The 71,340-nt window shown below is 42.9% G+C and overlaps 4 protein-coding genes across 7 annotated transcripts in view; 2 read left to right on the top strand and 2 right to left on the bottom strand.

Annotated features, from left to right (window-relative positions):
- The window catches only part of LOC111968714 (ectonucleoside triphosphate diphosphohydrolase 5), an 11,899-nt gene extending 7,650 nt beyond the window's left edge, over positions 1–4,249 (top strand). Inside the window, exons 9-13 of the mRNA XM_023994531.2 lie at positions 37–138; positions 926–1,069; positions 1,287–1,343; positions 2,298–2,413; positions 2,536–4,249. Coding sequence (XP_023850299.1) covers positions 37–138; positions 926–1,069; positions 1,287–1,343; positions 2,298–2,413; positions 2,536–2,619 — 503 coding nt within the window. The 3' untranslated portion in view covers positions 2,620–4,249. The remainder of the gene's footprint in view (positions 1–36; positions 139–925; positions 1,070–1,286; positions 1,344–2,297; positions 2,414–2,535) is intronic.
- A 1,287-nt stretch (positions 4,250–5,536) lies between these two features.
- LOC111968713 (ubiquinone biosynthesis monooxygenase COQ6, mitochondrial) lies at positions 5,537–19,265 on the bottom strand. Of its 4 annotated transcripts, XM_023994528.2 has the most exons (11): positions 18,771–19,251; positions 16,021–16,155; positions 15,255–15,313; positions 13,366–13,490; positions 12,028–12,158; positions 11,809–11,909; positions 11,277–11,339; positions 11,086–11,191; positions 10,182–10,277; positions 6,361–6,527; positions 5,537–5,707 (listed from the first exon to the last, which is right to left on the bottom strand). In XM_023994528.2, exons 7-11 carry the CDS (start codon positions 11,283–11,285, stop codon positions 5,678–5,680), a joined length of 408 nt encoding a protein of 135 aa, XP_023850296.1. In that variant the 5' UTR covers positions 11,286–11,339; positions 11,809–11,909; positions 12,028–12,158; positions 13,366–13,490; positions 15,255–15,313; positions 16,021–16,155; positions 18,771–19,251; the 3' UTR covers positions 5,537–5,677. The 4 variants fall into 4 exon arrangements, with proteins under 4 accessions (XP_023850296.1, XP_070301281.1, XP_070301280.1 ...); XM_070445180.1 differs by having other exon boundaries at positions 11,277–11,909; positions 15,215–15,313; XM_070445179.1 differs by having other exon boundaries at positions 11,277–11,909.
- Positions 19,266–20,773: 1,508 nt separating this feature from the next.
- LOC111968712 (neuroglobin-1) lies at positions 20,774–27,511 on the top strand. Its single transcript, XM_070445178.1, has 10 exons — positions 20,774–21,045; positions 21,144–21,266; positions 21,367–21,532; positions 21,637–21,736; positions 21,860–21,984; positions 22,254–25,057; positions 25,147–25,391; positions 25,953–26,061; positions 26,252–26,371; positions 26,528–27,511. Exons 7-10 carry the CDS (start codon positions 25,294–25,296, stop codon positions 26,678–26,680), a joined length of 480 nt encoding a protein of 159 aa, XP_070301279.1. The 5' UTR covers positions 20,774–21,045; positions 21,144–21,266; positions 21,367–21,532; positions 21,637–21,736; positions 21,860–21,984; positions 22,254–25,057; positions 25,147–25,293; the 3' UTR covers positions 26,681–27,511.
- An 8,190-nt stretch (positions 27,512–35,701) lies between these two features.
- LOC111968711 (calcium permeable stress-gated cation channel 1) lies at positions 35,702–71,135 on the bottom strand. The gene is made up of 23 exons (XM_023994521.2): positions 71,048–71,135; positions 52,940–53,200; positions 49,206–49,285; positions 45,585–45,672; positions 45,026–45,063; positions 43,697–43,839; positions 42,691–42,742; positions 42,463–42,571; positions 41,654–41,727; positions 41,486–41,566; positions 41,265–41,385; positions 40,919–41,052; positions 40,619–40,741; positions 39,534–39,687; positions 39,317–39,423; positions 38,639–38,725; positions 38,447–38,512; positions 38,174–38,336; positions 37,980–38,085; positions 37,321–37,488; positions 37,054–37,166; positions 36,499–36,588; positions 35,702–36,362 (listed from the first exon to the last, which is right to left on the bottom strand). Exons 2-23 carry the CDS (start codon positions 53,150–53,152, stop codon positions 36,153–36,155), a joined length of 2,520 nt encoding a protein of 839 aa, XP_023850289.1. The 5' UTR covers positions 53,153–53,200; positions 71,048–71,135; the 3' UTR covers positions 35,702–36,152.
- Between the last annotated feature and the right edge of the window lie 205 nt (positions 71,136–71,340).

Here is a 71,340-nt window from a genome sequence, read left to right as displayed (position 1 = left end):
GGACAATCCTATAACCAATTTGGTTTATTCTTTCAGGTCTGGAGTGGAAAGTTTTCACAAGCTCCTGTCTACCCAAGAAGTTCAGAGAGGACTGGACTTTTGGTGGAATCACTTACAAAGTTAGTGGAATTCCTGATGGTAAGCGCAAAATAAAACATACCATTTCGATAACATCATTTTTTTCTTATAATCCTCTAATCTAGAAATCAATTATTCTGTCTCAGATAGCTCAATGTAAGAGTTTAGTTGAGTAAGAGTTGGGAACATTTTTCCACTGGAGCCAGCTGCACTGTGGTGCAAAATGCATGTTCTGTCATTCTTTCTCTCTGCACTCAGACTTTCAACAGTTATAATACAGCAAACCTTGTATTTAAATGAGAGGAAAATTGTCAGTTAACTCCGCAAATAATGCAACACTCCCATACCACAGTCATGTAGCCAAAAGATACTGGGTTAGTCCCAGAGATGTTATTTCTCTGTGTAACGAAAGGCTTGATGTTGACCGCTCACAATTATGTGGTAAAAATAGATCACCCAACAGGCCTATGCTAAGTGCTACTCTTGTCAGCACTTGGTTTCCCTGGTTGTAACCAACCAATCCCAGGGTGCTGTGAGTGTACTTTTAGGGTTTTTCGAGTGTCGCGCTCTTGAGAGCCCATAGCCTCAACCCCATTTTGACATCATAAAGAGGCTCCAGGGTCTCCCAGTGCATTCCACCACAAGCATGCAGCAAACTCAGTTAATTTACTCTCATATGAAAATAAATATTTTATTGTTGGTGCTGATTTTGAATTATTCTTGTTAACAATTGAATTGGGTGTTTTGTTGTCATAAAGCTGACATAACGCTGTAATCTAAATATGATACCTATCTTGAAGATTGAGTACAGCTTGTGTTAGATACTAATGATGAGATCTCTCTCCAGGCTATGCAGGGTACAAGTTGTGTTACTATGAGGTGATGAGGGTGGTGAAAGGCATCGTGCACCAGCCGTTCGAGATAAAGGGCAGCAGCATCTTCTACGCCTTCTCCTACTACTTCGACAGAGCTGTGGAGTCAGGCCTCATTGGTGAGAAGACACACAGAGCATGACAGCTGCAAAATCCCCATTCAGTCTGCATCCAGTAAAACTTCAATGATATGAAGTGTTTAAATAAAAAGAATGGTTTAATTGTTTTCTATTCAAATACATTTACTGCATTTTTCATGATTATGCTTGGAAAACTGAAATGACAACTGTTGTAGCAGATCACTAAAAGTAGGCTAGTCTTGTTTTGGTTTTCCAGATGGCAGTCGGGGTGGTATGGTAGAAGTCAGGGACTTCAAGAAGAGAGCCAAAGAAGGTGAGAGAGTCCTAGGCTTTTCTCTTAGACACATGTTGACTATATTGATACAGTACACAGTGTACAATCCAGAAATGTTGGTGTTTATTTTAGACTCCAACAATCTCACAAGGCCTCAAAAAATATCAGTTCCTTACCCCACAAAGTTTGCCTGCAAAAATACACGCTGTTTGAACTCACACAAATATTCAACCTTGTTTGTGGCCAAACTTCTTCTTGACACAGCTAACCTAACATTGGCACATTTTTCTGCCATTTCCAATACAACCAAGGACCATTAGATGAAATGTCTGATTCTTAACTGTTCTTGGAGCATACACAAATACATTAATATTCTATATACACTTGGACATTTACACATAATTGACTGTAATGTGATGTGAAAAGTGTCCTGACACGTTAGATGGACATATAGCCTTGGTTAATCCATTAGAGTATGTGGCAAAATAAATGCCCGTGTTGTGCTAGATTTACAGCTAGCAGGAGTGAGTTGGTGTGTTATGTAAAGTCTATTTGCATTGTGAGAACACTTTCACATGGTCTCAATGAACACGTCTGGCATTGGGCAGGTTGGCAGGCAGTTGACCTGGGCAGCTCTGAGCTCTGTCTCTTGTACCTGACAGCCACACAACACCCAACCCGACCCGGGGGCTGAGACTGAGAAAGACACGCTGTGTACAGCTAGTCTGTTTGGCTCGGCCTCCCACCCCCAGATTCACCAACATGTGTAGACTCTTCTCACACCCCCTTGCTCAGTCAGCTAAACAAACTAAATAAACAAAACAAGATGACCAGCTTTCTATAATGTGGCATACAGGTTAGAGGTTGTCTGCTGCTTGACCCCACTTTGAACATGACACAAGATATCTCTAAATACACCCACCCGTGCTCTCTGCTTTCTGTCAGTGGTATGTGAGTTGTTGTTAATGTAGTGCCGTCTTGTTTTTGTTTAAGTGTGCAACAAGATGACCAAGTACCGTCCCATCAGCCCCTTCCTCTGCATGGATATGACATATATCACATGTCTGTTGAAGGAGGGCTTTGGCTTCAAGGACAACACAGTGCTGCAGGTGAGACAGTCAGGAACAGGTCACTGGGCACACAGGGAGGGGACAAGCAACAAGAGGTTAATAGGTCAAAACTTAACATGATGGTTTATTTTGTATGTTTTTTTTCTTGTTCTGATCCACAGCTCGCCAAGAAGGTGAACAATGTTGAGACAAGTTGGGCCTTGGGAGCTACATTCGATCACTTCAACAACCTCAACATCCACTAAGGGCAGCTATTCTACCTGCCTGCAGGCACTGGGAGGGACAGCCTGTTAATGGGGGCACCCCCCCTCCCACCTGCTCAGCAGCACTGCCAAGCTTCTCCAACCATACCCCTCCCCTCTGTTCCCAGCACCCTCCTGCAAATAATCCAAGAACTGTTGACAAAGAAATCACTATATTTTTTATAATGAAGGACAGCTATTTCTACTGTATGTTTCATCCATAATTAGTGAGTTGACTTTATTTTTGTAAAGCAAGCGTTTATATATACGCTTTCTTCGGGGTGTCTGACCTGAAATGCAGTCTTATTTGGCTACCTTTGAGCATATAGAGTAGTTAGAAGCACTGCAACTAGTCAGGTATTTAGAGAACTTTGGTGCTTACTGTGGTCCTGGAGTGCACTGTAAAGTACAGTGGAATATTTGGAGAGAAAATAAGTTGCAGGAATGCAACCTTCAGTCATAGCTCTGAATGCCTGCAACTCATTCTATCTGGAAATATATTTCCAGTACATCATACTGTAGGACAGGTGAACAAGATATTTCCCTCACAAGACTTAAGCAATATATCATTGAAGTTAAGTAAACAGAAACTTTCCCCCTCATACTTTGCACATAACACTTTAACTGCCGATGCTGTAGCTGAGAACTGTTGCTTGGATGTTGTCTACAGAGTTGTACATATTCATCAATGTTAAAGGAGTTGACCAATTTGCCACAACTCAGGGGGCAAGTAAAGCACAGAGGGTGAGATGGTAGTGTTCTCATTGAGTATGTCTTGCATTTGATATATGAATACTATTGTATGTATGACGTTGATGCCTATGTTTTGAAAGTGCAGCCTTAGTAGATGTGGCCTTGTGTAGAAGGGCCAGTTGAATTGAATCAAAGTGAGTGCTTTGTGTTTCTGACTGTTGGTAAAGTCTGTGTTATTTATGTTGTCTACAGTGGAGCACTAAATGGTCATTGTTCAATCAACCGTGGCAAGACTACATGACCCTCTCCAAATTAAAATGTAGCTTTGGCTTGTTGCTGTATTCAGCAACCAGTCATCATTTCAATATCCCTCTAGTACTATATCATCCATAGACTGATACATACAGCCTAAGAAGCATGTCAGGTATATCAAAGACCTTAAACCCATAACTCTTTCAGTTGTGCGGATATAGCTCTAGGTGCAAGGCACACACATAATGCTTATTAATACTGTTTGGAATTTTCTTGTGAACTGTACAAATATTTAAATCTCAGATCCTGATTATTTTGAATGCTGGTGCAATTTGTACAAAATGAACTTCGCTGTATAACTGCTCTAATGCAATGTATTAGCCTATTCAACAATAGCCGCTATATGTTCAGTAGCAAATATGTACAATAACTACTGCTGTATATAATACTACAAAGTAAACCTGTATAAGTAAAATACTTACCAGACTAACTGCTTTGACTTTGCAAAAGGTAACTTTATTTCTGCTGCATAATGCTCACAAAGTTAAGGTGAACTGCTTGATAACTGATCATGTAAATCACGTTTTATGAAAACCTGGTGCAAGTAAATGCATGTATACATTATACATGTATGTTTCAATAAAATATTAAAAGTGTACTTGGTGTACAGGTACAGTGCCTTAAGAAAGTATTCATACCTTGAATTATTCCACGTTACAGCCCGAGTAAAAATAAATACAAATCTCACCTATCTACACACGAAAGGCTGAAACATGAAGACTTATTTTTAGAAATGTTAGCAAATTTATTGAAAATGAAATACAGACATATCTAATTTAAACAAGTATTCACACCCCTTTGCTATGAGCTCCAAATTGGAGTCAGGTGCATCCAATTTCCTTTGATCATCCGTGAGATGTCGCAACAACTTGATTGGGTTCTTGGTCACCTGTCTGTGTATTTTCTTTCTACCCAGACTCTGCCTAGAGCTGGCATTCAGACCAAACTGATCAAACAGATAAGTAAGACCTTGGTCAGGTAGGTGACCAAGAACCCAATGAACACTGACCAAACTACAGAGTTCCTTAGCTGAGATGGGAGAACCTGCCAGAAGGACAATATCTACAGCACTTCACCAATCTGGGCTTTAAGGGAGAGAGCCAGATAGAAGCCACTCTTGAAAAAAAGAGCACATGACAGCATGTCTGGAGTTTGCAAAAAGGCACATGAAAGACAGATAAGGCAAAAGATTCTGTGGTCTGATGAGAGAAAAATGTTACCATTTGGCCTGGATGCAAAGCGCTATGTCTGGAGAAAACCAGGCAGGTCATCCCCCGACTAACACCTTTCCTACCGTGAAACATGGTGGCAGCATCATGCTATAGGGATGCTTTTCAGTGGCAGGGACTGGCAGACTGGTAAGGATAGAGGGAACAATGAATGGAGCCAAATACAAGCAAATCCTTGATGAGAACCTGCTTGAGAGTGCAAACAGACTGGGGGTGAAGACTTACATTCCAACAGGACAATGACGCCAACGCAACGCTGGAATGGCTTCTGAACAAGAAAGTGAAAGTCCTTGAGTGGCCCAGCCAAAGCTCAGACTTGAATCCCATTGAAAATCTGTGGAAAGACTTGAAGATTGCTGTTCACCGCCGCTCCCCATCTAACAGAACTTGAGAAAATTAGCAAGAATGGAAGAAAAATCCCCAAAACTGCAAAGTTGATACAGACATATCCAAGACGACTCAAAGATGTAATCACCGCCAAAGGTACTTCTACAAAGTATTGACTCAGGGGTGTGAATATTTAAGTAAATTAAATATTTATGCATTTCATTCTCAATACATTTGCAAAAAAATGTAAATACATGTATTCTGAAACAAATTCTGTCAAATATTCCAATAGATTGTGAAACTGTGTTACAGAATGATGCTTGGAAGTTCCCAAAATCATCAACACACAAAGACAGACATGCAGGTATAGCAATGTTCATGTAATAACAGAGCATAATATATAACTTTATTAATTTACACTTTTACATTCCATTCACAAAGTCAGTGGCATATCATCTTTGGAGTCCCGTCAAACTGCCACTGCAGGACCAGTGTACGTGTCACTCGCTTGCAAACGCCATGATCTGCTCCTGGAGAGACAAAGAACGAGATCAACAGATCAACTCACAAATCTAAAACATCCATTTCCATCCATCCATCCATACTTATCCATCTGCGTATAGCACTAGCAAGTGTTACTAAATCCAATGACTAGCATCTTTCCTGTCTGCATAAAAAGTGGCACAACAAACCTCTGTATCTGTAAACTGGGAAACTGAACATTTAACATGGAAAAATGTCAAGCATAACTTTGGGTCTCCAGGGGGGAAATGCCTTTACAACCAGTTACGGTTGCTTTGGTCTCAATCACTTAGTATGAAATAAAGCCATTTCACATGAGCGGTCTGTAATAAAAGGGGTGTGAAAACACAAGTCAATACCGCCGTAACGCAGCCCCGGGGCCAGCCCTGCACCCCACCCACACACTTTCGGTAACGCTAAATTTGGGGCTAAACTTAGCTGCCGTAGTAGTAGGTTCTCGACCATGGAAATTATAGGCAGTGCTGAAGTAAAAAGCCATGTAATCAGAAGAGGGTGGGGTGGGGTCATGGGCAAAGCCAAGGTTGGGATTACTGCTGAGAGATGACCCAACCATGGGGGTTCAAGAAGAGATCAATTCTACTTGAACAAGTGTTGTGTGATTGAAGAGTTGGGGGTTCACTTTAGTAAAGAGAAAGCATACTTTTATGGCTGGTAGTGTGTTGGTGGCTTGCAGACCGAAGGTGCGTAAGAGAGCCACATGGGCAGCGTTAGTTGAGTAGAGTCGTTTCATCAGGTCGATGGCGGCCATCATGGGCAGGTTGTGTCGCTGCCGTTCCGCCTCATATTCCAACAGATGCTGCATGGCCCCTGCACAACGCAACACAGAGTAGAGCAAAACACCATGGGTTACATGGCTCCTGCACAACACAACACAGAGTAGAGCAAAACACCAGGAGTTACATGGCCCCTGCACAACACAACACAGAGTAGAGCAAAACACCAGGGGTTACATGGCCCCTGCACAACGCAGCACAGAGTAGAGCAAAACACCAGGGGTTACATGGCCCCTGCACAACGCAACACAGAGTAGAGCAAAACACCATGGGTTACATGGCCCCTGCACAACGCAACACAGAGTAGAGCAAAACACCGGGGGTGACCATGCCCGCTGCACAACGCAACACAGAGTAGAGCAAAACACCGGGGTTACATGCCCCTGAACACAACACAGAGTAGAGCAAAACACAGGGGTTACATGGCCCCTGCACAACACAGAGTAGAGCAAAACACCAGGGGTTACATGGCCCCTGCACAACACAGAGTAGAGCAAACACCAGGGTTACAGGCCCTGCACAACGCAACACAGAGTAGAGCAAAACACCAGGGGTTACATGGCCCCTGCACAACGCAAACAGAGTAGAGCAAAACACCAGGGGTTACATGGCCCCTGCACAACGCAACACAGAGTAGAGCAAAACACCAGGGGTTACATGGCCCCTGCACCAACACAGAGGTAGAGCAAAACACCAGGGGTTACCATGGCCCCTGCAGCAACACCAGAGTAGAGCAAAACACCAGGTACAGCCCCGACAACCAGCACAGAGTAGAGCAAAACACCAGGTTACATGGCCCCTGCACAACGCAACACAGAGTAGAGCAAAACACCAGGGGTTACATGGCCCCTGCACAACGCAACACAGAGTAGAGCAAAACACCAGGGTTACATGGCCCTGCCACAACACAGAGTAGAGCAAAACACCATGGGTTACATGGCCCCTGCACAACGCAGCACAGAGTAGAGCAAAACACCAGGGGTTACATGGCCCCTGCACAACGCAGCACAGAGTAAGCAAAACACCAGGGGTTACATATCATGGAGCCAAAGAGTTCAGATTCTGGACCTGTTGAACATTTATTTAAATTTTGTTGCATCAGTCCATACATTGGAGCTATCTGACTTCAAAATAAAACAAATAAAAGATTCACATAACAGGATTTCCATTTCTATGAAAAAGCAATGTACATACAGTCCTTGGCAGAATGGGAGATTAAAAAAAATATAAACTTGAGGAAAGACGGTTCTTTTTATAATCAAAACAGCATGCGTCCTAGCCTGGGTTATGGGAAAGCTATGAGAAACCACTGGCATGTCTGCTGTGTTTTGTGTCCGTGTTAGTATAGTCACTAACCCAGATCCTCCCATTAAAGGCCGCCTGGCTCAGGACCTGAGTGAGACAGGCCACATCCCCAAAGCCCAGTTGGCTCCTTGGCCAGCTAGAGGGTGGACCGGCGTGTGCTGCATCCCTGCAAAGAAAACTAAAGACCCCCGCCATGTAAACCTAGTCACTACATCTACAGGGTAGGACCTAGTCACTAAATCTACAGGGTAGGACCTAGTCACTACATCTACGGGGTGGTACCTAGTCACTACATCTACAGGGTAGGACCTAGTCACATACATCTACAGGGTAGGACCTAGTCACTACATCTACGGGGGTGGACCTAGTCACTACGTCTACGGGGTGGGAACCTAGTCACTACGTCTCCGGGAGGGACCTGTCCTACACTACAGGTAGACTAGCCCTACGTCTACGGGTAGGACCTAGTCACTACGTCTACGGGGTGGGACCTAGTCACTACGTCTACGGGGTGGACCTAGTCACTACATCTACAGGGTAGGACCTAGTCCCACGTCTACGGGGTAGGACCTAGTCACTACGTCTACGGGGTGGGACCTGAGTCACTACATCTACAGGGTAGGACCTAGTCACTACATCTACAGGTAGGACCTAGTCACTACATCTACAGTAGGACCTAGTCACTACGTCTCCGGGTAGACTAGTACACGTCACGGGGTAGGACCTAGTCACTACGTCTACGGGTGGGACCTAGTCACTACGTCTACGGGGTGGGACCTAGTCACTACGTCTACGGGTAGGACTAGTCACTAGTCTACGGGTAGACAGTCCTACCTACGGGGTGGGACCTAGTCACTACATCACAGGGTAGGACCTAGTCACTACATCTACGAGTAGACCTAGTCACTACGTCTACGGGGTAGGACCTAGTCACTACGTCTACGGGGTAGGACCTAGTCCCTACGTCTACGGGGGGACCTAGTCACTACGTCTACAGGTAGGACCTAGTCACTACGTCTACGGGTAGGACCTAGTCCCTACGTCTACGGGGGACCTAGTCACTACTCACGGTAGACCTAGTCACTACGTCTACGGGGTAGGACCTATCACTACGTCTACGGGGTAGAACCTAGTCACTACGTCTACGGGGTAGGACCTAGTCACTACGTCTACGGGGTAGGACCTAGTCCCTACGTCTACGGGGTGGGACCTAGTCACTACGTTTCCGGGGTAGGACCTAGTCACTACGTCTCCGGGGTAGGACCTAGTCACTACGTCACGGGGTAGGACCTATCCCTACGTCTACGGGTGGGACCTAGTCACTACATCTACAGGTAGGACTAGTCACTACATCTACGGGGTGGTACCTAGTCACTACATCTACGGGTAGGACTAGTCACTACGTGCTACGCGACCTATCACTACGTCTCGTGACCTTCAACGTCTACGGGGTGGGACCTAGTCCTGACGTCTACGGGGTGGGACCTAGTCACTACGTCTACGGGGGACTATCACTACGTCTACGGGACCTAGTCACTACGTCTACGGGGTGGGACCAGTCACTACGTCTACGGGGTAGGACCTAGTCACTACGTCTACAGGGTAGGACCTAGTCACTACGTCTACGGGGTGGGACCTAGTCACTACGTCTACGGGTAGGACCTAGTCACTACGTCTACAGGGTAGGACCTAGTCACTACGTCTACGGGGTGGACCTAGTCACTACTCTACGGGGTAGGACCTAGTCACTACGTCTACGGGTAGGACCTAGTCACTACGTCTACGGGGGGACCTAGGCACTACGTCTACGGGGGTAGACCTAGTCACTACATCTACAGGGTAGAACCGATCACTACGTCTAAAGGGGTGGACCTAGTCACTACATCTACAGGTAGGACCTAGTCACTACGTCTACGGGGTGGGACCTAGGCCCTACGTCTCCGGGTAGACCTAGTCACTGACGTCTACGGGTAGGACCTAGTCACTACGATTACGGGCTAGGACAAGTCCACTTACATCTACAGCGTAGACTAGTCACTACGGTGCTCGGGTAGGACCTAGTCACTACGTCTACGGGGTAGGACCTAGTCACTACGTCTACGGGGTAGGACCTAGTCACTACGTCTACGGGGTAGGACCAGAGCAAGCATTCCCTTCAAATAGACAGAAATACCAATGATTGAGTTGAGGAATTAACCAACAATTATTTTAGATGCAGTCGATAATGATTTTTTTAATGACCCTTTTATATCTTTACAGAATAAGGGCATATAAACCTTCCATTTACAAGATTCCAAGTGAAATGTAAGTCACGGTTTTCCAAGGCTGTGAAGGATGTGAAGTTCAATAACTCAATGTCCCACAGGGATGAGTGTTGACTTACCCGATGAGGGCCACCCCGTGCCTGATGTACTCTGATGCGTGGCCCATGCCCAGGAGGAACATGACCCGGCTTTTTGGGACGATCCGTGCCACTCCACTGGCAGACAGAGACGACACAGATAGAGGGAGACAGAGAGAGACACGAAGACACAAAGGGAGAGAGGAAGAGAGAGGGGGAGAGAAACGGAGGGAGAGATCAAGGCAGAAAGGAAGAGGCAGAGAAAGACAGAGGCAGAAACAGAGGGTAGAGGAATAGACCGACAGAGAAGGGGGCGGTACAGAAAAGATAGAGAGGGGTGTGGTAGACAATTAGAGAGAAGATTTTTTTTTTTTTTTTTTTTCAGGGGTTAACAAAGATGCAAAGAAGTTAACAAAGATGCAAACTAGAGCAGAAATGCAGAGTGGGTGTACTTTTCCTTTCTAACAAAATGGTTTGGCGGCATTACAGGAGCCTTGCTAATTAAAAGAAGAAGCTGGTCAGGCCATGCTGTTGAATTAGCTTAGTTTGAAAACCATTCCATGCAGTAATGACCAACACCGGCAGACCACAGGTTTAATTAGCGAACCAGGCCTGAAAGCAAGCATGACTGAACCGTGGTGACCCCATTGGCAGGACCAGTAAAAATAGCCGGCTTGGGAAAGCAACTTTAGGCCGGCAACGTTGGCATTGTCTACATGTATGATGTAGCGTAGACAAAGAACAGTGACAAGTGCACCCATTGGTATTGGCTAACTGGTTCATTGGTGCACTTATGTGTTGGTATTTTAACAAGAGCATTTCCATTCATAAATGTTATTTTCATATCACATATGGATGTATCAGATATCCATTTCTTTCTCTGCTGTATTTTGGCACTTGTTCCTCATTGTCATTAGCTGATTTGGTGGGGTCAGGCCTGACTCACAAAGGCAGAGTTGATGGTGTCCACAAAGCTCTTCATCTAGCTGCAGTAGCTCCTTAGCAAGGCGGTGGCTGGTCAACCACACCAAAGAGCTCTCTGTGTCCGACAACTACAGCCAAAGGAGAGAAGGGGGATGTCAGATTAAAAGAAGGAACAGCAAAAAGCTAATTTGCATTTTGAACATACACACTTACCGGTAACATTGCTATGGGTCCTGTTGGAAGGAACCTCTGCCACGCAACATTGTTCTCTGTTGGCTGTATAAGAAGGGCATATGATCGGCTATGAAAAGCAAACTGACATTTACCCCTGAGGTGCTGACCTGTTGCACCCTCGACATCCACTGTGATTATTATTATTTGACCCTGCTGGTCACTTATGAACATCTTGGCCATGTTCTGTTATAATCTCCACCCGGCACAGCCAGAAGAGGATTGGCCACCCCTCATAGCCTGGTTCCTCTCTCGGTTTCTTCCTAGGTTCTGGCCTTTCTAGGGAGTTTTTCCTAGCCGCCGTGCTTCTACACCTGCATTGCTTGCTGTTTGGGGTTTTAGGCTGGGTTTCTGTACAGCACTTTGAGATATCAGCTGATGTAAGAAGGGCTTTATAAATACATTTGATAAATACTGTAAAACATGAAAATAATGAGTATCCCCTCTAGGTGTTATTATATGGTAAAACAGGGTGTGTTGGTGAAATTGACAGGTTGTAAGATGTACATCTCACTTCGGACAGATGCAGGACAGCCACAACAGCTGATTGGTCGTAATTCCACTTGACCGTGGGTATCCCCGCCTCACCATCGAATTTGGCCCATCTGCTCCAATCTGAAAAACAGCCAATCACAGTGGTTATAGCCTAGAGCATCATGGTCAAATGCTAAAAAACAATAACATTCACAATATTCATAAAATAAAAGAGTTACTACTCAGCTGTTGGACTGACCAGTAGTTTGGTTTGAAACGTCTGTCCATTGGCCAGGGTGACCTGAACCCAGGGGATGGATTCAGCTACCTGGTGGGACTTGGGCCAAGTGTACATCACCACCTTGGTTTTGTACTGGACCTTCACCTGATCTGACAGACAAAACACAGAGAAAAAGCTGGTCAAAAGCAGAGCCTGGGTTCGCCACAGAGAATTGTTTTAGGTCAAATGCGTACCCCTATTTTCACGAAACAAGAAAGGGACCAGCATTGGTCACACTAATTAAGGCTTTGCTACTTGTTTCCTCCAAAAAGGAAAAAAGAGAGTAAGGTTTGGCTGTAAGTGACTAAAGCGGTGGAGGATCTACAAACCACCTCGTAAAACACCACTGGTTTCCCTCTCTGGCAGGGACCAGTTGCCGAGGCTCACATTGACAATCTTCTAAATGGTCTTGGCTTGCCGCATAGGATTGACTAATAGTGTTTATCTACAAGCAGACCATGCCACACTTTCCGCTTGCTGCCAGCATGCTGGGGTTGCACTAAAAACTCCTACTTTCTTGGAATATCAGTAGCCAGTCATCCCGAACAAGAAAGGATCTGGAATTACACTTGGCTTTGCCCCCTTGAAGAGGTTCCCATCCGCAGATTGACTACTAGTCCTGAACACGAGTGACAAATATTGGCTTGCAGTGATTGGAGAGCAGAGTTACTACAAACCAGCTGGCTCAGTGCATGCTTTTCATGTACTTCCTCAGAAGCAGAGAAACATCATGAACAAAGGAAGAAAAAAGAAAGTAGAGGACCAACGTGATGCACGTAAGGAAAATCTGTTTCGTGCAAAATGTTAAAAAGGCTGTTTATAAATACGTAGTTTTACAGTCGATCACACGGCAGTGCTCAAGTTTCATTTGTGAACCTCAAAAAGGTCAGCAACAATACAACGTCAGCACTTTAGCATCCTCATGGTGTGGAAGCACATGTCAATATTAAATAGGTCACTGGACCACTGCACGTTGCACGTGTCTTCCCATGGCACTGGGTCTATGGAGTGCTTTAACTGGCACACAGGGAATATGGCACTTGATTGAAATAGCAGGAAAAACCTGGATGTGTCCAAGAGCTGCACTGGTCTTTAAAAACAGACACTGGGGAAAGTACAAATAAATAAAACACAGGGACAGGATGGAACAAATGTGGTGACATTACATGAGCTGCCAGACCCAGTGCTCATTAACAGGATGTCAATGGAATCAAGAGGTCTTCTAAGGAGAGAGTCACATCACTGCTGGTGCATAGAGAGGGTTTCATGTGAAAATCATCAATGCAACTGGACTGTACATGAAGCTGCTTTTCTTACCAGAGATTCTCCAGCTGTTTTGTTAGGGCTGCCACAATGATGTCGTTCTCCACAATGTATGCCATCTCGTCCTGCAGGTTCTCCTTATCGAATGTAATCAGGGCATCTGAGCAGGCATCCCAAACCTAAATGAGAGACCAATTATCCCTGTGGTCTACAACTCTATCTTTAAATGCAACCCCTTTCCCTATATTTAGCCGGCCAAAGAAGCACAGCCTCATTGAACTGAACACATCAAAGTTGTTCATCTGCAGCCAGAACTTGGCAGCCACTACTTCAAGTACCCAACTAAGTTTTAGGAAGGTCACCAACACCCTTCTGGTTCTATGGTTGACTTGGTTCTATGGAAGTTTACTGAAGCACGATGAAAGGTCATTAGTGATGTCGACTTATGGCAATATTTTTGGCCCAACAAATAAGTAGGCTACAGTAACACATTAGTTAACATTACTGAGCAAGTAAATATTTGTTCATGTATCCCAAAACAGTTGAGAGTCAGAAAGAAAACATAATTGTGGCTCATATCGAGTTTGAGACTGTCTGAGATGGTTTCTGAAACGGTTCATGCAACGCAGAAAAGTGATTATGCTTATGTTGGACTGATGGCTTGCTACCAAGGTGACAGACCTTATCTTTCAGAAGTAACACAGCTCAACTACTTTTTTCCAACATAAAGTAGTGGGTTTTACTCTACAGAAAACCACTAATGGTGGTGGGTTTGCAACTTGTGACAAGTGGTTGGCTGCTTGAAAGATTTAATGAAACCAAACCGCAAGTAGTTTTTAAGTTGGAGAAAAATAATACTTCTGTTGATAAGAAATTTGTTGCTATGTACTTATTGTCCTCTTTGCTAGGAGAAATACCCAAACGGGAGCTTTAAAACCCGTTTATCTTTCCATCCTAACACTCAGACAAGGGAGAGACCATTGGAAATGGCTTACTAATGACTCATAGGGAAACCTTTCCTTGCTCAAAACCCTATTTCAGGTTATATTTCCTTTTTAAGGCAGTAGTTAACTTTTTGGGATAGTGAAGATCTTTTTTTAGGTTAACCTCAACGCACTGCTCCTCTATCCTTGTAATATGCATCAGCAAACAAACAAGCAGAAAAAGGAGCAGAGCAGTTAAGGTATTATGGGAGAGGTATATCACCACAATCACCATATGGCATTTTATGATGACATCCTTGGCCATGAGTGAAACCCTGTGGTTTGGTCTTTGATACAAACTGACCACATCTTACAGAAGGGACTCAGCCTGTGCCCAAAGCTGTAAAACAGGGTCACTTTGCTGCTGACATCCATACATCCCGTCATCTTTCATCTCCTGGCTCCTGTTTGTCACATGAATCTTTATAATTAGTAGACACAGAGAATGAGTGCCTAGTCAAAGCTGCCAAATAGATTTATTCTTCCTATTAAATGTGCTCCTAATAAATAAACACTCTGCCACTGTGGCCAGAAGAAAAACCAAACCTTTCACCAAGCCAGGGAGTTTTGGTCATCTTTTTAAATGTACCTCCTCCTGTCTTTTGGGTTTGCGAAAACCCTTGCATTTGCATGGCCTATGAGGATGTATAAATTAGGCAGAGGAATGAACGAAATGCGTGTTTTAAACCACTATTGGGTTTGCCTTTTTGTTGTGAACAACTACATTCCTGAGGAAAATGGCATTGTACAGCACGTTCAGCAAAGTACATAATTGAGTGGAGGTTAAATGGCAGTGGAGATGAAATTTTCCTGAAATTCTATAGCCAAACAAGTTACTGACGCAAGGAGAAAGAAAATAAGTATATAGTGGTGTAACTCTAACGATCTACATAAAAGGGTTTTTCAAATTAAAAAAATACCTTTAGTGCTTGTGGTAGAGTGGAGTTTCCAAAAACTGACCTGCATCTTCTGATAGGGCTTACATCTCATGTTCATAATGTGATCCCATGCTCCAACACCTGAAAGGCACACACACACTCTTTTATATAATACAAGATGCTCATCTATAAAATGTAGGAATGTTATGTATGAGGCATACAAGCCCCATAATGACTTGTTAAAGGAATTTGATCAAATGATATATGAAGTGGGCAAAGTCAATTTAACTGGGCATGACATAGCGATGGGTATCCAAATCACTACTTTCACTTCCTTATTGACATGCAGTTCATCATTAGTGAGTCAAGTAAAACCCAAGGAGACATGAATAATAGTTTAGAGGATCCCATCAATGACTGATGTAGACTAGAGGCCAGATATGATCCCTGCTAAGCATGTGTGACTAGACAGAATGGGACTGATCCCTAACCGACTTCCTGACAACCTTTTCTACTGAGCCACACTACAAATAGGCTTAATCAGACAGCAAGCTGGCCACCTAAACAAGAGCTCTGTTGTCATTGGATAAGATATGCTGTCCATTTTAACTGGATAAACCAACCCTGACAATAATATTGACTACCAAACTGGATATAAACAACTATTAACTCCTACTGTTCTTTATGAACCTCATACTATTGTAGCCATGTGTATCTGCTGGCAGAGAGGTTTCCTCAATTTTTCTGATGCTATTAGCTGCCAATGGAAAACAGAGCTGCTAATGCCATTAGAGAGATTACTTTCTCAGGGAACATGACTAATAGTGTTTTGTAATATGGTTGTGTACCACTGAGGAGGGTGGCAGAGCCCGGGCTGATGGAGCTGACTCTGTACTGTAGGCGTCTGGACCTTGTCCATCACTTTTTTTTTTTGCCTGCCTCAAGCAGCAGAATCTTCTTCCCCTCCAAGTTTGGATCCGTGCCTGTCAAAAATAATGAGGATCTATGAAATTGATTGATGCTGCGTCCAAAATGATAAACAGACAGAATATCTAATGATATGATGTTCAGAGCAGTGAAGCATTGTTATAGCCTACATTTTGGCACCACTTGTGGTTTTAAAAGAAGAACAAGAAATTAAAAAGTTTCCTCTCCATGTTTTGTTTTTAATTATACCTTACTTAAAGCAACATAGAACTAAAACAAATACTGTATGCTGAAATCAGCATCAAAATGATGGCTCCTCCTTTAATATGGCTGCAAGGAAATTATTGAGTAGCCAGAAAAAAAGGTGCCCATTTCAAACGGCCTCGTACTTCATATCTTGCTCGTACAATATGCATATTATTTATTACCTTTGGATATAAAACCTCCTTCTAGTTTCTAAAACAGGTTTAAATTATTTCTCTAAGTGAAAACATAGCTCTTTTTACGCCCATTTTTCTGGAAAAAGAGAAATTCCAAGAAGCTATGTCTCTCTTCAAGATACTCTCTAATAAAAGGCCTTGGCATGTGGGATGTACAAACACGTCACACATCTTCCCCTGGTTTGTCATGCGGAAGTGAGAGAAAAAATGACTTGATTATCTCTGTCAGGGACTTGAAAGGAACCTCTTTGAGTGATAAGTGCGGCACTTGATATTTTTTTCTGGGCGCGAGGTAGGAAATGGACTGCGCTTCTGGAAAACACTCGTTATAGGTTGAATAGTGACCTCCAGCTTCGATTTTCTTGATACCATGTCACAAAATCATTCCTAAAGTATGTTTTTTCAATATAACTTTAATTATTATTATTGAAATTATTCTGGACTTTAGACGTGATGCGACGCAAGATTTTGTCAAGAACGGAGAGGTCAGCATGGCATGGCCAGTGTGTCATGCTAATTCAACAGGTACATCGTTCGTTCTAGGTCCAAAAATGACACGGTTCTGAACAAAGACCCTTTGGAGAACATTCTGATGGAAAATCAACAAAGATAAGGACCCAATTTGGGATGCTTTTTCAATATATCTGTCGAACTGTGCGTATCGTAGCGTTTGACTAGAATAATGCTGCTTGTGTGTTAGCTATTGTAGTAAGCTTAATATACGATATATTGTGTTTTCGCTTGTAAAACACTTCAGAAATCGGTAAATTATTGTCTGTATTCACAAAGATCTTTCTCTTCATGAGCTATCCACCATATATTTTTCTGGAAATCTTTTTCTGATGTGAAATTAGTAGTTGACGTGTGGTGTCTGTTTTCTCTGGCTACTGCCGTGCGATTTCTGAACTGAGCTTATGATGGTGCTAAGATTGTGTAGCAGTATATGTAAACTGATTTATAGCTAAAATATTCAACTTTTCGAACAAAACAATAGATTTTTGTGTGTAACATTTTATAGGACTGTCATCTGAGGGAGTTTTTCTTGGTTAATTTAAGGTTAGTTCTAGTTAGTTAGGTTGGCTTTGCATGCTAGCTGCATGCTAGCTGCATGCTACCGGTGGCTGTGAAAAATATCTGTCCTCTCTTTTTGTATTTGGTGGTTGAGCTAACATGAATAATAGTTGGTGTTTTCGCTTAAAACATTTAAAGATATCTGAATTATTGTCTGTATTCAACAAGAATTTTTCTTTTCATTAGCTATCCACCCATATATTTCTCTGAATCTTTTCTGATGTGAATTAGTAGTTGACGTTGGTGTCTGTTTTCTCTGGCTACTGCCGTGCGATTTCTGACTGTAGCTATGATGGTGGCTAAGATGGTAGCAGTAATGTAAAACTGATTTATAAGCTAAAATATGCATTTTTTTTGAACAAAACATAGATTTATTGTGTAACCATGTTATAGGACTGTCATCTGAGGTAGTTTTTTCTGGGTTATTTAGGTTGGTTTTAGGTTAGTTAGGTTGGCTTGTGCATGCTACTTCATCCTACTTGTGCTGTGAAAAATGTCTGTCCTCTTTTTTTATTTGGTGGTGAGCTAACATAAATATATGTGGTGGTTTTCCCTCTGTAAAACATGTTAAAAATCGGACAATGTGTCTTGGATTCGACAAGACTGATTTATCTTGTCATATATTTGTGCTGTGGCTGGTGTGATCATTGGACTTGTGAAGGATATATGTTAAGAGTATTATGAATTTTGTTTGAGAGAAAAATCCACTTTAATAATCGCAAATTCTTTTCAGGGCGGCACAACCCGATCGCACATTGCAAGTGTCGGATCTGTTTGTCATAATTGATCCCGACGTCGGGATTGCAGCCTGAAGAAGTTGTTTAAAGGGGTTTCCACTAAATTCTATAGCCACAAAATCCGATGACACAGCCACAAAATCAGATGACACAGCCACAAAATCAGATGACACAGCCACAAAATCAGATGACACTGCGACAAAGTAAAAATTGGCAAAAAAAAGTGCTTCATTTAAGGTTAGGGTTCGTTTAAGGTTAGCAGTGTGGTTAAGATTTAGTTTAAAATGGTATTTTATGTAGATCAATTGTAGACATGGGCGGGGTTTATGATGTTGTGGCTATAGAAAGAAGTTTAGAGGGGGCAACTATAGGGGCAGATTGGACTGCGTCTCTTGGCAGCTTCAGGAGATCACCTCGACTCACCTAAAGACCAAGCCATAGCGGTCCCAACCATTCCTCCTCCAGATATGACATCATAAAGCTCATTTTCATGTTCCCCATGTTCTGCTGCACACGCGAGTCCCCTGCAAATGATTCTTGCTCCTGAAAAACGAATCACAGCAACACACCGCCGCCCAATTCCATGTAAAGCCAGCGTTGCTTTAGTGAGACTATGCATCTTTAAAACAACGTAACGACGTGGTACTCGTCTAACCCTTAAACAACTCAAACTGTATTGTTTAGAATCAGAACTAAATGTTTCCCCTTGAATATGTCCTACTAATCGCAGCTGTGTCCATTCTATAATGCAGCCATGTTGTATATTTTGACATACGTAAGAGGCAAGTACTTCCTGTAGTGCTCAACCAATCAGAAAAAGGAACCGCACTAGTTTCACTTCACAAGTTGTCCGCACTTTGGTGCTATTGATATTTAAACATAATTCCGTTTTATTCAGGAGGACAATGTAGAAGGGATAGTTAAGGCGCTTCTTGAATAAAAAAATGTGTTCCTAAAATGTATATGAACGTGATTCCTAAGCGTTTACTTCAGCCAATCAACGTTAGAGGGCTGGGGGTGGAGACAAATATCTTGGTTTTGCTAAACATTATCCAGTAATTCTAAATTTATAACATTGTAACAGTGTGTGTGGATATATGACGTCAATATATAACTGTCTTTACTGTGAAGCAGGAAGAGGGGGATAAGAATGTTGCGCTGGAATACAATCTGCGGTAGTTCTATCGTGAACGAGCATCAGTTATTTTCTATATCTATTTTTCAACATTCCACTATATTTCATCTCATAATTGATTGTAGTTATGCATTGTGAACAATACTATTTTTTCTGCCCTAAAACAGTAGTTTAGCATGTACTATTTTAACACCATAGACATAAGAATACATTTGCTAATGTTAGGAGAAGCAGTTTGGTTGCTAGGGCAACCCTTGCGCAGGCTCACATCATGTGCTGCTGGAGTTTAGATAACTTTTCCTGATATTTGTCAGTTCTGTGGAAAATAAAATAGCTGGGTTTTTCTCACTGTGAGAGGTGTTTCTTGAAGAGGTGTTTTTGGAATATAACAAAATGTCTTCCTTTTTCTTCTTTCCATAGCTGTCTGGTGAGTGTTGGGTTCAGGAGGACACACTGCTGCCAGGATGCAGGAGCAGAGGAACATTGTAGATCATCAGGCTTTCCTGGAGGATGGCCTGAGATCAGAGGTGCTGCTCCAACACCAGCTGCAAGCAATGAAGGAGGCCCACAAGCAGCAGCTGCAGGAAGACTAGAGGAGACAGAGAGAGGGCCTGGAGAGAAGGATCCAGCAGAACTCTATGCTGTCAGCAGCGTCGACAGGTGGTCTAGTACTCCAGGACCTCTCAACAGGTCAGACAATCGTAGAGGTCTATCAAATCCTCTGCAGCCTGGGCATCCGTCACAACTGTTACACAAGAGAGGATCACAGCAACTTCAGCATCAAGGCCAACAGAAACAGAGCAGCACCAACTAAGTAAAGAGAGAAAGAGGAGGCGGAGTGTCCGAGGAAGTTCCGTGCTGTTCCTGTGCTTGTCCATGTGTTTTTGCACCTCTATGATGAGATGATGCAGGTGCGACAGAGGGAGGGAAGGAAGGCCATGAACAGAGGAAGGACTTCCTGCTCTCCATGCAGATGCCCTTCAGCTTCCTGGAGAGAGATGAGAAGAAGAGAGAAGCTGATGGAAATGATAAGCACGGTGACACAGACTCAAAAACCCAAGGCCACCAATGTCAGGAAACCAATACCTAAAGCAATCAAAGACCCTGTAGTCTCTGAGCATTTGAAAGATGAGTTGCCTAAAAAAAATATCTCTTGAGATGTTGCTAAGGTACAGGAAATGGTGTTAATAAATGTATTATATCCTCTCTAAATCTAGTTTTTTTTCTCACTGAATTCTGCATGCTCTGTAGAGGAGCTGCGCAGGGCGATATAGCATCCAGCCGAGGGCCCAGGAGAACTTGAGGAAGTCCACAGCACCTATAGAGAACCAAACTCATACTGAGAACCCTGACCTCACAGCTCCCAGCACACTAAGAAGGAGGTCCTGGCCTTCCTGGATCAGACCACCTCCCAGGTCCCTGACTTTGATAGGCTGCACAAGGCTTTCCACAGGGAAGCCTTGAGGAGGGCCGAGAGAAAGATGTGACCAAGGTCAGCCCTTCCACCTGCGGAACATCAACCCTGCCCTCAAGAACAGCAGGAGCAGCTCTGAAAAAGAACAAGTGAGCTTACTGTAGCACTCTGCAAATATAACTTAGTTCAGTATAGAAATGATATGTTTGTTGTTTGGTTTGTTTCCTCGTATTATTTTTGTTCTCAGGAATCCACAGTCAGTGCCTTTTTGAAGAGAAGCAATTCCTTTGGTGGTTTAACATCTCGTGTCTACAGATACGCTTCCCACCTACATCACAGATGCAGCAAGGAAACGCTGTATGGCAATTAGGTAAGAGGGAACTGTGAACTTCACTATCAGATGTGTCTCTTTCATTCGCACAGATCACAGTAAAGATGAGTATTACTCTCTCTGTCCTTTGGTCCATCAGAAGGTCTGTGGAGCAGAGGAGAGCACGGAGCAGGAGAGTGCAGAGTTTATGAGGAAACACAGGATGAGATCTCAGGCCATGAAGAAGACAGTGGCTGTCCGTGCCAAGGTCATGGACCCTCACAGAGCCTGAAAGAGGTGTACCATGAGAAGACTGAATAACGCCGGTGAGTACATGGAAATTCCTTAGATGAATACTAAAAAGAACAGACTGATTAAAGAGTTGTACTGTATTTATTTACCTAATGTGTCTGTGGCTCTGTACTTGTAGGGAGTCTGAGCAACAAAGGATGAAAGAGTATAAGAAGGAGCTACAGGATATGAAGACCAGAGTCACTGACCGTCCTTACCTGTTTGAACAGGTGTCACAGGTAAACTTATGGGCTTGCAATGACCTGGAAACTACATTTATGGAATTGCAAACACTTGAGAAGAGCCTTTGAACTGTTAACTGCCCCTTTTCTATTCCATTGCTTTTGATGTAATTGCTCTAGAAAAACGCCAAGGCTGACGCAGATGCAGAGGGAAGCTGGTTTGAATGAGAGTTTGAAATGACACCGATCTTTAAATCTGATGACGATTGTGATGACCGAAGTATTGAGAGTAACATGGAGAAAAGGTACCTACAATGACAACAAGGGTGTGTAGCAGAGTGTCTACCCACTAACTGTTAGTTGTATTCATACAATATGTAATACCACTAGGAATACCACTGCAGCTGGAACTCCAAGGACGCCATGTGGTTTGGTAATTTATACAATGTTGCATTACATAATACAGGGAGACTGTCATAAAGTATTTAGTGAAGAGATGACAAATACTGCAGCCAAGCAAAACGTTGATGTAATTACAATATAGACATTTTCTAACCCGACATGTCTGATTTAGGGATGGAAACATAGACGTCTGGGAGAAAATTGAAGAGGTAGAGGAAGAGAGCGTGAAAACCAGAGTGGAAATAAATGTATGATCAAAAAGGTCGACCCGGCATGGAACTCCATATAGCCATTTTGTTTCAAAGAGCACTATGTTCTAAAATAATTCTAGTCTAATTTAACTATGTTGACCCAGTCTTTGACTGTCTGTCATGTTTGTTATGGATTATGACCTTTCTAAACAGGAACATGTGGCCTCTGGAGCTTTTAAATTGATATTAGCTGGAGCAAATGTGAGAAAATGAATAAAGGTTTATATAACTAGTAATTTTGAATTTTACAATGGCAGGGTATTATGGAATATTAATATTTCAACCTTATTAAAACTGACTATCAAAGGCTTATTTGGTTTTATACAATTTTGCCGGGATACGCGTGGCATTACAAAGGAGAACAGATACTTAGTAACCAGATGGAAAAAAAGAGTTTAAAAACAAAACATAGGCCTACAGTACAATACTACAGATTCTGAATGGTCCTGGTGTAGTTAGTATGTCATCCCTCACTGATAAATCAAAGTGCTGACAGTGATCTAAGGGATATTATAGTACGATATTAAATCTGTCATGCAAGGCCATAAATATTTTGCCAATGGACAGGTCCTATAAGGACAGGAAACGTCAGAAATTGACATTTCTCTGATGCTTTGGTTAAGGTCTCTGGCTATTTCAAGAGCCACAGTGCCAGTTAAGTATATAGGTCTAGACATTCATCTGCCATCACAAAAGTTATGTCAGTGCACTGCTCTTTGCCCATTTCCACGTCAAATGGGGTTTAATATTGGCCTCCACTGTGAGCTGAAGCAGTTTACAGCCAAGTATTTATGGGATTTTGCTAACCAGATGGAAATATCTGAATATGTATGTACATTACTGGATATAATTTTTTAAGTTGGCTGATGAAACACACTCAAAGAAGCTGACAGCAGATCCCTACACACTGTAGCTGGCAGCCGGCCACCATTCCAAAGGCTAACAGCTATCCGGAATCCTAAGGACAACACTACCCTAAACCCTAACCAAAACCTTAATCCCTACCCTAACCTTGACCCTTACCATAACCATTTTACATTTCAACTTCAATGGGGTAGTGACGTCCCAAGGATCCCGGATAGCAAGGACCCATTCCAGAGCCATACCTTGTTGTCTCCATGGAGACCAGCTTATATGGTCATTTGGAGGGTTTCATCACAGGACCGTGATGTGAAGTCCCACCTCAAATGTTTGGCTGTATTCGGATTAAGATGGCTATGGAAGTCATTGAGTGACCTTAAATGGTCTTTTACACTGTACAGTAGGCCTGAAATCCCATCAATCAAACCAGCTGTAATCCCATCAATCAGCTGAAATCCCATCAATCAAACCAGGTTCACATCGGTTGGAGATGCTTGAATGACAGATACAGTCACCTCCAAGAGAGCTCAAGCATCACATGACAGAGGTTCAAGGGCATCACATGACAGAGGTTGTCATGGAAACCATGTTTCCCCTCTTTACACCCCCCAGTGGTCCAGCAGGAGACTGCTTTGTACCATCTTGGGTATTCCATACAGAAGTTACTATAAACACAGAGAATGCCATGGCGAACAGCATAAGATCATATGGAATACAACACTATCACCTCTCTAGCCCAGAGAATAGTAGGGCAAGGCTGTTTAATTACATCCTAACTTTAAAGGTGTGGGCAAAAACCTATGTAATGAAACGGTTGAGCAAGCATTCCAATAAAACAGGCAATAGCATGGCTGAGAAAAAACCCATCTCTTATGTGGGGTAATGACATGCTGTAAGTTTGGCCACCAGACTTGGTCATCTGAGTGTCTGAGAAGACGCCTCTCCAAGCAGTTAAACAATAACCATATACTTTTGCAAAGGTGGAGCCCTCAAGTCTGTTATTACTTCAGCTACAATATAAAAATTCCCACACATTTCATTATTCAAGTGCTCCAGATTAAGTGTTTGTGGTTGAAGCACTACAGAGTTTCATTCAGTGTAGTTTTGGGGCATAAAACTATCTGATGTTAGAAAGATTCATAGCAAGGTTAAAGAACAACTCTAAAATGTTAATTTTGGCCCCCAATTGGAGTCTGACATTCCCCATTATGCAACATCATGCTTATGATTAACTGTTTACTTATCCTGCATTAGTTCATTGCCCTCTAACCTTATATGAGGTGACCAGTGGGAGGAGCTATAGGAGGGTGGGCTCATTGTAATGGCTGGAATGGAATGAATGTAATGGTATCAATCACATCAAACATATGGAAACCACATGTTTGACTCCATTCCATGCCACTACAATGAGCCTGTCCTCCTATAGCTCCTCTCACCCTCCTCTGGAGGTGACAGTGCAAGTCAAGGTGTGCCCTATATGTGTTTGTTTATTTATGGGGAGGTTGATGTTTTTGACAGCCCTTGGTTCACCTGCAGGAGGAGCTGTAGCTCATCACATACTCAACAGATAAAAAGAGAGAAATCTTTCCTTCTTTAGTGGGGTGAACAAATCCACAGCGCTGGAGAGAGAGCATAGCGGTAGAGAGAAAGGGGGAGGGACAGAGACAGCAGTCAGTGTGACAGATAAGAGCGGCGGATGACTTGTCTCTCTCTGAATGCACCGTGAGCAAGAGAGCAAGTAAGTGCACAAGGGTGCCTGCCAAAGCAGCTCTGCACACACACACACAAATACACACACACACACAGACTCCACAGCCTGGCACAGACAGGTAGCGTGTGAGGAGAAAAGAGTCTCACAACGAAGGTATGCTGGGATATACAACGATCATAAGTTCCTCTTTCTATTGTTTTGGTTTTTCTATGTTATGTCTTCCCTCTTGTACTTACACTTAGTTTCCAGGTGGGTCGTCAGACGTTTCCCAAGCCGAGTCTACAACAGTGTAATGGGTTGCCCAGACCGGAGGCTTTTCCTCTGATCCTGCAAAGAGGTTGGCGTATTCCTGCAACGAGAACTAGTCCTCACATTGAGCGACCCTGGGCATGGAGAAGCTGACAGAGAAAGAGAAGGAGCTGATCCGAGTCAGCTGGGAGAGTCTTGGCAAGAACAAAGTTCCACACGGAGTCATCATGTTCTCCAGGTACAGTTCTGAGCTAAAGCTTTTTATTTGAGCAGTTAGGAATGGAGGGAATAAAGGAGTTAGGAGAAGTTGCATGTGTTCCTCCATGAAGATTTCATGGTGATTCGTATATCAGCCTTTACTGTATGTGTACCAAAACAGAGTGTTTGTTGATATCTGCAGCATTTTGTTTTGTAAGAAAGTTTACTGAAATCTAACCATTCACTACAATTTGCAGTTGTATACACTGAAAATATCCCGGCATACTGCAAACATAGTGTAAATAATATAGTCACCATAGTAAACAGTACTTGGAGAGAGAAATACACTTAACCAACACAGATACTGCATCGTACACTCCCTATACCGGGACTGGAGGCTTGACTTGTTGCTTGGCGACTGGCTGCAATAGTCTTTATTTTGGAACTGCTGCTACTAAAACAAATGCTAGAGAAGAACTGTTGCCGACAGTCCTATTTCCTTACACCAGACATTAAAATCATAACTATTGTGTGACTTACGACTACGTGTATCTACAGTATCTGCACCTACAGTACTGCATTGTGTTTTGTGTCTGTGCAGACTGTTTGAACTAGAGCCTGCACTCCTCAACCTCTTTCACTACAACACAAACTGTGGCACCACACAAGACTGCCTCTCCAGCCCTGAGTTCCTGGACCATGTCACAAAGGTAACTTTGCACAGCCCATCACTGTTAAAACTGACAGTTAAATGGCTAATTCATGGAAACAAATCCACGGAAATGTCTAACTTCTTGCTGCATGTTGGTGTATGTTCACGTTTCTTTGTTTTGTGTGTGTTTGTGTGTATGTGCGTACATTCTTGTGCGTGCTTGTGTGTGTGTGTGCTTGTGTGTCCAGGTAATGTTGGTGATCGATGCAGCAGTCAGTCACCTGGACAACCTCCATACCTTGGAGGATTTTCTGCTCAACCTGGGGAAGAAGCACCAGGCAGTCGGGGTTAACACCCAGTCCTTCGCTGTAGGACTACTGTCACTCTGATCACTCACTCTAATACATTACTGTCATACTGTGTGTACTGTACACTTTACAACTTTTAAGAAACACAACTTGCAACAATTTATCAATCTATGCCAATATTCAGAATATTTGCATGCATGTGTGTGTATGTTGCAGGTGGTGGGGGAGTCCCTTCTCTACATGTTGCAGTGCAGTCTGGGTCAGGGGTACACAGCCCCGCTGCGTCAGGCCTGGCTCAACATGTACACCATTGTAGTGGCGGCCATGAGCAGAGGATGGGCCAAGAACGGAGAACACAAGACTGACTGAAACATACGCTTGGGGTCTGCTACCAGTTGCTGTCTTATCACCCTCATGGTTGCTATGGAGTAAGGTTGTATAACTCACAGCATAAAGGTTTGATTGCTGTATATGGTGAACGAATGGCGTTATCACACTTGACACAACAAATAATGGTCGACTCACCTGGTGTTCAGAGTTAACTGTTTTTGCTGTGGATGTTGTAGCTGCCAGAGTGCTGCTATAACGTTGTGGGGATGTTATGGGTCAACCATCTTTGGTCTGCAGTTTGAGTTCCTCATATTAGAGGAAGCATAGGGTTAAATTAAGGTAATAACTGAAATTGCTTTGTAAATAATGCCTTGATGTATCTACTCAAGTAATTACAATGATTGTGGTGGTTTTTGTGATGTATCTTAGAGTCACACAATTGTCAAACACTGGCTATATTGGCTATATTACTTGGCTGGAATGGGCAGCTACGATATGGGCCCTCTCCCAAATCAAACCAGTGATATAGAAACATTGATCACAAAAGTACAGTATGTCCAAGATTATTGTTTAGAGTGATTGTCATGATTCTATCTTTATATCTTTGAGTTAAGCTAGGTACCTGATAATGGCACATACTAATGATCTCCTTTCTCTGTGTGTGTCCATGACCTGGAGTGTAACAATCCTTAGAGGTCATCTTGATTCTTAAAGCCATTGGTATTATTAACAAACACATTACTTTTGATGATGCTCAATAGAAAATGACGAGAACTGTTCATGTATTCTAAAGCTTTTCTATGTGATCTCTATGACTGTTAGGGTGTCCATGTGCACCTTTGTCTGAAATGTGTATGTGGCACTCTCCTCTCCTCTAAGCATGTGTGGTTGTCACTGCTTGTGTTGATCTGCTGCGGTGGCACTCTCCTCTCCTCTGACAGTAGAGGTTGTAAAGCCCACGTTGCCATATGCGTATTACCATAATATTTCAATAGGCTTCAACTGACTGTTACTTATTCTAAAATAAATGGTTATTCTCCTCTCTTGAGTTCTAGCTAATTGATGTAATGGAACTCAACAGTAGATTATTTGCTTGAGGGTCTTTGGGCTTGACTTAGTTTAGGCTCATTCAGTTTTCACTAATTGTAAATGTAAAGTGGTGTTGAACCACATACTGTATCTATATATTGTAAATACTGCTATCATATGTTGTGAACAGGCCAGAAATATAGTAGTAATCTATTTTGGCTTTTTGGACCCAGTGGGTAATTGACAAAGCCAGGATTTATTCATACATTTTTTCCTTCCCTATTTAGCTCATAGTACTGCAAAGTTAAGACCTTTTGGAGCTTGGAGTATCTTTCTGTGGACGACCGTAAAGCATTTATTGATAAACAAATTTCACTACATCCTACCTGAAATAGTAAGCAATGATAGTTAGAGATGACAGTTAGAGATGATAGAGATGATACTTAGAGATGTGTACGTCCTTTTTGCTGCTATGAACACATTTACCTATATGTTTCTATACAGTGTGTATCAGTCGTTATCTTCCTGTACATTGAAAGTCACAATGCCAAGTTAGCTATAATACACCAAGTATTTAATAATAACACTACACTACTGTATATCCAATCTGCTGATATGTGGTGAATATTGCTTCAGTCTGAGATTACTTTTATACAATGTATTTTTGTATTTTCAAGTGTTTTACGTATGTGAATGACTATATGCCATTGCGAACACAGTTTTTTCAAACTGTTACGTTAACCACAACATTTATGTAAAATCCATATATTTTTCTTTTAATTTGCAGCACAAGGCTGTTAAGCGTTTTAAGTATTGATGAGTGAGGTTTTATCCTTAAGTCATGATAAATGTAAGAGAGACATTTCTCCTCAATCAGTATAATTGCCATATTATCAATGTGTGATCCCTAAAAGGATGTCTATTGGCATTGAATACACAACCATTTCATTACCATTTCTAAAGGAGATCTCACTTTATCTTTCCTTTCAATCACCTGTGAACTTTATTTTCAGGCCATGGCAGCACTACTAATTCAGATTTGTTCCTCTCTCCCACTTTCCAACTAGCATAATGAGTTTCCCTTACCAGATTAACCCTTCTCCTGAATCAAAAAGCATTATCAATAGAGAATCTACATTGAACGTGCTTTTTAGTTCAAGAATAAGCTTCATCTGAGTCTAGGAAACCAGACCTATGAGTTGAACACATTTTCTAATATGTCTATACATGGCACTAGGCAGATTGCTGTGTGTATTGTCTCTATTTCAAAGATCTGAGAGTAGGCCTGTTTTGTGTGTATGTGTGAATTGCATTGGTACATTTAAATAACATGATATTCTGTTTATGAGTGTCTCAATGTCTACCTCATCAACTCAGCTGCGAACAGCAATGATTTCAACTATCCTTTAACCAAAAACACGTGACACTTAATGCAAATACATACTCCCTCAACCAAACAGCTCGTAAAATGGACCCCATCCTATACTTATGTAATGTGTTGTGTGCTTACTCAATTAATAGTAAATAAAGGTGATCTTTTGTGGACATACTACTGAAAAAAGATGACAATGTTTATTGTTTTTCTTCCACTATGTTGGTTTGTTTGTCAGTGCGATGGTAGTAATGCTGAGTTCAGGGTTTGTAATCAATCACACTATGCACAATTTCTCTCGCTCCGGTTGGCTATTCCTTGGGATTATGTAACATCAGTGTACTGGCTGGCCCCTTCCCTGTGGCTATAGAGATGAGAGGGACTTCATCTGAAAACCAGAGAGCAGAGTGAATATCATCCCACTTAATCATGCAAATGTCACATACATCACATCTCCAGGATTCCAAGAACTCTTAGCCGCTACATTGCTAATGTGCTTTCTTGCCCTTAAAATGCAGACGTATACATTTTTTTAAGTATTAAGAGAAGCTTTGTGTGTGTGTGTGCGTGAGGGAACGGGAGAGAGATGAGAGACAGAGCGATGGGGACTAAGTTGTTATGTACTGTATCAGATTGCCCGAACTCCATTCAACACATTAGGTTAATTTATCCCACAAAGCATTCGCATATTCAATTTGCTTGCATCATTGTAAAAGTCACATCCATGAGCTGGCTGTCTGCTCTGGTGATAAAGCAGTAATTGACATGTCCCAAATCTGTCTCTCTGCAGCGCTCTCCATCTTCTCTGTCTGAGATTTTGGTTGATTGATGCTAGTCACTGCCTGTCCTACTGTGACTCAAAGGGAGTAACACTTAGGCTGGGGTGTAAATTCAGGGGATTGAGCTGAGAAAAACATTTAGTTTAACACATGATTCATCACATCACATAACATGGAGATGATCTGCTCTGCTGAGGATTGCTATGGCACACTCACCTCCACTAGGGATATACAGGTCTTGTGAGGCAGCAGCTGTACAACCCAGTGGCATATGTAGGGATATAGAGACGGTTTGGCTACTTGCCATAGGTAAAGTATACACAAGAGATGGGTGGATACAGAATAATTGAGGTAAGTATCTGTACTCCAGAGTGATCAACAGTTGTCCCATGAGGCCACTTGAGGACATTGTACAGTACCATACCTGACAGCTGCTGGAGGATCAGTCCTGAGACTTTGAGGGAGAAAAGCAGGCAGAAAAGACAACAGACACTCAATGTGTTTTGGAATGAAGGGGGATTGGATGTTGTCATGGAAACTGTTAAGCAAAGGTCCAAAGTGGAAGGAAGACAGACACTCTCCTCAAGTGGTGCTGGCTGGCGGGCGGCTGATATATGATACAGAGGAGAAGGGGCTGTAGAGAGATGGAGGGGGCTAGCAGACTGGGGCTAATCAGGTTAGCACTCTAAGATCATCCAGCCTGGAGGCAGCTGAGCACTGATGGCTCCACCACTGCTGCACAGCAACACTTACCTTAGCAACCAGAGGAAAAGCACTTCTCTGTCTGCTGTTTCATGACATTTTTATTACAGTGTTGTTAACATGTCATAAACAGGTGAAGATTTTCAGTTGAAAGCTTAGAAAGCTTAACTTCCCAGTTAACTTGAGGTGTCTCAATTGGCATATAGTGCTTGTTATGTTATTCTGTTAGTACAGACTGCTCCACTAAAAAGTACAGGCAGGGATACAGAACATTGTTCCAGTAAGGTAGTATCTCTCTCTCTTGACTGACTTGCAGTCTAAACATTAGAAAGGTTATATTCTAATTGAAGTATGAAGCCATGGTAACACTCAGATGAAGCCACCCTCTAATGGCACTGTTCTCCTGCATTAGATAACAGGTCTTGACACCTCTTCTGGGAGATGGAGACAGTGGCATTTCATGAGGACGACGTTCCTCTAATGAGCTCCACCTTCTGTGACACGCTGCCTGCCAAGACCTTCACAGCTCCACACTGGATCTCACATCGATCTCCTCCAAGATCTGAGAGCAAGACACTGTCCCCCCCTGTCTGGCCTTCAAAGCCCTGCCTGGCCTGGAACACACTGATCATCTGTCGGAGTACACTCACAACTATAGCCTGCGTCTACAATTCTACTGTAAACTTATGCAATCTGGGGGTGAAAAACAAAGCACAGCTTATATTTTCTTTACATAATTTTTAACTAAAGATATGTAAATATAAAACAGCAGCAACTGATTAAGCGGAATTTGCATGTGGAAATAAGGAGGCCGCATAAGCCGTGGGGGAAATGACAATATGGTGGGCTGCAGGAGGTAGAGACATTCTATTCTGAGCATCTGAGATGAGGGGAAAAGCTCTGTGCCACACACCCAAAGGAATTCACCTTTCACTAAGAAGCGTGCTCCAAGCAGTTGCCTGTGGTGACAGGGGAAAATGTCAGGCGTTTTATATCTCTCGCTCGCCCTCTCTCTCTCTCTCTCTCTCCATGAGGGTCATAATGGCAGTGATTTATCCCACACAAAAACGTCAGAATAATAGGTTTTATCTTCCCCATATTAAAGTCTCTGTAAATGAATTATTATTGATAGCGCACTAAGCGCAGATTTTAGGGATGCTGATGGACATTTGTCCTAAACAGCACTAAGGGCGATGTTATTCAGTGGTATTGGAGACTCAGCTTTCCTCCTCTACCCTGCTCTGGCGACAGGCAGCCTCATTCAATGAGTTGCTCCCATTCGACCTACAATCCCCACATGAAGCTTACAGGACCAATGAGGTCTCCAGTATGCACACAGGCTTGTCCCAGGGCTAGTTTGTATGCAGAAGCACTTCTCCAAACAGTGGGTCATCAGGGAGGTGAGCACCTGCATGCATTAAACCTGTCTCTGCAGCTCTGACCGGGGCGCAGTCTTTCCTATTAACAATGGGACATAGTGCTGCCAGGCAAATTCATGGTCATTGTGAACAAATCTGATCAGCAGAGAAACTCATTCCCCACACAACCTTGATTCAGCACCAACAGGCTGACCATTAAAATGTATTTTTGACAAAACTGGGGATTTTGAAAAGTGTAAAATATAATTTTTGATGCAAAAATTTTAGTATGGCACATACATTACAAATCAGAACATTTGAGGACAATAGTTTGAGAACAATACCCATTTATGAAAATGTTTCTAAATGATGGCAAATTGACCAATGTACTATAGATTAACCTTCTCTCTTGGACCCTGTGTGAGAAACTTGCACTCATTGCTGAATATCCAAACATGCTTGGACAACGAGCCTCTGTCAATTGTAGGCTACATTTTGTCATGGCCAGCATGAGAAACCACACCATATAAAAAAACACTATAAAAGCCTGGTCAACTCTCAGCAGGTCCCCCTTGGCTTTTTCCTTGACCGGAAGCGCCGTGCCTTCTGCTGAACTTGTGACTCTGTCCCCTTCCCTGCAGACCACAGGAGACAGAGGAGAAAAGGGAGCCTGTTCCCTGTAGCACAAGATGTGGGGCACTAGCGGCCATGGATTCAACTTGAATTGCACTCACAGCACTTCAAAGACATTTGACACAGAACAGCTCAGGCCTGTCCGGTTGGAGGTCAGTGCTACACACTCTCCCACTGTTCCTCAACCTCAGGTTAAAAAGAAAAACAAGCCACAAATTTACATCAAGATGACAGAATGTTTGTTTTACTTTATTTCCCTGCAAAAGTAAATGATTCAGAGAAATCTATAAGTAGTACTTCAGTAAGGACACACCAGTTTCCTGTAAAGGATGAAAATAAGAGCTTGGCCTAAGTGGAAAACCACTGTATCCCCAAAATAGAGCCGGGGCATCCATGTGAAGAGCATTTGATGTATGAGCACAAATGACCTAGGTACAACAGAGCTAATTTGGAATCAAATATCAGTGAGTTTTACACGTACATTCCCCCACTCATTGTTATCGGAACATAAAGAACCAAGCTTTCTTTTTGATGTTTACTCAACCGTTGTGACCACCATAAAAAATAACTTGATTAACATGTTTTAATAGGAAGAGACAATTTATGCTTGATCTGAAAATGTGGTAGGACGCACCGTATGGATGATGTGACGCAATTGCGGAGCCTACGGAGGAATGCAGAGGCCAAAATGAGCTCTGTACTGCATCGCCGTAGCCTCTCAAATTCTGTAACAATGGAGAGCTCCATATAGCTCCGCATTTACATGATTGTTTGACGGTAGGTGAGGGCGGGAGGTCCTGTATAAACACAAGCTCACTTCCTTGACAACAGCTCTGCGCTGCTCCACGAAGCGCAAGACGTATGAATGCCCTGACTTCTGAAGAGGCCGTACCGCTGTAAATGCTGCACGGCCAATGCAGACGTCGGATTGACCAAGTAGCGCCTACATATGAACTTCATGGCCTGTGAAACGACATGCTAAAGCTGAAATCCAGAGCACACATTTGGTGAGCTTAGGCACTTTTTTGTTTAGGGTTTCTGTGATGTGCTGTTCAAACTGGTAGCGTAGGCCTACACTGTGAACATAACACAGTGACTCGTTTTGGGATGATCACTTTCTGTTTTTATGCTGGACATTTGTTCATAAAACAATTCTATTTCCCCCTGAAATTAAACAAATAACTTAGATTTTATAAGACACTAGATTTATCCTATAATATTCTGTCCGTTTCACAAAACCACTTCTAACAAACACTATTTATAATAATAATAATAATAACAAAAATTATACAAAATAAAGACATCAGGGTATATCAAGAATATACTTCAATGACTATAAAATGACAACCTTCCCATGGACCTGTATCTTTGGGTGACATTTCTTAGGCGAACAATTTTACAGTTCTAATTTTGGAGTATTATTCTATATATTCTCTAGCTTTCTTTGGGTTCAGGAAAAACCAGGAACCACAATTTCTGCATGATGACAAACATAACATAATAACTTATCATAACATTGTAGGAAGGGCCAAGACACCAGAGAAACAAGTTTCAAATTCATCTACAAAGAGCTTGGCTATATGATCACAGAATACAGCAGTTAGAAACTGCAAAGACAGAGAGAGTGACACCCACAACAAGGCACCTTAAGCCACAATCCAATGATTCCATTGGAAAAACAACAACATTCTAAGACACCTGAGACAAGCAAATCCAGTCAGCACATAATGAGTCAACATCATTAGCTCAGTGGTCTGTGGAGCACACTGCTTGTCAGATCTGGGTATTTCAATTACTTTCAAATACACTTTGAAGTAGGTATTTAGATGTTTTTGTTATGGAAATACAAGCAGTTGAATATTAGAATGTATTTTGGAAATACATTTGTTAAGTATTTGAAAATAGTCAAATGCAGACAATTGTATTTTCAAATACAAATATTTTAATACCATGCATTTGAACCTGGTCCTAGAGGTATTATTTTAATTTGCCATTTTTAATAGTTTAAAATAAAAAGCAATTTATAGGAAATTATTTGAAAATACTTGAAATAGAACTTTGGCCTGACTTGAAATAGAACTTTGGCCTGAGCTGACTTTGGCCACATTATTTAAAAATACTCAAATTACACAGAAAATAAGTATTTTGCATAATACCTAAATACTTATTTAAACCCTGCTTGTTTATTGGCTGAGGGAACTATTCATAGGAAGATGGCTGCTCACACAAATGATGGGAATAAGATTATAGCTGGTTATGGGTAGCGTTTGATAGAACTATGGCCATACGCTACTCTATGTGTGTTTGTTAATTTAAATCTGTCTCCATCTTTTCCCTGGTTTTTAGTTCAGTCCATGCAGCATATTTCAGGCCATGCTGGATTGCTAGACGAAAGGGCGATTTTCTTCAAGGCACAGCAAGAGAGCACAATTACTAACCACAATCAGTTTACATTCAGTTTCGCAAGGAAACCTCTCCTTCGAGCAGCAAAACACTCGCATTACAACACTAGCATAGGTTACTGTATGACTGTGTCAGCTGAGTCTTATGCAGCATTAGAGAAAGCTGTTAAGTTTGTTATACTCCATGTCCACCCTCAATGTACAGACAAATCCTTTCTCTTATACAGCATTCTCAACATGCAGTGGAGAGGACTGGTTTGGACTACTGAAACCACGATGCAATAGAGTAAGATTAGTATTTTTTCTTTACTATTTTTTGCTGCCGTACATTTATGCAAAACATAAAACCAAAGTAAATTGGAGATCATGTTTTGAAATGGTTGACTACCTGGACTTGTCCAACAAGAAGACACCTTTTTCACAGTAATAATTATAAACAATAATAAACAATAAAGGGATGGCACCATAAATACATTGTTAAACAATAAACAGCCTGCCCCTCACCCTTCAGCACAATAATATCACATACAACGGGCAACTACAGAATAGCAAAAATAACAACCTTGACAAAAAAATACAATAGTATCAGGTCCCATTGGGTTCCTTGTGCCTTCTACTCCATAGGGAGTGTTAGAGCTCTGAGATCCACTCTGCCCTCCATCCGTCTGTCCTGTTCTCTCACTGCAGATGGCTTGATTACAACCCTAACCCTCTGCCTCACGGAGCTCTACCACACCAGAGCCAAGACCACTCTGTCTAGTAGGGTCAGTCGGTTAAAACCCACTGAGTTGGTGAAATTCACCCCTACTCCTGTCCCAGTGTCCTTCCTCGCTAGTTAATTCATTCCATGCAACTTATAGAGGGAGGAAAGGGAGAAAATTATGAAGCAGTAAGTCAGAAAATGACAGCACTTTTGTTTGAAGTATCCTCCGTATGGTTCATTTATGATGACAGCTTTGAGAGATGTTGTGGTGTGGTCACTTTGACTGCTGTACACCGAGGGAGAGAAGGCCACTTGCATCCTTTCTCCACATCCCCGCCACAGGGCTGAGGAAGAAATTATTTCAGCCTTGGGTTCCAAAGAACCGCCAAAGACACAATCCAAATGGTCTCACAAACATGGTCCAGTCAGAGGGGCTGAGGCAGTTGGATGTGATTCTGAGGTTAAAAGGTAAATATGCAGCATTGTGGCACGTTTATATCACAGGCGTAGGCATGGAGGTGGAGGGGGGGGGGTCACTGGTTACCCACTGGGCTGTCCATGGCATAGTAGGGGTCTGGGGGCTCTTGGAGCTCTGTCTCATTGGTTTCAACGTGGTCCTCCTCCTCCTCCTCCTCCTCCTCTCGGTCCTGGGAGCTGGCCATGGTCCCGTAGCTCTGGTGAGCTGGGGAGGGCATCGGGGTCAGGCCTAGCTCCGGCTCCAGCAACACAGATGCCACAAACAGCTGAGGAGAGGGACACAGAGACAAGTTACTAATGACTACAACTGAGATTTTACCCATACAGATCTTCTTGTTATGAGAATATTGTACAACTCTGTGAGGAATTGAGAGAGTGGTGTGATTGAAGGGAGGCAGGTACATTAGATGGGGTGGTGGAGGGGGTGGAGCTTCTCTCTGCATTAGCGAAGGCCCCTTCTGCTGGCTGGTCAGCAGACACCTGGTCTGACATCTGAAACACATTGGCACAGAAGTCATTTAGCCTTTGAGGGCCTGTGCTCTACACCCACCAGAAGTCCAGGAGGGGTCAAGAATAATCTCTCACTTAAGTAATGATAGGGATTCAATCTCACCAGCACAGCCACAGCAGATGCTTAAACACCACTTCACATAAAGACATTGCATATGGTTTAGGCCTAATCAATGACGTTAGAGTTAATCGTAAAAAACTATTAAGGCTCTGCTAGCCTAGAGGCTAAAGACGTCACTACAGACCCTGGTTAGATTCCTGGCTGTATCACAACCGGCCGTGATTGGGAGTCCCATAGGGCTGCGCACAATTGGCCCAGCGTCGTCCGGGTTTGGCCATCATTGTAAATAAGAATTTGTTCTTAACTGACTTGCCTAGTTAAATAAAGGTAAAATAAAATGTAAATTAAAAACTCCACTATGTTCCATTGTTAATACTGTAGCTGACCTGGTAGCTTGATGACTTGTCAGGCTGTTTCCTAAGGCATAGGCCAAGGAGGGAGAAGGCAAGGCAGGAGAGCAGGGACACAAAGGTGAAGAGGGTGATGGGATGCACTGGGCCTGGAGCACAAAGGAAAGAGAAGAACCACAATCAAGACCTCACCACCATATGACCACTCTAGCAGCCACTAAGCTATATCTGATTAACAGTGGCTAGCCCAAATGTATTGGTCCGTTTGATAGACTACGGTAACAGGAACCAGGAAGTACGCACCCAGTCTGAGCACGGAGAAGAACAGAAGCCAGAACATGCAGAGGATGGGCGCCACGATGACCTGGCTGATGGCTGCAGTGTGGATGCGCTGGTTGAGCTTGGTGGGCACGTAGGCATAATAGATGTTGTAGCGGTCCACCATGTGTTTCAGGATCAGGTAGAGCAGCCCTGAGAGAGAGACATTACAGAGCTGACTGATGAGGACATATGCAGCCAATCACCTATTATAATATTGTTAACTTCTGTCTAAAGCATAGTTGAGGTCAATTCAACTCCCATTCCTGTCAGTTGACTTCGGAATTTACTGGAATTTAGATGGAACTGACCCCAACTCTGGGCTACAGAGTGAATCACAGGTTAAAGACAGCATGCAGTTGAGCCCAGGACTGATACAATGTGGAAGGCATGCGTCAAGGCCTGGAGAGTAGTAGTAAATAAAGGATTGTTGCGGCTCTGGGCAGAGACAGGAGTAAAGTGGGCGTCTGGCTCCCAGCTCGCTGTGTCTGAGTGTCTGGGACTACAGCACATTCACTTCACACAGTCTGCACCAGGCTGGCAGCAGAGGTGACCAACATTACAGTAGCAGGAGAGAGGCTTCCACTCCACACTGAGCGGACAAACACACAGGGAGGAGGAGGCACGCACAAACACACACTCACCAAAGGGCATGATGATGGGACAGGTGATACTGTAGGTTATGCTAACAGCATAGATGCACATGGTCCAGGCGTACTCCAGACCAAACTGGAACTCATAGGCCTGGCTCTGGAGAGACAGACAAAACACACACTTGAAAAGAAAAGTTACATCAATAATTCACACAAATAATACAGTCAAATACTGCTCCTCTCACCCGTTTGACGTGGATGCGCTCGGCCCCGGGCTTGGCCAAGCAGAGACGCAGAGCATACACCATCAGAGCTGGGATACGCAGCAGCTCCATGGCCGTGCCGATCAGGCTGGACGTAATCACGTAGTTCACAAAGAACGCTCCGTTATCAGGCAGGAACACACACCTGCACACAGAGGAGAGGAAGCAAAGCCTAGGTGCATGCGCGCTGTATATGGCAGTTATGCCAGCTAAGCATGGTACCATGGCATTAGAGGGCAGAACAATTAAACATACTCAAATTTTATATTCTTGTCTTCCAGGAAATTGACATCAAACAGCCACCTGAAGAACAGGTCCAGACTAGAGATGAAAGAACCACAGGTACATTGGAGTATAAGTATAGGATCATGTGTAATCTGTGTAACGATCATAGCAGGAAACTATAAATGATCTGTTAGGTCAGCATGTATGTTTCTATATCCATACCTGGAGAGACCCAGCGAGGGCAGGATGATCACCATGAACACCAACAGTACAAAGCACTTGTGCATCGTGATCTGGTTCTCACTGGATCTGAGGACCCCACAACATGGACCACATTACAACAGAGGACATGTAGTTACAAAACACATGTTTGAAACATGCAGTATATGTTAGAATTGCACTCCCTCACATTCAATAAGCAACATTAAAATATTTTATTACTCTATTTCAAATGTAAAGGACTTCATGGTGGGCTCATTACCACGAGCAGAGCTTTTCACACCAATAACTGTAAACATTTGATTTGCATTAAGTCGTTCACACACCACGCCTTCACAACACATGGGTGGGTGGTGGGGGCGGTTATGTAAAGAGACGGTGCTCATAGGTGCCGTGTGAGGTTGTCTCCTCCGGATGCAGAGTTATTCTGCTCCTCAGTGCATAGTGACCATTGTGCATATCATTATCTCCACAGAGATCACTATGACAACCTGACTAGAGAAGTAGTGCAGGCAGACAGACAGAGAACGCAGAGAGAGAGAGCAAGAGCGAGAGAGCGAGAGCGAGAGACAGAGAGACAGAGAGAACTGTTGAAGAAAGTGTTTTCAGGGACAGAACTAGGCCATATAGGTTGAGTGTCAGACAGTGTCTGCTGGGGCCTGCAGCAGTCCAGTACTCTACCTGGTCCAGTGAGACTCGAAGAAGGCCGAGTAGTAGACTATGAAGGGTAACAGGACAGAGAACGCCCAGAGCAGGAGGGTAGGGAAGAACTGAGTGATGATCGGGCTCTATGGGGAGAAACCAAAACATCATGAGTTCATTTTAATATAGTTCATTCTGGAGTTTATTTGTTTTGGTACAGCACCACAAACACTGTAATTCTGAAATGAATTCTGACCCTCAGGCTGTCAACAGGCCGGGTGACGTTGAGTTTGTCCATGGTGTTGACGATGATGGCGGGCGTGGTGAGGAAGAAGAGGAGGAGGAAGAGGAGGATGTTGAGCAGGACAAAGCGCAGCCACCAGCGGGAGCCACACACCGACAGGTTCTCCCTGGAGACAGAGAAGTAAACAAGAAGTCAGATACTCATCTATCCAAAAGCCTTCACGTCATATCGCCACTAATATGTACTACTGTGTAAACCCACAAAGTATGAATACAACAAAAGCAACCCCTAACGTGAGAGGGAGTATGCTGCAGCGCACTGACTACTCTGGAGTGGATAACAGGTTGGACACATCACACTCCTTTTTAAAGAAGGGAAACAATCGGTTACCCAGAGCGACATGCAGAGGCAATGTGTCACAGCCGGCCGTGACCGGGAGCCCCACAATTGTCTAGACTACCTGCACCAGGAAGCAGTACTACTCCCTCCACACAAACTGCTATACACACAGCCAAGGAGGCATGAAACACAAACAGCGAGCGACGTGTGGCAGGGATACCTCATTGGCTAATCCCACCATACATATGTAACACTCACATTATGTAACGTCAGAGAGGCTGATGGTTATCATGTAACGTCAGAGACTGATGGTTATCATGTAAACTCAGAGAGACTGATGGTTATCATGTAACCTCAGAGAGGCTGATGGTTATCATGTAACCTCAGAGAGGCTGATGGTTACCATCTAAACCCTTCATTTTATAACTGATCTCAAATACACTAAACTACCAACGAACAATTTCATTGTAAAAAAATAAAACACACCATCTAAGATAACCCACACAAATATAATTCTAAAATCCATCTAATTAAGATGGTTAAATGGTTGAGTGGAACGGCCACATGGCAGTGACTAGAGACGGCGCTCTTGTAAGAGAAAGTAACAGATTAACGACCTCTGCAAACAGCTTTAAAAGTCTGTGGCAGGGCACAGCTCGTTAATGTGTCAGGTTGAATTCCGGCCTCAGTACAGTTAGATAACCAAATGGGAGGGAATTTCTAGCCTTGATCTGCTATCAGATAACCTCCTCACTCACCAGATGATGTCGCTTGGAGCTGGGGCATAGCCTACACCCCACCTGTGAGACTGAACTACCGTGGTGATGCTAGATTGCTTGGGTCTCCGACGGCAACGGAGCCGGCTGTAGTCCTTGACAATACTGTAGGGAGAAACACAACACACAAAGTCATCACACAAAACAGGCAGAGACACACTCATGAACACATTCAATCAAACCCTGTAACATATCATTATATTGGTGTGCCATGCATGCACTGCGGGAGACTGCAGAACAGTGCGTTAACATGTCAGAGGTCAGGGGTCATAGTTCACTCACACAGCAGTCATCCTCTCATCCCGAAAAGTCACGAAGGCGATGCCCAGCCTCTTGAGCGAGATGCGATGCTTCTCTGCATTAAACTCATCAGTCAGTTTCTCCTCGAACTCACTGTAGTACTGCTCTGCATCCACCTGCAAAGAGTTGAAAATATAGATTAGCGACATACCAGTATTATTCATCAAGTCTAGTCATGTCCCTTACTGCATTTCTATTCAGACAGTTGAAACTACACATTGCCGCTCAAATCAAATGTAGTTTTTTAGTGCCATCCAGTGGCAAAACACAATCAATGCAACATAATTACTATGACCAAGGTTCACTAACGTTTCTGTTACAAAAGTACCTGCTCAAAGCCGCACACGTCACAGCAGAATATGGTAGCACAGGGGTGGGTCTTAATCATGATCTTCCCCTCCTTCTGGGACATAGTGGCGAAATACAGCCTTCCTTTCATCGCCTTCCGTCTGAAACACAACAATTAAAATCTGCAGAGGTAAAAAACAACAAAACAATGATTGTATTGGATTACTGATTAATTTCTCTATATTGTCATAGTTACTGTACCGCTCAGAGTCCAGCATCATCAGTTTGTGTACATTGAAGCAGAAGCGGACGTCAGTGACAGTACAGCTGGGGTAAGCCTCACTAGAGTGGAGGGAAGAGGGACTAGGTTTATTACTAATCAGCATTATTTTGAGTGTGTAAAGAAGTGAGAAGTAAACATAATATTACTGGAAGTGTTTTGTGATGAGGCCTGGGTCTGAGATCTCTCTTGGGATGCAGGTGATCATGAGAGTCCTGGCCACCTGACAAAAAACAACAATACGTTTGCCAATAATAAAAGTAAGATGGTAACCATGCATTACACACATCAAAAGGTGTCTCTTTCAGTTTTCAGAGACAGTAACCTGACCATGTTACCTAGTAATCATTACACATTTGGCCAGTGGTGGAAAAAGTACCCAATTGTCATACTTGAGTGAAAGTAAAGATACCTTAATAGAAAATGACTCGAGTAAAAGTGAACGTCACGCAGTAAAATACTACTTGAATAAAAGTCTAAAAGGTATGTGGTTTTAAATAACCTTAAGTATCAGAAGTAAAAGTATAAATCATTTCAAATTCCTTATGTTAAGCAAACCAGATGGCACCATTTCCTTGATTCTTTTAGTTACAGATAGCCAGGGGCACACTCCAACACTAAGACATAATTTACAAACGAAGCATGTGTGTTTATTGAGTCCACCAGATCAGAGGCAGTAGGGCTGACCATGGATGTTCTCTTGATAAGTGAGTGAATTGGACCATTTTCCTGTCCTGCTAAGCATTAGAAATATAATGAGTACTTTTAGGTGTCAGGGAAAACATATGGAGTAAAAAGTACATTATTTTCTTTAGGAATGTAGCGAAGTAAAAGTTGTCAAACATATAAATAGTAAAGTATAGATACCCCCAAAACTACTTAAGAAAAAATACTTTAAATTACTACTTAAGTACTTTACACCACTGCATTTGGCCAGGTTTGAGGAGCCCTCACACACCTTCTCGTCCTCTCTGTACTCCAGGCGTGAGGAGTGGTGGGCCATACACAGCACTGTGATGATGAAGTAGAGCAGAGCAAAGATACTGTGGAGCCACAGGAAGCTGTCCCTAAGAGAAGATAAAGAAAAGGCATTTCACATGACTCTTGAATAACCATGGTGGTCTCAAGATATTCATGAACATTTCTTGAAGTTGTCAAAAATAGAAGACCCAGCCCTTTGACCTACTTTGCAGGAAGATTAGCCACAGTCGTTCTTCCAAAATTTTCAGGATTATCCCCTACAGAAAAGAAAACATATGACAGTTATGTGTAACAGTCATTTTTTTGGAAGAAAGAGACTTCAAACTTTAAATGGACTTTAAGAGGAATACCCTCATCGTTATATGGTTAAGATGGCAATAGGATCAAACAGAGGATTGTCTCATCCAATTTAGTAAAAACTCAGTGAAAAGTTTAAGACAGAATTGCGAGATTAGTCACGTCTCCACCCTCTATTTTAGTTTCGCTCCATTTATGTACTGTTTCTATGGTGACCGATATAAGGGTGTTGGCTAATTTAACGACGGGGTGACACAATGGTCCATATAGATGACAGCCAACAGTAATAAAGTGGCTATGGAGAACCCTGGTCCCCCCAGACCTCAAACGTGTTTGCTTTACATTCTATATGGGAACTTACTCAACATTTAACTGCCAACTGTCATTTATTCTACTATCCATTACAGCTAACAACCTCTGACACCAAAGTGTATGTCGGGAGGAAATTAAAGTTTTCATATTCATACTCTTTTTTCTTGGGGAAGGTCTAAGTTAAATACCACTAATATAACTCAATTGAGCACTAAGTCAAATTGCAGACAATGTCCGTCTGTGTTTGTATCTGTGGTGTGTGTGTGTGTGTGCGCGTTTGACTGTGTGGCCTACGTTTCGGATATCCCTGGGCAGACTGTCAGTTTGTGTTTATAACTGTGGTGGTATATGTGGTGTGTGTGAGTGCAAGCCCACCCACGTGTGTGTGTGTGTGTGTGTGTGTTGTGTGTGTGTGTGTGTGTGTGTGGTGTGTGGTGTGTGTGTGTGTGTGTGTGTGTGTTGTGTGTGTGTATGCGTGCATCTGTGTGTTTGCATATGCATGTGTGGCCTGGTCTCTCCTTGCGAGGTGCCCCTCTACCTCCCCTGCCATTTAGGATATCCCTGGGCCTCCCAACACGGGCCAAGGCCTCCCTCTAAATTACCTAGGAGGTTCCCGGAAAAGTTGACAGGCAGGATGATGGCCAAAGACAGCAGGCAGACCACAGTCATGAGCAGGATGATGTGGCGCTGGAAGGACAGGTAGGTCGTAGCGTCGATGCCACATTTACTCCTGATCTCATCATCCCTGGAGAGACAACACAGAGAGAGAGGATCCAAAACTGGGGAGGGAGGAAGAGAGAGGATCTTCCCAGGGTGGCAGACTCAGTAGGCTGGGATTTAAACTCACCCTAAAGAGACAAAACCCAAAGTTAGAAAGAAGCAGTTTGTTGTTGAGAAGGGGACTACAGGGGACAGCATGTACTTGCTGCCAAACATACCCCCGTCAAACTGACGATACTACCGATCCTTGACTTCGGCGATGTCATTTACAAAATAGCCTCCAACACTCAGCAAATTGGATGCTCTCGTTGGCTGGCCCTCGCTTCATATTCGTCGCCAAACCCACTGGCTCCAGGTCATCTATAAGTCTTTGCTAGGTAAAGCCCCGCCTTATCTCAGCTCACTGTTTACCATAGCAGCACCCACCCCTAGCACGCGCTCCAGCAGGTATATTTCACTGGTCACCCCCAAAGCCAAGCGGCTGTCCCCATAAGATAACCCTTTTTGGTTATACCTGGAACCCAAAAGGGTTCTTCAAAAGGTTATCCTACAGGGACAGCCGAAGAACCCTTTTAGGTTCTAGATAGCACCTTTTTTCTTAAGAGTGTGGGATTGTGGAGGGAAGGGTAGAATCGTCTTCCGTGCCGAGACGGATTCAGAGGTACTCCACGGTAGTGATATTATGGGGCCTGCTCCTCATGCCTCAGTGTAACTATGCCACTACACTCCTGCCAAACCTGTGGTGGCTAAGGGGAGCCCAAGCGGGAGGGTCTGAAAACCCACTTGTCTCTGAAATAACAGGAGGTGCCTGCTGGTCCCACGGCAGGGAGGCAGGCTAGGCCACACAGAGCTATCAGGGTGGGTTAGCACTTTTCCAGGGATCCCAGGGTGAGGTATACAGTCAGCTACTAACACAAGGACTAAAAACAGCACCCAGATGCACCCAAACTCCACCATAATACTTTGGAAACCATGGACACAGAGGAAGTCACTGTTTTACGGGCCTAAATTTGTTGAGTGAAAGTGAGTCAGACTCGAGCAAGTGCAAATACTCTATGGTAAATCATGGCACAAATGATCCCATGAGCACACACCCGTTTGTTTTCGCTGCTTAATGAGATATACATATCAACATTGAAGAGAAGAGCAATAAAACATGATAGAAGCGAGGATGGGGTTGAGTGTTAAAGGGTCAAGAGTTTTACACTTACTTCATATGATAGATTGTTGTAAGCCAAGAGCAGAAGCCCTAGAGATGGAGCAAAGACATAAAACATTCAGTGGATCGCTTATTAAATACAAATCGATGACAGACTATGTGGTAGGCATTGCACAGCACGCCTGACTCGCCACGCATCTGTCATTTGTATAACATTAAGGCCTACGAGCTGAAAGGGTAATGGGGCTTTAATAGGTCTAGTCTGAGGCATAAACGACTTTACTGCTGTCAAACTCTTGGAGAAGACCTCATGTCTGAGTCAGTCCTACTCCATCATAAACATGGTGTGTCACATCGATGGTGGTGGTGACCCTAAACAGTCACGCAGGTGTCTATGAAGTCATTGTCTGAACAGTCCGTCTTTTCATATTTTGTTTTTGTTTGTGCAGTTGGACGTTTTATCAACTCAATTAAGGACAAGTGCTTTGGTCAGTGTCAGAAAAAGGTGTGCCCCACTTTTATTCACACTCAAAAAGGTCACCCATCATAAGCTATACCCCTAGACCCATCCTGCGGTCTGGAGTTGGATCCATAATAACAGTTGGACTCACCAAGTCCTTGGTCTCGGAGTCTGACGGGCTGGACTCTGACGGGGACTTCTCCTTCTCACTCTGCTCTCCGTAGAACAACGACGTGAGGCTGAGAAACAGAAGAAATACCAGGATTATCACATTGATGGACAATGTGTTCCTTCCTACAGAATAGGAGGGAAGGAAGCTTATTCTGCAGATTGCCATCCTATGAGGGAAGATACTGTACGAGCAACAAGTCGGCGCAATATGAGACTACAGCCATTAAACACATTCTTGGAAGGATGATTTCTAGACAGTCACATGGACAGCGTTGAGTGACTGTGGGAAGTTAATATCCTTTCCTTCCCACAGACAGGTGGGCACAGAGCCTGCAGACAGCATGAGTGCTAATAGTGTTGGCTGGGTCTAATAGCTTTTCCATGCAGGCCCCTGTACACCTCTTAGAACTCAAGTCAAACTGAAACAGAGGATTCTCCAGCACAGCTGAGATCATATCAATGATAGGAGGGGAAATAAAGGGGCTAGACAGTGTTCCTGGAATCCAATGAAGCATTGTGATGATTAAGTTTGGTGACGTTTCTCTCGTTGCGACGTCGCAGATAGCTCTACAGCGAGACACTTTAAGCGGCATAATTGAATTAGCGCAACGGCAGATGTCTCTGACTCGGGGGTGGCAGAGAGCCGCTGCTGGTCAGGCAGAACTAATCAACCCCACGCTCACTGGAGTGTGGCTCCAGGTCAGAAGTAAGCTGTTGCAGTGCCTCAATCTGCAGACCCACACAGACTACTGACTGGACCTCAGACCACTTCGAAAGCAAAAAAGGTCCTAAAAGTCCGAAAAATCAGAATCCTCCTACAGAGCTACTGTGTGTGTCTGCCTGTGCCATGAATGCTTTATGAATATTATGGTATCAACATTGGAGATCTTGGAACAAAAATAGAGATACTCACAGATTGTGATGTGTGTAAAAAGTGACTAAAAACGAATTATAGTAAAGCAATGCAATACTGTAACAGCTCATTCAAAGCAAGAAAGCCAGGGAAAACAAAGTATTTTGTGAGTATTTTGTATTTATTACGGATCCCCGGCAGCAGCGACTCTTCCTGGGGTCCGGCAAAATTAAGGCAGTTAATACAATTTTAAAAACATTACAATACATTCATAGATTTCACAACACACTGTGTGCCCTCAGGCCCCTACTTCACCAATACCACATATCTACAGTACTAAATCCATGTGTATGTATAGTGCACATGTTATCGTGTGTATCTGCCTGTGTCTGTGCCAATGTTTGTGTTGCTTCACAGTCCCCGCTGTTCCATAATGTGCTTATCTGTTTGTTTTAATCTAATTTTACTGCTTGCTTCTGTTACCTGATGTGGAATAGAGTTCCGTGTAGTCATGGCTCTATGTAGTACTGTGTGCCTCCCGTAGTCTGTTCTGGACTTGAGGCATGTCTTGTGGGGTATGCATGGGTGTCCGAGCTGTGTGCCAGTAGTTTAGACAGACAGCTCGGTGCATTCAACATGTCAATACCTCTCATAAATAAAAGTAGTGGTGAAGTCAATCTCTCCTCCATTTTCAGCCAGGAGAGATTGACATGCATATTATTAATATTAGCTCTCTGTGTACATCCAAGGGCCGTGCTGCCCTGTTCTGAGCCAATTGCAATTTTCCTGTCCTTTTTTGTGGCACCTGACCACACGACTGAACAGTAGTCAAGGTGCGACAAAACTAGGGCCTGTAGGACCTGCCTTGTTGATAGTGTTGTTAAGGCAGAGCATCGCTTTATTATAGACAGACTTCTCCTCATCTTAGCTACTACTGCATCAATATGTTTTGACCATGACAGTTTACAATCTAGGGTTACTCCAAGCAGTTTAGTCATCTCAACTTGTTTAATTTCCACATTATTTATTACAAGATTTAGCCGAGGTTTAGGGTTTAGTGAGTGTTTTGTTCCAAATACAATGCTTTAAGTTTTAGAAATATTTAGAGCTAACTTATTCCTTGCCACCCACTCTGAAACTAACAGCAGCTCTTTGTTGAGTGTTGCAGTCATTTCAGTCGCTGTAGTAGCTGACGTGTATAGTGTTGAGTCATCCACATACATAGACACTCTGGCTTTACTCAAAGTCAGTGGCATGTCGTTAGTAAATAAAAATTAAAAGCAAAGGGCCTAAACAGCTACCCTGGGGAATTCCTGATTCTAACTGGATTATATTTGAGAGGCTTCCATTAAAGAACACCCTCTGAGTTGTTAGACAAGTAACTCTTTATCCACATTATAGCAGGGGGTGTAAATCCATAACACATACGTTTTTCCAGCAACAGACTATGATCGATAATGTCAAAAGCGGCACTGAAGTCTAACAAGACAGCCCCCACAATCATTGTATCATCAATTTCTCTCAGCCAATCATCAGTCATTTGTGTAAGTGCTGTGCTTGTTGAGTGTCCTTCCCTATAAACATGCTGAAATTCTGTTGTCAATCTGTTTACTATGAAATAGCATTGTATTTGGTCAAACACAATTTTTCCCAGAAGTTTACTAAGGGTTGGTAACAGGCTGATTGGTCGGCTATTTTAGCCAGTAAAGGGGACTTTACTATTCTTGGGTAGCGGAATGACTTTAGCTTCCCTCCAGGCCTGAGGGCACACACTTTCTAGCAGGCTTAAATTGAAGATATGGCAAATAGGAGTGGCAATATTGTCTGCTATTATCCTCAGTCATTTTCCATCCAGATTGTCAGACCCCAGTGGCTTGTCATTGTTGAAAGACAACAAATTTTTCACCTCTTCCACACTGACTTTGCGGAATTCAAAAGTTGTTGTCTTTCCGATATACTTGGATGTGTAGTGTCAGCGTTTGTTGCTGGCATGTCGTCCCTAAATTTGCTAATCTTGCCAATATCAGTGGGCTTTGTGATGAATGAGCTATCTGATTCAATGAATGAAGGAACCAAAAATGTCCTAAAATTTCATTTAAGGTGCTCCAAAGCTTTTTACTATCATTCATCTTTGTTTCAGAGTATATTTTCTATTTCTTTTTAGTTTAGTCACATGATTTCTTAATTTGCAGTACGTTTGCCAAATCAGTTGGGCTGTCAGATTTAATTGCCATACCTTTTGCCTCATCCCTCTCAACCATACAATTCCTCATCAATCCAAGGGGATTTATCAGTTTTTAGAGTCATTTTCTTAATGGGTGCGTGCTTATTAGTAACTGGAATAAGTAGTTTCATAAATGCATCAAGCGCAGCGTCTGGTTGTTCCTCATTACACACTGCAGACCAGCAAATATTCTTTACATCATCAACATATGAATCACTACAAAACTTCTTGTATGACCTCATATACACTATATTAGGCCCAGCCTTTGGAACTTTGGTTTTCCTAGATATGACTATTTGCAGATATGGCTATTATTAGTATGAGAATGCCTGAGCAGTACCATGCCTTCTCAGGAGGGGGAGCTAATATCAAGGAGCATTGTCAAGTGGTCATGAATTATGCTTTCAATATATTCAGTATATTATAGGTCTGGTATGGAGATCTTGAGTGTTGCCTCAACTCATATACCAAACCTATAACATACTGAGTATGAATGGAGGATGAGAGCAAAGGCTTTACTGTACCTGTCATTCTCCATCAATAGAGCCAGACGGCCATAGTCCCAAGCAGCCTTCCTCAAACAGGAGAAGATCAGCAAAAGAAACTGCAATATAAAGAATGAGTTATAGGACATAGGGAGCTCCTCAGAACACTCACCCATCTCTCTTTTAAGTCTTAAACATAAAAATATATATTTTGACTTGCATGTACATCATGGATTTGCAGATGGAATAAATCTAATGAGGAATGCACAAATATTATTCAACAGCAATAACAATATATTTTCCAAAGAGTTGTATGTGGTTGGTTGTCTTGGAAACTACCAAGGAGAGGTCAGCATGTATACTCAGGCTAGTGTAGTCAATAGCAGGGGCGTTTCTACGATTTGAAGACATTGGGAGCTTAGTATGGAATTTCAACAGCAAAATGCATGAATTTGGTGCACTTTGAGATGAACATTGAGAGATTAGATATTTTTCAGGTAACTTGTACCTTCCCACAGCAGACACTGGAAGTACTCAATTAGTTGCTATTGTGGGTCTCTGTACTCTGGAACACATACATCTATAGTGTATTGCCAAAAACTACTCGACAACTTCAAATATAGGTCTCTGAATGAAGGAACTGTCTCTTTTACTGTCTTTGCGCTAAGCTCCCAATGTCTTCAAATCGTAGAAAAGCCCCTGCTATTGACTACACTAGCCTGAGCGGTCTGTGTTGTCTGGGGTTTTTCTCCAGCACCTATTCTTCTGTTGCTGTCTCTGTGTCTTGTCTGGTGTGTCTAGTTTGAAAGGGCAAATGCACTTTGTCCTCGTTTTAAATTTGATTCATTAAGAAATACTGGCGGTCACACGACTGAATTCAAACGTGAGTAAGTTTCGGGGTGTGGCTTGATGTGGGTGTCTCGTGTGTTCGCAGGTGGGAAGAGTTAGCCAAATTATTTCGCCTGATAGCGTCAGCCGGCTGTTGTGCGACCTGACTGACTTTGGATAGCCTATCTCCAGGGCTAGTTAGAGATGGTGAATAACTTACAATGGAAATAAGACAATATGTTCATGTTGCACACCTTTAAGTTTGATGATTACTTGTGTGCTGCCAGCTGTGGGCAGGATTGAAACAAAACCAACCTTAATTTACGTTGTGATGCAGTCATGACCACAAGTCTCACAAAACTCAGTTTGACCAAAATGATCCTGACTCATATCGAAGCCTCATGCTGTTTTCTAAAGGAGAAGTTGATTTTTAGGGCCAGTTGCTCTTTAAAGTTACTGTATACTGACATGACCAGGGCATCTCAACTGTAAAGACAAATTCAAGTGTGCGCATAACACAACTCTGAACATGACAGATAAGAAGCAACATAGCACCTAGGCTATATGAATACAAAAAAACATAAGCCCCTGAAAAATGTACCTGTAGAATGGATACGTTATAAGACCTCGTCAGTTCTACCAGCTAGTGTGAGATTTTCAAATGACACAACATCTGAGGTCACATAACTTAAGGGCCTATGTATGTGAACAGAATATTGAAAATACAATCTAACACACTAAAATGGCCATCTTTTCTCCTCTTTCTGGCTGCCCTCCCCATCCCGTCAAAGTTCAAGTTTGTTTATTTTTCATATACACATGAAATACTCACTGCAATGAAATGCTTACTTGCAGGTTACCCTCTCGACAATGCAACACTAGAAAAAGTAAATAACTAAGTGAATAAAATAGGAACAAAAATAAATGCTCAATTAAATAATTTCACCAATTTAATAAAGATCTTTTTTTTCTTTCTTTTTTACAAATAGTTACATAGCCTATATGGAAATAACAGACATGAGCCATGCATGTTTACCTGTAGAATGGAATAGGTTACAAGACCTCTATGATTCACTTTCATTTAGCCAGTTCTACCACCTCACCATTGCTAATTTTAAAAACAGGGTAAATATGTTGTAGTAAAGTTCTGCTTCAGTCCACAGGAGGGCACTGTGTCACTGTCAGAATATATACTTCAGTTAGAAAAACGTTCTCGTCTCTTCGGTCTCAGCTAGCCAACCAGTCAGTAGGTCACTAAAGAGGCTTCTTGCAGTGCCTGCTACTGACTAGCGCAGCACATTGTATTGTTTATTTTTGTCATTAAAATGTGTCTTTTCATATCAGACAAAACATTTTAAAAAATAAAGGTTTGGGGCTGGAACAAAAACATCTGGGCTCACTGGTCAATAGCAAGACAACTGAATAGACCCCTGTCCCCTACTCTCAAAACACACAGGAAGTGAGAACCAGGGAATCATTACGAAGGAGAGAGAGAATGTGTTGGAGAGCACATATTACACTGTATGGGAAAAACATGATCATCTCTCATTTTACACAATATCCTGTGAAATAGATCTATAAAATGAATAGCGTATTCAGACCCGTTGTCCTTATCCACATTTTGTTACACTCTAGGTCACAGTCTTATTCTAAAATGTATTAAATAATTTTCCCTCCTCCGTCAATCTACACACAATACCCCATAATGACAAAGCAAAAACCAGTAAAAAAAATAATATGGTCTGATGAAACCAAGATTGAACACTTTGGCCTGAATGCCAAGCGTCACATCTGGAGGAAACCTTTCTGGCTTGTGATACATTTCTAAAAACCTGTTTTTGCTTTGTCATTATGGCGTAATGTGTGTAGACTGACGGAGGGTAAAAAACGATTTAATACATTTTAGAATAAGGCTTTATTTAACGTAACAAAATGTGGAAAAAGTCAAGGGGTCTGAATACTTTCTGAATGCACTGTAAATCATCTGCTGGCTAGATGAGATATTGGGTACTGGGTAAGGATGAGTATAATGTTGTTAGAAGAAAAGCAAGATCTCTCATTAAAGAGGTTGAACAATACATTTCCTAATGGTCTAAAGCCATGCATGGGTAATCAGGACAATGTTTAACAAGGTATTGGACTAAGCTGTGATGAGATTAATAATAAATTCTGCTTTTACTTTCATAGCCAAATGCAATTCGCAAGCTCTCTGCATAGATGATATCCCTTTGTTTCTCTCCGCCTCTCTCTACTGTCTTCTATTTCTTGTCCCTGCGTGGGTGTCCATGTTCTGCTGATGCCCCACAGATTATTATTCTGTGTGAAGTTCTAATTGGTGCAGAGGCATGCTGCCGTCACATGAGGGTAATCAAGTTGACTTCATTTGGACCCGTCGTTAAGACACTGCTATTAACCTTCTGTGTTGTCCTGACAACCAGGGAACAATCACAGTGAGTCAATTAAACAGGGCTGGTAGAGAGACTGATAAACAGAGAGGAAATCTAGTTTGACAAGAACTGACAGTGGAACAGAGGTGTCCATTCACAAATGTTATATCTATTATTATCCTGGAGTGGGGAGGGTAATCCTTCTGCATATTTATAAACAGTATGAGCATGGCGACATACTGTGCTAGAGAGAGGAGAATGAGTACAGTCTATGCATCATGCATCATGTGCATACGAATGTGAAGGCTTGTAGGTAGAGTAAGTGGAGTTGTCAAGATAGAGGCTTAGCTTTTTATTGGCTTTCTTTTCATATGATACCACTTCCTCTATCTGGGAAGGATAAGAAAGTGTACTAAAACGTGATACTAAACAATGTTTACTATCATGGCATCAGAGTTCAAATTAAAGGTTGAGATTGTCGTAGCACTGTAGTGTGTGTGCGCAAACATACATGTATCCGTGTGGGTGTGTATGCATATCTCTCTGTCAGCAACATACCATCCACATGACAACATTAATGGCGAGGACCGTGGGCACCCCTCCAAAGGGCAGGCCTTGCAGGACACTGCTGCGGGAGTGGGAGCGGTAGCACCTCTCTGCTGCAGTGATGTTGTCCTCCCCCAGAGAGTCCAGGAAGCCCAGCACATCCAGCTCCATATCCCTCTCATCCAGAGGGGGCGCCCCCGTCACAAACAGCTTAGAGTCCGCCATGAGTGAGACTCGGCCTACGTCTCAGGGGCTGAAGTCATACAACCACAACTGAGAAGAGAGAAACAGTAAAGTGATTAGTATTGAAAAGGTATGCAATTTTGAAGAAGTAAACAACAAATAAGCATTTAGTTTGACGGTGAACACCATGTGTATCCTGTACATACAACTAATAAAAATACTAATAAAATAGGACAACAATGTGGATTCCCTAAGGGCCACTCTCAGCCTTTGTCTGTACATGCACAAAGAGGATCCCTCCAATGCCTTCAGGCCCAAGTGACATGGCATTGACCTTGGTCTGTGTGCCTACACATTTTATCTGGAGGTCACAAAGGACCCGGTGAAAACTAATAGCTTCCATTAATCCAATGAGATAATGTTTGGCATGTGCTTCCTTCATGTCGCTTGTTGCCATAGTAGTTTGTCCTTTCCATTCACCCCAATACAAAGGCCTATTTGTTAGTCTGATTCCAGAGCACCCCCCCCCACACACACACACATTAAACAAGAAGTGACTCCTGAAACTGTAACCCAACACCCTCTGTAGAGTCATTTCTATCCTTGGGGATATTGCAGTAAGTGTGCATATCCAATAGCCTGGATGTCTTACTAAACAGCACAGCCATCATCTAAAGTATCTTCCCAGTGATAAAAACAGACAACCTGTCAAAAGGCCGTAGGCTGTCATCATACCGAGGCTTATTATTGTTCCTCTCTCAGAGAAAACTAAGCCGGAAATCAAACATTCTGGTTATAGTTGATCTTAAAAACTAGGATAGGTTTAACGTGTGCCTCCGCTATTTTTCACCCCATCAACAGTCAATCATGTCATTTATGACTATTGAAGCACCCACCGAGTGGTAATCAAGCAATAATGATATTCCCTGGTCTTGTCAGCAGGCCATGGCGGAGTGATGCCAGTCCTAGTATCACAAGCGTGTGGCTTTCACCATGAGCTGAGTATGAGGAAGTCATGAAGGTCTATTAAAAAGCCATGGATGGCCTCTATAAAGCCGTGTGAACGCAGCGCAGCAGTGGACTGGAGCGCCATGTGGAGATAACGAGCGGACGTCAATCTTCACCGGCCCACAGACAGACAGGAAGTGGACAGGTCACATAGCCTGGCTGCTGTGAACAATTCAGTGGGGTAGCCTACAGATACAGCTTCATTCTCAGCAGAAAGACTTGTTAAAGAACCGCAAATCATGAGCAGGAGATGAATCGTTTGACCACAGGAGCAGGAAAATATTGATTAGAGTATGCACCACAACACTGCTTCCAATAAATGAGGTGAAGTACACTAAATTGGTATTATAAAAATGAAGCAATCCATGATACTACGTAGCTTAGAGGCTTTTCACTGTGTACTCAACTGATCCATGAGCAGCTTGCTGAGGTACAGAGTTTATTGACGGTATCTGTGGATTTCCCCGGGTATGGATGAGAACACAAATAAGCACATCACTCACGCTGCTGTGGCCTCGGTCAGGGTCTGAGCAAGCTAACTGCAGCTACGTACACTCCCAAGCTCTCTGACCAATCAATACAAGACCAATCTCTTAGCTCTACAGCAGGGGTGTCAAAGTCAAATGGACGGAGGGCCAAATAAAAAATTTAGCTACAAGCCGAGGGCCGGACTGTTCGAATGTTCATTGAAAATTTTTTAAATGACGCATATAGTCTAGTGAACCTAATTGAACCTACTGAAAACCTAACAAATATATTCCAATATGATCAGATAAATAAAGCAATATTTTCTTATGGCTCTGTCAGTAATCTTTAATTTTCAACAGACACAAAAGACAAATTTCCTTTATATAAAAATCCCCATAACATGAACATTAAATGAAAGAAACCGGTATTCAAGGCACCATCAGTAGCCTATATTTTCTATTTTAGCGAAAAAGTGGGCTAAATTTACTTCAAAGAAAAAAACAATAATAGCTAATTTCTCTATCACCACTCAACTGAAATATTTCCTTAAAATATATTGGATTGAAATACAATAAAATAGTGCAAAAATCTATTAATCAAAAACAACACTTTGTTTAAGGAGAAGTAACATGCAGTGAAAACAAATATTAAACTTTAACTTTTAAACTTGAACTGAGTAAAAACCTAAATATGTGATTGCACAGTAATGTTCACTTGTTTGAGGTTGAGGTGATACTTGGTGGTGTCCCATCTTTTCCACAAGTTCATCAATGTTCGGGGTAGAGCTCTGAGCTGAGGAAATCCTCAGAATTGAGTGGAGGTGTTCAGCAGTAAGTCGCCTTCTGTGTGATGTTTGTTTCAGGTTCATCAAAGAAAACAGTTGTTCACACAGGTATGTGCTGCCAAACATAGACAACGTTTGAGCAGCTGGATGCGCAGCTGGGGCATTGTGTCGGGAGGAAACGGGGCGAACTCCGCAGCACCCACTGCCGATATTTTGCCCTCAGTGCATCATTGCATTGGAGGTCAATCAACTCCATTTGGAGGTTGGTGGTGAGCTTCCACGTCAACAGCAAATGGGTTTACCGAGCAGTTCAACCTGCTTTTTTGTGCTTCAAAGTCAGCAAATCGGCGTCGAAAGTCAGCGGCAAGCATACCTATTTTATCAGCCAACTGTGCGCTCGGGAACGCACTGGTGAGGAGCTTCTCTTTCATGGTCTGGCAGCTGGGAAAGTGGCTCAAATTTCTTTCCGCATCTGCGTCTCCCACAGAGTCAGTTTTGGTTTTAAATGCCTTCACTGTACTGTACTATCAGAGATGACATGATCCCGACCCTGCAGCTGCAGTTCATGCATTCAGATGACTCGTAATGTCACACAGAAAAGCCATTTCACACAGAAACATTTCGTCTCGGAGTTTGTGTGTGCTTTCCCTTTGCTGTCCAGAACAGACAAGTCTCTCACGAAGCTCGAAACATCTTTGAAGCACCTTTCCCTGGCTTAGCCATCGCACCCTCTGTGTATAAGGCAAATCACCATGCTCCGTTTCTAACTCCGTCAGAATGCCTTGAACTGGCGGTGATTCAAACCTTTGGCTCTGATAAAGTTAACTGTGCGCGTGATGATGCTCATTACATGCTCCATTTCAAGGCTTTACCGCACAACGCTTCTCGGTGTATGATACAATGATAAGCTGTCAGCTCACCTGTCGCGTTTTCCTCTTGCATCTTTTCCCGTATCTTCGCCACCAGTCCGCTCCTGTGTCCACACATCGCAGGTGCTCCGTCGGTGTCAAACCCACGAGTTTTTCCAAGGCAGCTCCATCTCATTTACACATCTTGACACCTCTTCATACAAATCATGCCCCGTAGTTGTCCCATGCATAGGACGTAAAGCCAAAAACTCCTCTGTCACGCTTAGGCTGGAGTCCACTCGCGGATGAAAATTGACAACCTGGGCAATGTCAGAATGTCGTGTCTCTCATCCACAGCCAAGGAATATGCAATGAATCTTTCCCTTTTTCACAAGCTGCTCTTTTAGATTGATGGACAACTGGTCTACTCTCTCGCGCAATGGTGTTTCTGCTCAGCTCACATTTAAAAAGAGTTGCCTTTTTTCTGGGCAAACTTCGTCACAAACTTTAATCATGCAGTTTTTGATGAATCCCCCTCCGTAAATGGCCGGGCTGATTTAGCGATCTCTTCTGCCAAAATAAAACTGGCCTGACAGCAGCCTGGCCTTGTGATTTGGCTTTTTTTGAACAGAGCCTGTCGAGATGATTTGAGGCCTCGTTTAATTCCTCTGCCTTTTGTAGCCTTTTGTTCCATGTCCATATTCTTGTTTTTGTCCGCGTGTTTCGTTCATAATGTCGTCTCAGATTATACTCTTTCAGTACCGCCACCCACTTTCTCCACACAGAAGACACACAGGTTTCCAGCTACCTCCGTGAACATTACTCCGACTCCCACCTTGTTTGAAACCCCCGGTTCTCAGTGTCCACCTTCCGTTTTGCCATTTTTGATGGGTATCTGAAAGTAAATTTTTACTGTGATGCTGACGACTGCTGTGCCAATAAATATTGAAATGAAGCAGCCTACTGCTCGGTGCGTCACCGTTGCATTGTGGGAAATGTAGTATTGGTGCGTGTAAAAGATCTGCGGGCTGCCGGCTTGCTGCGGTCTGCGGGCCGGTTCTAATAATAAATCAAGATCATCCCAGGGGCCGTAAAAAACCTTCTCGCGGGCCGGATGTGGCCCGCGGGCCTTGACTCTGACATATGTGCTCTACAGTATTTGTATACACTTTTCACCATACAAATGGCCACAGTAAAGTCAATATCATCATCTGAGCCCCATCTGAACCTTGCTGTACTGCAAACTAATACTTAGACATGAGTAGGAGACATGTTTAACAAGGTTATGCTTTAATTTTGAGGTTCCTCAGACCTCGAGTCAGTTATTTGCAGCAGTAAAAAGGCAGAGAGAGCGAGAAAACGCTATTAGGCATCCAAACTGTCAAAACATTAATGGACTGCACTTTGGTGTGATTTGACTGCGTCAATGACGTCACTTCCTGTGAATCCCGGGCACTTTACGGTATGTGATGTCAGAGTGCACCATGGGGCGCTCGCTGTGTAGATGGAGAGCTGGAGCAACAAGCAGATATTTCCTGCAAGCATCAGTGGGCGAGCTGATGAACTGCTAGCAGATGCAAAAATCAGACTGGGACATGGCTACATGAATGGAGATTTGAAAATTACATTAAAAGCTATAAGACCACTAGGCATATACTTCACACTGGGCGCACTCATGTAGAGAGCTATCTGTGAAGAGATTGGTTTCAGATCATTGTGCAGCATCTGTCTGCCACCCAGAGCATCTGGGTTTCTCTGAGGACAACACTGGGAGGGAAGTTCCCATGGATACAGGACCAAATCAGACCCAACACGGTGTCTCTGAGGAGATGCGTTTCTACACTAGTGATCGAGTTTGCCCTCCTCACTGTCCCAGCATGTCATTTTCATTATCTGTTAAATGAGTGTTCACTTCCAATAAGAGTTCTAACCACTTAACTACAGTACAGCCGTGCACAGTAAAAAATAAGCTTCCCACAGACTTGATGCAAAAGCTCTCTTCCAACAAGCAATACTGCCAGAGACACAGTAATGTGATATCAGAAAGGGCTATCCAACAATGAACACTGCTGTTTATGCAAACACAAACAAGATGATGGAATAACACACAAATGCCCAACTGTGGCCCAACCTATCAGTAACCAAAAGCACAAGAGAGAATTGCATGACATGTATTAAAATTATATTTTCTATTACCTTAGTGTATAATGGTGATGCTCTATCATACTAGTTATAGATGAAATGATAAGGATCGAGAGGATGGTGAATATTACATAAATTAAATATAACCAATAAGCATAACCAATAAGCATTCCCTAAAGACAGTAGCTGTGACTGCATCACTTGGTGAGCAAGTGCAGACCACAAACCTGAACGCCCGTGCACAGGGAGAGATATACAATAGAGGTATACAATACACAGGGAAACAGCCCGACAATCTAAGGTAGAGATACTCACTCTTCAACAAATAAGAGCTTAACATACTGTAGTTCAGACAGACCTGCATCGGCTCACTGAGATGTCCCTCCCCTTCCTCCATAGCCACTCCTTGCTAGCTATAGCATCCCTCCTGAGTCTTTCATCATCAGAGGGCTGGATCCTGCTCCTGATGTGAAGTGTGACTCCTCTACTGTACTGTACAGAAGCGCCACACTGCAGGGCAGGATGCTGTGGGCTACCCACTGTGTCAGGTCATGGGTCACTCAGCAGAATACGCTACACTGTTTTGTACAGTACTACACCCCACCCCTCACAAAGTCTCTCTATGTCACACACACTCACTTATAATTCCCACCTCCAAAACGGCAGCCTGGTTTAAAAAAAGGCAATCAAGTAAAATGTACAAACATTTTCCTATAAGTCCTTCCGATTCTGTTGCCTGCTGTGGGAATATTAGAGCCTTGGGTGTTCTGGTCGTTCCTCTGATCCTCATTCCTGAATAAGAACAATGAGCCAATGCAGCAGATTAGAATCTGGATTTTGGCTCTGGCTATAAAAGTGCCTCTGTGCCATGACTGGCTGGCAGGCAGTACTAGGAACAGAGGCTCCACTGGCCGGAGCATCAAACAGTGGATGGGCAAAGAGCTGATCCTGAAACCTCAGTTTAAGGCGAGGAGGCAATTTAAAAAAGAGCAACGCTAGCTCAGACCGGCTAATCTGCTCAATGCACCAGAAAAACAGCAGAAGTGGATGTGTGCGCGCGCGCTCAACTGAGGTTTTGCTGCCATGATGCTCAGAAAAATACTTTATACAAACAAACCCTGAAAAGGTAAATCTGGGTAACACTAAACCTGCAATGCAAACAGTTCAATGGGTCTGCTTCTACCCATTACTCACAACCAGTTCAGTCAAATCATTCTCTGAAATCCATTATCTGCATCTCTGACCAACAGCTGTGTCATTCCAATTAGAGTACCCCTTCAATAGGTTATTGTGAAACACAATCAAGCCAGCAAACAGCACATTATGTTACAAAGGCCAACAGGTAGGCCTAGTCCATGTTTGTACCTCAGGATACTGATTGAAAGCAATTTTCAGTTGGAGTGGGTTGTAATCATGACTGGTTTTCTGATCAATGTTTCTGCCAGTGCGTGAGAGTAACACACAATGATGCAAATATTTTGGATAGTTAGGTTAATATAATAGTTTGTTTAAAATGTTTACATGCTTTGTAAGAAGTACGATTTCCCTAATAATCTTGTCTACTGATGGGACTTTTGATAAATCAAAATAAACTTGGTTAAGTTTGGTTATATAAAGTTTGTGTGTGGAAACAATTTATAAGACGCAACCTTTCAGTCGCGCATAAGAGGGAAGCTTGCGCTATCCGGTGCTGGCACATGCGCAGATCAAATACACAACTGGAACACCGATTAAGCTGTTTATATGTCCTAATAAATCAAAACATTGCTCAGAAAACCAGATAAGCAGAGTAAGGTGTTTACATGACTAATGCCACACTCGGCATTCTGCCATAAATCAGTTTAATATCGAATTATTAGTAGGCATGCCATCTGAATCTGATTCAATCATTAAATTAAGTAGAACAAGGAGCAGAGAGTGATGTTCAAAACGTATCACACAAAGCAGCCAACGATTCTGAGATGTGCCCAATCAATATTCATCTTATAAGTAAGGCACTGATATACAGTAGGCATATCTCACTTCTAAAGAGGTCAACAAAAATATAGCTGTACATGACAGTGATGACAATGACAAATACTGTACATGTTGCAAAGGGTCAGGCCATGGGTAACAACAGTGCTGAAACATTTTGGCGGCAGATCAAAGACATACTGCGCCCAAAGAATAAACTAATTCTCCACACCTGACTCCATGCAGTATCTGACATTGCCTACCGTATTAAATGCAGATTAAAAGAAAGAGAAGGATTCATAGACAGTAAAACCTTCTGTCAGACCCAGATTCATTAACGCGACCTGCTTCAGCGAGCAGATGTCACCAGGGGAAGAGAGTCCTGCCATGGCAGAGAAATTAAACATAAATAAAGTGTTAACTCAAATTGACTCAACCACCTTCGTCACCGACAACTGTCTGTCACTCTGGGATAAAGGACACTCTCCGAGGGCTTGCAATTAGCATAAATAAAACAATAGCAGATCCAGAGATGCTGTGCCTTCTTGCCCTGCCACTGTTTGTTTATGTTGGGGGGAGTCGTTTCCTTTTCCTGGAAAAGGCTACAGCTGGGAAAAGAGGTATATATATATATATCTCCCATTCTCATGGTCGATAAGCTACAATCACTGAGGTGAAGTCAAAATGGGATGTGTCTTTGGTGCCATGAATACACTAGAATTAATAAAAGAGAAAGATGAGGAATGTTCAGAATTTGGTTATAAACCTCAATTTACGATTCTGATAAATTTCCTCAGCATTTTCTATCATGTAAAAAAAGACCTTCAAATAGCCACTCTTAAAAAGCCCCTCTCAATTCACTGTATTTCTAGTCCATTGAACTATCAACCAGCCAGTGACATCCTGCTGACATGGGCATGCCGTCAGACCATAGGACTCACCACTCCCATCCTCCCCACAGGCTATAGAAATGTTCTGAAGCACCCTAATTGAAATGAAAGAGTGATTTTGAAGCACACACCAAAAGACTCCTGGGGGTGGTTTCTGACATCGCTCACTTTTCACAGGTCAGAGTAAAGCCCTTCGATAATCCTCTCAAATGAAAGAATTGAGATGAGTGAATATTGCCATATCAAAGCAACAGAGCAGCAGAGCTCTGATAACAGAAGGATGTGATATACGCATGACCAGCATCACACAGCTTGTGATAAAGACTGAATCTAGCCCTAATAGCTCCTATTATGTTAATGGTCATTAGTTATGCAATTGAATTTAAAGCCATAAGACTATCTTTCTACTAATACTGTAGGTTCTATTGGAAAAGGCAAAAGGCTGTTATAAAGCTAGTTTTTATGTCCGGTTTATTTCTGTATCACAGTTGGTTTAGGCCTGAGCAGTTCTGGTTGTCTGCAGACCACAGGCTACTGAGGAACGTCCATCTGTCCATAGAGACGGGGAAGACGGGGAGTCCTTAAGAGGCCCAGCCTGGAGGAGGCAAATGGGATACAATCTGCTGTTCCACCTGTTCTAAAGTGGGGGTGGAGGGGGGCTTTCTCCTTATTTACTACCTTCTCACTCTTTCTCTCATACACAAATGCACACACACTCAGAATGGCTGCTGAAAGGACTTTTCTGGCCAAGGCAGCCTCTTACTGAAGGCTGGGTGATCCATAACGTGACTGGAGTGATGACTGCACACACTGGCCTTGTTCAGCAAACTGAACACCTGTTTCCTGTTTGCACTGAACATGCTCAGTAGGTTCCCTAAGGAGCACTGTCACTGTGTGTATACCCAGCCTGCTGTATAGACTATGCCATTGATAATTATGGCCAGGCTGGCAGTTTAAGTAGCTCTCATTTTGTAGGCTACAAAGGAAGATCATTCATGCTACTATAAAAACTAGAGGCTACTTACATAAACATCTAGATATACTGTCTTAGATTTGAATAAGAAACAGTGGCGATACAACCTCATAACACATTTCTGTTGAGAGAGTTCTGTTCCTAGTCAGTGATGTCTAAATCAAATCTGCCAGACATCAAGAGATTATGATCAAACAAATGACATATTTAAAAAAATGGCACTGGCAAGCAATCTCATTAATGTTTTTAATCAACACAACTCACATATCACCCATGTAACAGGCAGACAGATGAATTACATGAATGAAGCCAATTCGAGGCACTCAGTAAAACCCACAAATCACAGGCTTCTCTCCGGGCTCCTGGGCTGTCTGACTGCATCTCTGTGAGTGGAGCAGAGTCCCACAGTTCAGAACTAGACCAAGCCCCAATATGAGGCCTAAACAAGTCTGAGGCAGAGGGGTCAGTCCAATACAGACAGCATAGCCCTAGGCAGTAGGGAGTCATGGATTGGGAATTTTATGACCTGTGAGAGGGTAATATAAGTATCATTCCAAAGGCAAATGTGAGGTAGATACATGACACTGTCGGTACATGTCTATGGGGAAAAGGGATATATTTGATGAGAGAGGAAGTTTGAGTAAAAATAGGGGATTTACGAGAAACACATTTCTGGTTTGTAGGCTTATACTATAGTGTTTGTACCTCCCCTCTGTCAGTAATCATGCTAACTCTGAGTTGGGTTGTGATGGAAGGAGTCCCTGAGGACCCACGTTGAATAGTATGGATGCACCGATATGACTTTTTCGGCCGATACCCAATATTTTCCTTGCCAAAAAACAAAACCGATATTAAACATTTTTAAGCATTCTAGTACAGTTAAATAGTTAACAGACACACACACACAGCGGTCTAAGGCACTGCATCTCAGTGCAAGAGGCATCACTACAGTCCCTGGTTCGAATCCAGGCTGTATCACATCTGGCCGTGATTGGGAGTCCCATAAGGTGGCGCACAATTGGCCTAGCGTCTGCTCACGTCTGCTGCAGACGCAATTGATTAGCTCATCTCTCGAGTCAGTTGTTCAAATGGCACTAGGAGTGTGTTCATGTTTCCAAGTTTCAAACATGCCATTGAAATGGCAGCAGCGGTATGAGAACTAGCACATTCATGAGCATGCAATACGGCTTTCCTCAGTACGAAATCCTTGTCGAACCACTGTGCTGTCAGACTCAGCATGCTCATGGGGCTGACGTCGCTGGTCCAAATGTCAGTCTTGAAGCTAATAGCAGTGACGCCCATAGCAAGTAGCTCATGGCTGTACGTTTCAACAATACTGTGTAACACAAGTAGGGCAACATCTGAAAAATAGTGTGTACCGGGGCTTGACCAGTTGGCGAAAACCATCATCATCCACAACAGAGGAAGGTTGATTGTCAAGGGCAATGAATTCCATTATCTTGGCGTTAATGGATTTCGCCTTTGAGTTGTCTCGCTGAAATTTTCTTACTCTTTCAAATGACTGCTCGACTTGAACTTGTTTAGTTGTTGGAAGTGTTCCCTTAGTATGTTTCTGTCTCTGCTTTTGTTCTGTGTAGCGCTGTATTTTTCATGGCGTCATTACGTCATCTACTTACGTTAGGTATGCACGTCAGTTTTGACATCGCTGTTAAACTAGACATCGGGCCGATGCCTATCTTGGCATTTTTAGCTAATATCAGCCGATTCCAATATGCTCACCGATATATCGTGCATTCCTATTGAATAGCATGAAACGTCACAGGGAAGCTATATGGTAATTAGGGTTGCACATTTTGGGGAATATTCAGAGGTGGAAACTTTCCATGGAATTAACAGGAATTAACAGAAATATATGCAAATTAATATTAATACCATTTAAATGTTGATTTTTTTGCATTGGAAATATATACCATATATGGAGACGGAAACATAAACCTTTTACCTTATCATAAGTAGACAATTGCAAATTATTAAATCCCTCCAATAGAAACAAAAATCCAGTTACAAATCGAACTTTAATTAAATGAGTTGACTCTTGAACAACAAAAGGGAATATTGAATGATCCCAATGACCCATCGCATCTCCCAGAAATGTTTCCAACATACATGATAGTCTAGAAACTAAAGCTTTGGTTATCTTCCTCTCAAGCTTCCATGTCTTCTCCCTGGACCTCCTCAATGTCCAACTCTTGAATATCAGATGCTAAGGCCTCATCTTCACTGTCACTTTCCAACCTTGTTAAAGATGGCTCGTTGTCAGGCTCAAAAAGCCTCAAATTTGCCCGGATGGCCACCAATTTCTCAACCCTTGTATTGGTCAGCCTGTTGCGTGCTTTGGTGTGTGTTCCCAAACAAGGACCAGTTGCACTCTGAGGTGGCTGATGTTGGTGGGATTTGGAGGATGGAGGCAACAGGGGAAAGAGCCTCAGATCCACAAAGTACCTTCCACCAGGTGGCTGATGAGATATGCTGGCACGACTGCCATATTGCATCTCCATCCCAAAGCCCTTGCTTGGAAGTGTACTTCGCCAGACTGCCAAGAACCTTGCCCTCATCCAGGCTTAAGTGGCAAGACACGGTAGTGATGACACCATAGGTGTTGAATTCTGCACCAGACAGGATGCTCTTGCCAGCATACTTGGGGTCCAACATGTACGCTGCGGCGTGTATGGGCTTCAGGCAGAAGTCTTCACGCTTTTTGATGCATTTCAGAACTGCAGTTTCCTCTGCTTGGAGCAATAGTGAAGTGGGCAGGGCAGTATGGATTTCTTCTCTTACATCTGCAAGCAGAGTTTGAACATCAGATAGGATGGCACTGTCTCCCTCAATCCGTGCAATGGCTACTGCTATAGGTTTCAGAAGTTTCAGGCTGCTTACCACTCTCTCCCAAAACACATCATCCAGGAGGATCCTGTTGATGGGGTTGTCCATATCGGCAGACTGTGATATGGCCATTTCTTAGAGAGACTCCTTCCCCTCCAGGAGACTGTCAAACATGATGACAACACCAACCTAATGGGTGTTGCTGGGCAGCTTCAATGTGGTGCTCTTATTCTTCTTACTTTGCTTGGTGAGGTTGGATTGCTGCTATAACTTACTGACCCTTAACATACCTAACCATTTCCTTGGCTCTCTTGTAGATTGTATCCATTGTTTTCAGTGCCATGTCCTTGAGTAGCAGATTCAATGCATGAGCAGCACAGCCAACGGTTGTGATGTCAGGGTAGGACTCCTCCACTTTACATCAAGCAGCCTTCATGTTCGCAGCATTGTCTGTCACCAGTGCAAATACTTTCTGTGGTCCAAGGTCATTGATGACTGCCTTCAGCTCATCTGCAATGTAGAGACCGGTGTGTCTGCTTTCTCTTGTGTCTGTGCTCTTGTAGAACACTGGTTGAGGGGTAGAGATGTAGTTAATTATTCTTTGCCCACGAACATTCGACCACCCATCAGAGATGATTGCAATACAGTCTGCTTTCTCTATGATTTGCTTGACCTTCACTTGAACTCTGTTGAACTCTGCATCCAGCAAATGAGTAGATAAAGCATGTCTGGTTGGAAGGGTGTATGCTGGGCGAAGAACATTCAGAAATCTCTTCCAATACACATTGCCTGTGAGCAGAGGTGAACCAGTTGTATACACAGCTCGAGCAAGACATTCATCAGTATTTCTCTGACTACGTTCCTCCATTGAGTCAAAAAAAATCAGATTCCAGGAGGACCATGAGCTGTTGCTATCGATAAGGTGTCTGATTCATCATTTTCACCTCAAATAGAAGTAGAGGGACTTTTGTCAGAGGTTGCTTGTTGTGAGCGCTGAGGGAACTTTATGCACTTGGCCAGATGATTCTGCATCTTTGTTGCATTCTTCACATATGATTTGGCATAGTATTTGCAAATGTACACAGCTTTTCCTTCTACATTAGCTGCAGTGAAATGTCTCCACACATCAGATTCCTCGTGGCATTTTCCTGTAAAAGATTATAATTTTGGGGGGTAAAAAACCCCAAATACAATTCCATGTACAGATAAATAGTTAAGCAGTTAAATTAAACAATTCCTTTGTAAGATAAATGTTTTAAAATGAAACATGTATGGAAACAGGGGAATTAACACTCCTCAGTTAGCAGGCTCAAGCAAGCTAAAACCCACATGGTAGCAAAAACTAACTAGCAGAAATTGATAACAAGTTAGAAATGATTTAAACACTTTGCTGTAGGCTAACATTTACTGGTTAACAAAAAAAATAATGTCATAAAATATATTCACCCCACCCAGTAAAATAATCAAAACTTACCAGAAAGCATGTAGTCCTTGTCTCAGACAGTGTAGTAGTGTGGGCTCAATAGCATCTCATTAGTGTGCAAGATCTTGAGAATCAGCTGTACATGTGATGGAAGAATGGACTGCACATGCAGAGGGTTGCAATTCCATTGAATTAGGGATAGTTTAACCAATATATGTCACAAGACCTAGAATTGCCTTGTGTATCCCACAAAAAAGGTTCACTATTATAAGCTAACTTTTTTGATGAATTCAAGCAAAATTCCCAGGCTTAACTTCCCATGGAAAATCTCTGAAAAAATTCTGGAAATTTTCCTGGAAAGTTTCCGACCCTTTGCAACCCTAACGGTAATACAAAAAAAAAAAGAGCAGAGGAGGACGTTACACAATCACACGATGTTTGTGAAAAATATTTGATTTCCACAGATTGAACAGGTAATGGGGGAGGGTTTGGGGGCCTTCAAAATATGACTGGAAGAGAGGAGTCACAGTAATAAACTCAGCAACAAAAACAAAAAGTCCCCTTTTCAGGACCCTGTCTTTCAAAGATAAGATAACTTCACAGATCTTCATTGTAAAGGGTTTAAACACTGTTTCCCATGCTTGTTCAATGAGCCATAAACAATTAATGAACATGCACCTGTGTGTCTTAACGACCGTTCCAAACAAGTTGCAGATGGTAGGCAATTAAGGTCACAGTTATGAAAACTTAGGACACTAAAGAAGCCTTTCTACTGACTCTGAAAAACTCCAAAAGAAAGGATGCCCAGGGTCCCTGCTCATCTGCGTGAACATGCCTTAGGCATGCTGCAAGGAGGCATGAGGACTGCAGATGAGGCCAGGGCAATAAATTGCAATGTCCGTACTGTGAGACGCCTAAGACAGGGCTACAGGGAGACAAGACGGACAGCGCGTCTTCTTCGCAGTGGCAGACCACATGTAACACCTGCACAGGATCGGTACATCCGAACATCACACCTGCGGGACAGGTACAGGATGGCAACAACTGCCCGAGTTACACCAGGAACGCACAATCCCTCTATCAGTGCTCAGACTGTCTGCAATAGGCTGAGAAAGGCTGGACTGAGGGCTTGTAGGCCAGGTCCTCACCAGACATCACCGGCAACAACGTTGCCTATGGGAACAAACCCACCGTCGCTGGACCAGACAGGACTGGCAAAAAGTGCTCTTCACTGACGAGTCGCGGTTGTGTCTCACCAGGGGTGATGGTCAGATTCGCGTTTATTGTCAAAGGAATGAGCTTTACACCGAGGCATGTACTCTGGAGCGGGATCGATTTGGAGATGGAGGGTCTGTCATGGTCTGGGGAGGTGTGTCACAGCATCATCAGACTGAGCTTGTTGTCATTGCAGGCAATCTCAACGCTGTGCGTTACAGGAAGACATCCTCCTCCCTCATGTGGTACACTTCCTGCAGGCTCATCCTGACATGACCCTCCAGTATGACAATGCCACCAGCCATACTGCTTGTTCTGTGCAAGATTTCCTGRAAGACAGGAATGTCAGTGTTCTGGCATGGCCAGCGAAGAGTCCGGATCTCAATCCCATTGAGCACATCTGGGGCCTGTTGGATCGGAGGGTGAGGGCTAAGGCCATTCCCCCCAGAAATGTCCGGGAACTTGCAGGTGCCTTGGTGGAAGAGTGGGGTAACATCTCACAGCAAGAACTGGCAAATCTGGTGCAGTCCATGAGGAGAAGCACTGCAGTACTTAATGCAGCTGGTGGCCACACCAGATACTGACTGTTACTTTTGACCCCCCCCCCCTTTGTTCAGGGATACATTATTCAATTTCTGTTAGTCACGTCTGTGGAACTTCTTCAGTTCATGTCTCAGTTGTTGAATCCTATCGTCAAACAAATATTTACACATGTTAAGTTTGCTGAAAATAAACGCAGTTGACAGTGAGAGGACTTTTCTTTTTTTCTGAGTTTACATCTCAGCATATCACATTTGATGCATTCTAGGGCACTGTTTCTCTATATATAGGCCTATATACAGTGCATTCGGAAAATATTCAGACCGCTTCACTTTTTCCACATTTTGAAAGTTACAGCCTTATTCTAAAATGGAAGAAATTGTTCCCCCCATCAATCTACACACAATACCCCATAATGACAAAACAAAACAGGTTTTTAGAAGTTTTTGCTAATTTATTACAAATAAACTGAAATATCACATTTACATAAGTATTCAGACCCTTTACTCAGTACTTTGTTGAAGCACCTTTGGCAGCGATTACAGACTCAAGTCTTCCTTGGGTATGACGCTACAAGCTTGGCACACCTGTATTTGGGGAGTTTCTCCAATTCTTCTCTGCAGATCCTCTCAAGCTCTGTCAGGTTGGATGGGGAGCATCGCTGCACAGCTATTTTCAGGTCTCTCCAGAGATGTTCGTTTGGGTTCAAGTCTGGGCTCTGGCTGGGCCACTCAAGGACATTCAGAGACTTGTCCCGAAGCCACTCCTGCGTCGTCTTGGCTGTGTGCTTAGGGCCATTGTCCTGTTGGAAGGTGAACCTTGGTCCCAGTCTGAGGTCCTGAGTGCTCTGGAGCAGGTTTTCATCAAGGACCTCTGTACTTATCTCTGTTCATCTTTCCCTCGATCCTGACTAGTCGCCCAGTCTCTGATGCTGCCACCACCATGCTTCACCGTAGGGATGGTGCCAGGTTTCCTCCAGACGTGACGCTTTGCATTCAGGCCAAAGAGTTCGATCTTGGTTTCTCATGGTCAGAGTCCTTTAGGTGCCTTTTGGTAAACTCAAAGCGGGCTGTCATGTGCCTTTAACTGAGGAGTGGTTTTCGTCTGGCCACTCTACTATAAATGCCTGATTGGTGGAGTGCTGCAGAAATGTCTGTCTCCACAGAGGAACTCTAGAGCTCTGTCAGAGTGACCATCGGGTTCTTGGTCACCTCTCTGAGTAAGGCCCTTCTCCCCTGATTACTCAGTTTGGCCGGGTGGCCAGCTCGAGGAAGAGTCTTGGTGGTTCCAAACTTCTTCCATTTAAGAATGATGGAGGCCACTGTGTTCCTGGGGACCTTCAATGCTGCAGACTTTTTTTGGTACCCTTCCCCAGATCTGTGCCTCGACAAAACCCTCCCTTGGAACTCTACGGACAATTCCTTCAACCTCATGGCTTGGTTTTTGCTCTGACATGCACTGTCAACTGTGGGACCTTATATAGACAGATGTGTGCCTTTTCAAATCATGTCCAATCATTTGAATTTACCACAGGTGGACTCCAAGTTGTAGAAACATCTCAAGGATGGTCAATGGAAACAGGATGCACCTGAGCTCAATTTCAAGTCTCATAGCAAAGGGTCTGAATACTTATGTAAATAAAGTATCTGTTTTTTATTTTTAATACATTTGCAAACATTTCTAAAAACCTGTTTTTGCTTTGTCATTATGGGGTATTGTGTGTAGATTGAGGATTTCTTTTTAAATCCATTTTAGAATAAGGCTGTAACGAAACAAAATGTGGAAAAAGTCAAGGGGTCAGAATACTTTCCAAATGCAGGGGGCGGCAGGTAGCGTAGTGGTTAGAGCATTGGACCAGTACCTGAAAGGTTGCTAGAACGAATCCCTGAGCTGACAAGGTAAAAATCTGTCGTTCTGCCCCTTAATAACAAGGCAGTTAACCCACTGTTTCTACGCTGTCATTGTAAACAATATTTTGTTTTTAACCGACTTGCCTAGTTAAATAAAAAATCACAGTAAATTAAGAAAGGGGCTAATAATGGCTGCTAATAATGGCTTCTCAAATGCCTCGTGTGTGACTGCAAGCATAAAATAATTGAAGGTGGAGTAGCAATTAGCATGTTGCTTTGGGGATTGGTAATGTTTGAGTTTACATCCCACTGGTGATTGCAGTAACACACTGATATGGCAATCTAATCTAAACCACATTTATCAGACATCTTAGAAGAAGCTGATGTAACCGTTGCTGGTTTTATTTAATTAGGTTATAGCCTTCAACCTAAATGTATTCAAAGTGACCCGAGAGTAACAGGCTGTGCATGGCCACTAATCAACACAATGCCGGCGACGGTATAGTGAGGGGTGTGTCTGTCAGTGGTGTAAATCTCTGCAATGTACCTTCAGTGTCGCACTAACCGACTGACTCCTGCACAATATTACATTATCCTGACGTACAGGCACGCATCGTAACTAAATAGGTCCTTTATGAAAAAAAGAGTTGTTTCCTAACAGACCGAGAGACTACAACAAGTTCTTCAAATGAACCAATAGCCTACATATTGATTGATGTCTTCATCAATTCTCCAGTGCTGCACATCAAACCTTTTAGGGAAATGTGGATTGTTCTGGCATGCATGAGGAGACAGGGTTTTCGATTTCCTCTGTGATTCCGTTGGTTTTATTAGCTGTTCACTGTTGTAGGCTACTATCAGGCTACAATCAAAACAGTCAATCCGCCCACTTTTTAAAAGCTGTATTAACTTAACCAAAACCAGCCACCGCTCGCCAAATAGAATTAGATTGCACAAAAGCAAAAATTGATTTAAACGCCCAATGAATATGTGGCTTACCTCTCAAATGCTCCTTATCGCTAGCGTCCGGTTGGGATGGATGCTGCATTGCTGCTGCTCATTTTGCATCAGTTCCAAGAAACAAGAGCAGGAACTCCCACCTGCTCAGGGGTTGGCTAACGGGCCGCCTGTAAATTAGACACCAGTCCAAGATAAGGGAACAAACGTGGTTTAGCATAGACAATTGACCATATGTTATTGTTTTGACTGCATTTCTATATTGAGTATTATTATTTATCCTTTATTTAACTAGGCAAGTCAGTTAAGAACACATTTTTATTTACAGTTTGAAC

Source organism: Salvelinus sp. IW2-2015, linkage group LG9, assembly GCF_002910315.2.
Source record: "Salvelinus sp. IW2-2015 linkage group LG9, ASM291031v2, whole genome shotgun sequence".
In the NCBI taxonomy this organism is placed as follows: Eukaryota; Metazoa; Chordata; class Actinopteri; order Salmoniformes; family Salmonidae; genus Salvelinus; species Salvelinus sp. IW2-2015.
This window is presented reverse-complemented; position numbering and strand designations above follow the sequence as displayed.

What these genes read in the sequence shown, in the direction of transcription:
- LOC111968713 (XM_070445180.1), bottom strand. Translation starts at nt 11,477, where the DNA reads ATGGCCAAGATGTTCATAAGTGACCAGCAGGGTCAAATAATAATAATC. An exon ending in CACGGGGTGGCCCTCATCGG is followed by an intron (nt 6,528 to 10,181) that starts GTAAGTCAACAC and finishes TGCGTTGTGCAG; the next exon opens with GGGCCATGCAGCATCTGTTG. An exon ending in ACACACTACCAGCCATAAAA is followed by an intron (nt 5,708 to 6,360) that starts GTATGCTTTCTC and finishes TTGTCTCTCCAG; the next exon opens with GAGCAGATCATGGCGTTTGC.
- LOC111968712 (XM_070445178.1), top strand. Translation starts at nt 25,294, where the DNA reads ATGGAGAAGCTGACAGAGAAAGAGAAGGAGCTGATCCGAGTCAGCTGG. An exon ending in TCCTGGACCATGTCACAAAG is followed by an intron (nt 26,062 to 26,251) that starts GTAACTTTGCAC and finishes TTGTGTGTCCAG; the next exon opens with GTAATGTTGGTGATCGATGC. An exon ending in TTAACACCCAGTCCTTCGCT is followed by an intron (nt 26,372 to 26,527) that starts GTAGGACTACTG and finishes TGTATGTTGCAG; the next exon opens with GTGGTGGGGGAGTCCCTTCT.
- LOC111968711 (XM_023994521.2), bottom strand. Translation starts at nt 53,152, where the DNA reads ATGGCGGACTCTAAGCTGTTTGTGACGGGGGCGCCCCCTCTGGATGAG. An exon ending in CTATTGATGGAGAATGACAG is followed by an intron (nt 45,673 to 49,205) that starts GTACAGTAAAGC and finishes TCTGTTTCTCAG; the next exon opens with CCTCACGTCGTTGTTCTACG. An exon ending in ACAACAATCTATCATATGAA is followed by an intron (nt 43,840 to 45,025) that starts GTAAGTGTAAAA and finishes TTGTCTCTCCAG; the next exon opens with GGATGATGAGATCAGGAGTA.